General features: G+C 42.5%; 1 protein-coding gene across 1 annotated transcript; it reads right to left on the bottom strand.

Moving 5' to 3' along the window:
- Positions 1-24,487: 24,487 nt before the first annotated feature.
- Positions 24,488-68,947, bottom strand: MINDY4B (MINDY family member 4B). Its single transcript, XM_082394544.1, has 12 exons — positions 65,556-68,947; positions 65,289-65,316; positions 63,312-63,479; positions 56,041-56,160; positions 55,218-55,309; positions 52,437-52,602; positions 51,497-51,562; positions 46,614-46,684; positions 44,772-44,844; positions 43,719-43,880; positions 28,267-28,447; positions 24,488-26,601 (listed from the first exon to the last, which is right to left on the bottom strand). Exons 1-12 carry the CDS (start codon positions 65,660-65,662, stop codon positions 26,459-26,461), a joined length of 1,377 nt encoding a protein of 458 aa, XP_082250670.1. The 5' UTR covers positions 65,663-68,947; the 3' UTR covers positions 24,488-26,458.
- Positions 68,948-69,507: the final 560 nt, after the last annotated feature.

Genomic DNA, 69,507 nt, shown 5'->3' with positions numbered 1-69,507 from the left:
CTTTAGGTGTAAGGTTATATTGTTTATTTGAGATGTTTCTTATTTCTTGAGGTAGGCTTGTATAGCTATGAATTTCCCTCTTAGAACTGCTTTTGCTGCATTCCTTAGGTTTTGGATCATCGTGTTTTCATTGTCATTTGTCTCTAGGTATTTTTTGATTTCCTCTTTGATGTCTTCAGTGATCTCTTGGTTATTTAGTAACGTATTGTTTAGCCTCCATGTGTTTGTGTTTTTTACGTTTTTTCCCTGTAATTCATTTCTTTTTTTTTTTTTTTTTAATTAATTTATTTATTTATTTATTTTTGGCTGTGTTGGGTCTTCGTTTCTGTGCGTGGGCTTTCTCTAGTTGTGGCAAGCGGGGGCCACTCTTCATCGCGGTGTGCGGGCCTCTCACTGTCACGGCCTCTCTTGTTTCAGAGCACAAGCTCCAGACGTGCAGGCTCAGTAGTTGTGGCTCATGGGCCTAGTTGCTCCGCGGCTTGTGGGATCTTCCCAGACCAGGGCTCGAACCCGTGTCCCCTGCATTGGCAGGCAGATTCTCAACCACTGCGCCACCAGGGAAGCCCCTTGTAATTCATTTCTAATCTCATAGCGTTGTGGTCAGAAAAGATGCTTAATATGATTTCAATTTTCTTAAATTTACTGAGGCTTGATTTGTGACCCAGGATGTGATCTATCCTGGAGAATGTTCCGCACGCACTTGAGAAGAAAGTGTAATCTGCTGGTTTTGGATGGAATGTCCTATAAATATCAATTAAATCTATCTGGTCTATTGTGTCATTTAAAGCTTCTGTTTCCTTATTTATTTTCATTTTGGATGATCTGTCCATTGGTGTAAGTGAGGTGTTAAAGTCCCTCACTATTATTGTGTTACTGTCGATTTGTTCTTTTATAGGTGTTAGCAGTTGCCTTATGTATTGAGGTGCTCCTATGTTGGGTGCATATATATTTATAATTGTTATATCTTCTTCTTGGATTGATCCCTTGATCATTATGTAGTGTCCTTCCTCGTCTCTTGTAACATTCTTTATTTTAAAGTCTATTTTATCTGATATGAGTATAGCTACTCCAGCTTTCTTTTGATTTCCATTTGCATGGAATATCTTTTTCCATCCCCTCACTTTCAGTCTGTATGTGTCCCGAGGTCTGAAGTGGGTCTCTTGTAGACAGCATATATATGGGTCTTGTTTTTGTATCCATTCAGCGAGCCTGTGTCTTTTGCTTGGAGCATTTAATGCATTCACGTTTAAGGTAATTATCGATATGTATGTTCCTATGACCATTTTCTTAATTGTTTTGGGTTTGTTTTTTAGGTCCATTTCTTCTCTTGTGTTTCCCACTTAGAGAAGTTCCTTTAGCATTTGTTGTAGAGCTGGTTTGGTGGTACTGAATCCTCTTAGCCTTTGCTTGTCTGTAAAGCTTTTGATTTCTCCATCGAATCTGAATGAGATGCTTGCCGGGTAGAGTAATCTTGGTTGTAGGTTCTTCCCTTTCATCACTTTAAGTATATCATGCCACTCCCTTCTGGCTTGAAGAGTTTCTGCTGAGAAATCAGCTGTTAACCTTATGGGAGTTCCCTTGTATGTTATTTGTCGTTTTTCCCTTGCTGCTTTCAATAATTTTTCTTTGTCCTTAATTTTTGCCAATTTGATTACTATGTGTCTCGGCGTGTTTCTCCTTGGGTTTATCCTGTAAGGGACTTGCTGCGCTTCCTGGAGTTGGGTGGCTATTTCGTTTCCCATGTTAGGGAAGTTTTTGACTATAATCTCTTCAAATATTTTCTCTGGTACTTTCTATCTATCTCTCTTCTCCTTCTGGGACCCCTATAATGCGAATGTTGTTGCATTTAATATTGTCCCAGAGGTCTCTTAGGCTGTCTTCCTTTCTTTTCATTCTTTTTTCTTTGTTCTTTTCTGCAGCAGTGAATTCCACCATTCTGTCTTCCAGGTCACTTAACCGTTCTTCTGCCTCAATTATTCTGCTATTGATTCCTTCTAGTGTAGTTTTCATTTCATTTATGGTATTGTTCATCTCTATTTGTTTATTCTTTAATTCTTCTAGGTCTTTGTTAAACATTTCTTGCATATTCTCAGTCTTTGCCTCCATTCTTTTTCCGAGGTCCTGGATCATCTTCACTATCATTATTCTGAATTCTTTTTCTGGAAGGTTGCCTATCTCCACTTCATTTAGTTGTTTTTCTGGGGTTTTATCTTGTTCCTTCATCTGTACATAGCCCTCTTCCTTTTCATCTTGTCTATCTTTCTGTGAATGTGGTTTTTGTTCCACAGGCTGCAGGATTGTAGTTCTTGCTTCTGCTGTCTGCCCTCTGGTGGATGAGGCTATCTAAGAGGCTTGTGTAAGTTTCCTGATGGGAGGGACTGGTGGTGGGTAGAGCTGACTGTTGCTCTGGTAGGCAGAGTTCAGTAAAACTTTAATCTGCTTGACTGTTGATGGGTGGGGCTGGGTTCCCTCCCTTTTGGTTGTTTGGCCTGAGGCAACCCACACTGGAGCCTACCTGGGCTCTTTTGTGGGGCTAATGGCAGACTCTGGGAGGACTCACGCCAAGGAGTACTTCCCAGAACTTCTGCTGCCAGTGTCCTTGTCCCCACGGTGAGCCACAGCCACCCCCACCTCTGCCAGGGACCCTCCAGTCTCCGCTGGGGTCACTTCTCCTTCTCCTGGGTCCCGATGCGCACACTACTTTGTGTGTGCCCTCCAAGAGTGGAGTCTCTGTTTCCCCCAGTCCTGTTGAAGTCCTGCAATCAATTCCCAGTAGGCTTCAAAGTCTCTTTCTCTAGGAATTTCTCCTCCCATTGCTGGAACCCCAGGTTGGGAAGCCTGATATGGGGCTCAGAAGTTTCACTCCAGTGGGTGGACTTCTGTGGTCTAAGTGTTCTCCAGTCTGTGAGTCACCCACCCAGCAGATATGGGATTTGATTTTACTGTGATTGTTCCCCTCCTACCATCCCACTGTGGCTTCTCCTTTGTCTTTGGATGTGGGGTATCTTTTTTGGTGAGTTCCAGTGTCTTCCTCTCGATGATTGTCCAGCAGCTAGTTGTGATTCTGGTGTTCTCACAAGAGGGAGTGAGAGCACATCCTTCTACTCTGCCATCTTGGTTCCTCTCCCTCCCGTCCCTCTTGAACCTCCCTCCCACCCTCCCTATCCCACCCCTCTAGGTCATCGCAAAGCACCAAGCTGATCTCCCTGTGATATGCAGCAGCTTCCCACTAGCTATCTACTTTACATTTGGTAGTATATATATGTCAATGCTACTCTCTCACTTTGTACCACCTTCCCCCTACCACCCTGTGTCCTCAAGTCCATTCTCTACGTCTGTGTCTTTATTCCTGTCCTGCCACTAGGTTCAACATTACCATTTTTTTTAGATTCCATATATATGCGTTAGCATATGGTATTTGTTTTTCTCTTTCTGACTTACTTCACTTTGTATGACAGACTCTAGGTCCATCCGCCTCACTACAAATAACTCCGTTTCATTCCTTTTTATGGCTGAGTAATATTCCATTATATATATGTGCCACATCTTCTTTATCCATTCATCTGTCAGTGGACATTTAGGTTGTTTTCATGTCCTGGCTGTTGTAAACAGTGCTGCCTTGAACACTGTGGTACATGTCTCTTTTTGAATTATGGTTTTCTCAGGGTATATGCCCAGTAGTGGGATTGCTGGGTCATATGGTAGTTCCAATTTTAGTTTTTTAAGGAACCTCCATACTGTTCTCCATAGTGGCTGTATCAATTTACATTCCCACCAACAGTGTGAGAGGGTTCCCTTTTCTCCACACCCTCTCCAGCATTTATTGTTTGTAGATTTTTTGATGATGGCCATTCTGACCGGTGTGAGGTGATACCTCATTGTAGTTTTGATTTGCAATTCTCTAATGGTTAGTGATTTTGAGCATCTTTTCATGTGTTTGTTGGCAATCTGTATGTCTTCTTTGGAGAAATGTCTGTTTAGGTCTTCCACCCATTTTTGGATTGGGTTGTTTGTTTTTTTAATTTTGAGCTGCATGAGCTGTTTACATATTTTGGAGATTAATCCTTTGTCTGTTGATTCGTTTGCAAATATTTTCTCCCATTCTGAGGATTGTTCTTTTCGTCTTGTTTATGGTGTACTTTGCTGTGCAAAAGCTTTTACGTTTCATTAGGTCCCATTTGTTTATTTTTATTTCCATTACTCTAGGAGGTGGGTCATAAAGGATCTTGCTGTGATTTATGTCGTAGAGTGTTCTGCCTATGTTTTCCTCTAAGAGCTTTATAGTGTCTGGCCTTACATTTAAGTCTTTAATACGTTATGAGTTTATTTTTGCGTATGGTGTTAGGAAATGTTCTAATTTCATTCTTTTACATGTAGCTGTCCATTTTCCCCAGCATCACTTATTGAAGAGGCTGTGTTTTCTCCCTTGTATATTCTTGCCTCCTTTGTCAAAGATAAGGTGACCATATGTGTGTGGGTTTATCTCTGGGCTTTCTATCCTGTTCCATTGAATCTATATTTCTGTTTTTGTGCCAGTACCATACTGTCTTGATTACTGTAGCTTTGTAGTGTAGTCTGAAGTCAGCGAGCCTGAATCCTCCAGCTCCATTTATCTGTCTCAATATTGCTTTGGCTATTCGGGGTCTTTTGTGTTTCCATACAAATTGTGAAATTTTTTGTTCTAGTTCTGTGAAAAATGCCATTCGTAATTCCTAAAGATGCCTCCAGAAAACTACTAGAGCTAATCAAAGAATTTGGTAAAGTAGTAGGGTACAAAATTAATGCACAGAAATCTCTTGCATTCCTATACACTAACAATGAAAAATCAGAAAGAGAAATTAAGGAAACACTCCCATTTACCACTGCAACAAAAAGAATAAAATACCTAGGAATAAACCTACCTAAGGAGGCAAAAGACCTCTATGCAGAAAACTATAAGGCACTGATGAAAGAAATCAAAGATGATACAAACTGATGGAGAGATATACCATATTCTGGGATTGGAAGAATCAACATTGTGAAAATGACTATACTACCCAAAGCAGAAACTGTTTTGTATTGCTGGGAGGAGTGTAAAACTGTATAACCCCTATGGAGGGGATTTGATGAAAGCTAGCAATATTACATATGCATTTACCTAATATCCCAGAAATTCATTTTAAAGATTCACTGGCAAAAATACAAAATGATAATTATACGAAGACTCTTCTCATCGTAGCACCAAACTCAAAATGCAAATGGAAAGAATGCAAAAGTCGACATATAAAGGACTAGTTGAATAACTATGGTACACACACAGTGGAATACTAGAAAGCTATAAAAAGAAGGGACTTCTCTAGGACAAACAGTCCATTTCTTTCAATAAGGGTCAGGAATAAAAAAAAGAGAACTGGAAACTGTTATAGGTTAAAATAGATTGAATGAAGCCAAATGCAATGTACGAATTTTGTTTGGAACCTAATTCCAAGAAGTCAACTGGAAAAAAGACATTTTTGAGATAATTAGGAAAATTTAAATATGGCATAGGTATTAAATGATATTAAGGGATCATTATTTTTGTTAGGTGTGATAATGACATTGTGCTTATATTTAGAGAGAGGTATAGAAAGATGTATCTGCTGAGATATGTACAGAAATAGCTATGGATAATATGATATATAAGATATAGTGTTTGCTTTAAAGTATCCCTTCCCCACTACTAATAAAGTATGTGTGTTTGTGTGTATGTCTGTGTATGTGTGTGTAGGGGAAGAAATGAAACAAGGGTGGAAAGATGCCTATTTTCTTTGAGGTTGGGTGACGGGTACTTGGTTTATCACACTATTCTTTATTTTTGTATATGTTTGAAAATTTCCATAATAAAAAGTTAAATATTTTCAAATTCAAAGAAAAGGGATAGAGCCTTTTTAAATAAAAATGATTATTCCCACACTCTACTTGACTATGTATTTTAATTCACAACATCCCAACACAAGCCAAACTACTCAGTTGCATTTCACAATTATAGTTCTATTTGACAGAATCCCTAATCCATTGGCTTTCACTGTTCTGCATTTCGTGCACCCCAACACCGGCTGACCCACTTAAAGGTTGAGCTCCGCCTTTAACCTTAGAGGTGTATAAGACAGAGAAAGGCAGGAGGAGTTATGGGTTCCTGATTGATTAATTAACAAAGAGAGAGGTTTTTATACCCTGGGGCAATGCAACCGTAAGATTTGGAATAGGTGAGGGCTAGTGTGGGAGGGGACTATTGTGATGCAGCCCCCTCTCCTAGGTGGATCGGTTTTAGCAGAGTACCTAAGGAAGCATAGGGTCTAGAAATCCGGTACCTTAAAATAATCCCTGCTCTAGTTTCTCTGGAACGGTCTTTGTTTGTCTGCAGAGGTGCAGGCTCTCGTGTGAAGACTGCTCATCTACAGCTTGGCGTGGGTCCTCAGCATCCCCTGATGTCCTGTTCTCTGGCCAGGTCTCAGTGCAGGGTGGCAGTTCGTGCCCTGTACAAAGGAGCCAGAGTGCAAGAGTAGGGAGGAAGTCCAGCCCCAGGCTCGCCAAGCTTGCAGCCTGGCAAGGAAGGGCCTTCAGGTACCTCATCTCCTGGGGAGTTTTCTGTAACTTGTGCAGAGGTAGCATCTGTGCTAGTGGAGACCCAGGCGCTGGGTGCCCATCCCTAACATTCTCCCGGTTCCATCGTCTTCCCAGTATCAGGGCTTTAGGCCTCAACGGTAGGAACCCCGAATCATCTGCATTTTGGGGTTTCCGTGGCTTTGTGTTGATTGTAGAAGTGGGGGGGGGGTCTTTCTTATATCATCTACTCAGTCATGTTCAGAGGGCAGCAGATCTTGGAGTCTCAGGGAAACGCAGACTGTAAAGTAATCTTCATCGTATCCTCCCTTTTCTCCTTTAAACTCTTACTCCCTCACTGCAAAATCAGATGCTTTCAGCCTCTTGAAAATTGTACACGGATCCTTTTAACAATTTAGATATACAATGCTTGCTACAGAAATATTTTTAGAATAGCATTTGCCTGATTATAAAAATTATACATGTTCATCATTAAAAAAACTTGGAAATTTTTTGAATGAAGACAAAAAATTCTACCGTTCGGAATAAGTATTAACGTTTTCTAATTATCTACTTTTCATGCATAGATGTCTATGTAGCTCTATTTGACAATATTAGGAATGACCTGTATTAACAGTTTTACATCTTGCTTTTGTCATTAAGTCTTTAAACAATTTGTTAAAAAATAATTAAAGAGTGTACTAGGAAAGGCACTGTGCTGGGCTGTAGGGTATACAATGTGTGTGTGTGTGTGTGTGTGTGTGTGTGTGTGTGTGTGTGTGTGTGTGTGTGAACTCATATATGCATGATTATATTTTCCAGCTTGTTCCCCAAAGTAAAGAGGCAATAGATGTTATCTCTGCCCTCCCAGACTTTCCAATCTAGTAGAAGAAATAATACATGTACATAATTAACTTCAATACAGTGGCAGCATATAATAAATCATGAATTCCTCAGAGATAACTTGGAGATGGGATGAATCTACACATGCGTATCTGGGGCATTTTCCTGTTCTAGTAGCTGACATTGAAGAACTATAACAATAGTCTTGGTGCTTCCCCCATCTGTGAATGAACAATTTCTGCTTTTCAAATGTAGAAATCATTGAAAAGTTTGGTATGCTCATGACAAAGGGTTGTTGGGATCAATGGAATTTGTCTCATTTTCATGGTTCCCCGCCTCTGAAATGTCATTCTACCAACACTCTGTTTTGTCAGAGGCAGTTAATAGTCCTGGGGAGCTCTGCCACCTGTCTCTGGAATGTTTTGAGGGTGAGGAATAGATGAGACATTCAAAGAATGAGAAGAGAACTCCTCTTCTCATTTGGCTCCTCCCTCCTTGGTGTGCCATGGGAAAACACTAATTTGGAGTAATTAGAGCTAAGTAATGGAGAAGGCATAATGGGACATTAGCCATGCATATGACACAACAGGAGATTGCCCCTGCTAATGAGGAGATAAGACCCAGTCTCCAGTAATTCAGAGACTGCACAGTGAAGTCCCACCTGAAAAGTGAGACTTCCAGGTGGGAGGGGACTGGGAGATCAGAAGTGAGCCTATGATGGGTGAATGTACCCTTTACAGAGGCAGAGAATTCCCAGTGTGTCTCCAGGTGTGTTTCATGTAATTTTCTCCTGCTTCAATGTCTGATCACCATTATTTATAAAAGGGATAATCCAAAGACCAAGGGGTCACCTATGCCTTTGCAGCTGAGGCTCTGCAGACTTAACTGGTTACCCTTCCAGAAAATGGAGGTGGTATTTCTAGTGCTTTTTATTGTCTTTCCTGGGAAGCTTTCAGGATTTTGGTGAATTTGCTTACACTCATACTCATGGAAAAATCCCATTAAATCTTGCTTCAGGGTGATTTGATTTTACTTGGGAAAGAAAGCTCTCCCCCCCACCTTCCAGCAAGGATTTGCATATGTTATTTATTCCCCCTTAGTGCAGATATGCAGATATTTTATGGGAAACTGTGCAGACCTTATTTGGCATTCTTTAAGGGAAAGAATCACTATTTTGTTGGCACTCACCATTTCTGCAGGGAGGAAAGTCATTACATGACAGGAGCTGGGCCATCCAATACCAGGTGGAGAAATTTCAGAGAAAGCCGCCACCGGAGTGCATTGCTCCCCGAGCGCTGTTCAGAGCGCGAATACGCTTGGGTCGTCTGAGGGATGTAAACAGCCGGGCCAGCTTCGGAGTATTTTTTGGATATGCTTGCATGGAAAAACCAGACTAAGAAAGTAAGTCAGGTTCCACCTTGAGAAAAGCTTCAGTGAATTTATCCCTGACTGCAAGGGAGACCCCTGCAATGACTTAACCTCATTCAGGTGGAAAATGATATTCTTGGTCATCTGACCATGGAAATTTTTCTTAGCAAGACAGGAAGTGGAAATTTAGTTTGTTATCGAATAATAGTGGCAAAAGCAATAAAAGTCTTCCTCTGAGACAGGGACAAGGCAGTGAGGCTCTGCCAGAAGGCATGCTGAATTGTCATTACCAGGGTGGTCATCTGTATTTGGTCCACCCATTTTCTCAGTCTACAGTTCACAAAAAATATTTGCCTAGGGGGTGCGATGTGTGGAGTAAATGCTTTTCTTTGTGCAGAGCCAAGGTTCATTTAGAAAGGAGGACTGACCCCTGGTGACCTCTGTGCCCCTCTGCCGTCAAACTGAGCTCTTGGGAGGCAGAAATCTTTCTGACCACGTGAACTTCCTGCTTAAAATCCCTTAGGCTTCCGGATGATACCCACACTCTTTGATGATCTGGTCACGGGCTATCCCTTTAGCCTCTTCTCTGATAAGTCTTCACTCTGCTCTCTGGGTGCCAGTCATACCTACATTTTTCTTTTTTTTAATCTAATATTTACCCAGCCTGTTCTGTACTACAAGTCAAACACTGTGCTAAGGATTTTTACATGGGTTGTTAGCTCATGCAGTCCTGATGGCAACTCTACGAGGTAGGCACATAGTGGTTAAGTGACTCACCTAAGGTCTAGCAGTTAATAAGTGCTAAAGCAGGATTTGAATCTGAGCAGTTTGACCACCGAGCCCATTCCCGTCACTGCTGGGCTCCACCGCCTTCTCACCTGAAGGCACCACGCTCTCTCGCCTCACTGTCTTTGTTTATGCTGTTCTTTTTGTTCTTCTTCCTCATGGATTCCTTTCCTTGTTTCGAAATCATATGGACGTCACCTCCTTCAGGAAGCCCTCTCACACGCACTCTCCCAGCACCTGTACTTAATTGTCATAGCCCTTGTCACACTTGTGTGTGTGTGTGTGTGTGTGATATTTTTTTTTCTTTTTTTAACAATTTTTTTTTTTTAATGGGATTTATTTATTTATTTATTTATGGCTGTGTTGGGTCTTCGTTTCTGTGCAAGGGCTTCCTCTAGTTGTGGCAAGCGGGGGCCACTCTTCATCGCGGCGCGCGGGCCTCTCACTATCGCGGCCTCTCTTGTTGCGGAGCACAGGCTCCAGACACGCAGGCTCAGTAGCTGTGGCTCACGGGCCTAGTTGCTCTGCGGCATGTGGGATCTTCCCAGACCAGGGCTCGAACCCATGTCCCCTGCATTGGCAGGCAGATTCTCAACCACTGCGCCACCAGGGAAGCCCTGTGATATTTTTTATAGTCTCCCTTGTCACTAGGCCAACAGCTTCTTTTAGGTAAGAATGACATCTTTGATCTCCACAGTCCTACTCTGAGTTCCCAGAACTTAGGAAGTCCTAAGTATATAGTAAGACAGTCAATACAGTTTTTTTCTTTTAGGCGATGAATGCGTGATGTGTACCTTTTTCTCACCAAATAGTCTGGATATAAGGGTCCAGGGCGGGGGTAGCAGCACTAGGGTGAAGGGTCCCAGTGTCCTGTCTTTTTGATTCACTGTCTTGAAGGTGCTGCTCTCGTCCATGTGGGCCTAGATGGACCATCTCCACAGTGTCCACTCACATTCAAACCAGTGGGAAGGGTGAAGGGAATGACGGCGCCCTCACTCTTTCTCTTTAAGGACCCAACTTGGTATTTGCACTCCTGGCTTCTGCTCACATACCATTGGCTGGAACTGAGTTACGTGGCTGCATCTCGCTGCAAGGGAGCCTGGGAAATGTATTCTGGGAGGCCATCTGCCCAGATAAAAACTATTAGTATAACTGTATTACTGTAGAAGGAGGGAAATGAAGATTTGGGGATAACTATCAATTTCTGCCACAGTGAACAAGAATTTAAAAACCACCGGAGAGTCTATCTTGGGTATGTTAAGTTAAAACAGCAGGTGGAGTGTTGAATTTTTAGTTTACTAAATAGTAATTTATTTTATAGAGTCTAAAGCCTTTAATAATTTTCTGGCTGGAATCATTTGTCAGTGAACATAGTATTAATGAATCAATTTAGTGGAACCATGGAGGAGTGGCCTGTCGGGGAAGGTTTCCTGGTGGAGGAGCATCCGATCTGATATTTGAGGCATGTGTAGGAGTTAAGCCAGCTGATGACCAACCCACGTCTCCAGGTCCAGAGGCTGCAGTGGTGACCAGCTATGCCTGGGCCACCCCCAGCTTCACGCTTGCCCCTCAGACTTCTTGCCTTCTGTTCTGGGCCCTCCCTGTTGACACCGATGCATGGGAAGTTGTAAAACCTCCACACATACACAACCAGAAATGCAGGGCAGAAAACACCCCCTGGAATAAACCTTCAACCTGAGAGGAGGGCTGCTAGATACGTTTTTTTCCCCTTTCTCACCCAGCTGAACAGTCCTGAGGCACATTTTAAATGGCTTCTCAGGATTTCCCCCGCGGTCCAGTGGTTAAGACTCTGCATTTCCAATGCAGGGGGCATAGGTTCGATCCCTGGTCGGGGAACTAAGATCCCACATGCTGCATGGCGTGGCAAAAAAAAAAAAAAAGGCTTCTCAGAGGAGTGGCAGGAGGTCAAGCTTCTAGTGCCTTCCATGCATCTCACCCTCGCGTGGCACTCCTCCTTCCCTGCCTCCCTCCCCGTGTCCCTCGCTCCTGCTCCGTGGAGTTTCCACCCCTAAATAAAGGAGAAACACGGAAGACTTCACCTCTCAGGCTCTGCTTGCTGGAGAACGCCTTGTTTCCTCAAATCCCATTTCCCATTCCGTCAGCAGCATAAATCCATTCTCCTCTGTGCTAGCTCTGTAAAAGGGGTTAGGTGCACAATAGCCATCCACATGAGTACCCACCCCAACTTGCCCTGAAGGAGAGTGTAACTTCTGCAAAGACTCAGAGGCACAGGACATTTTCAGAAAGCCATTCAACCACACATTTCAATTTAGATCTCATTGATCCCATGTTAGCATGGAGAGAGAGAGTTATTAAAGACTGCGGTTGAGTGGTTCCTGCCCTGACCTCTGTCTCTCACAGAAGAGCTGTCATTGGCATGGGGTCGGGGTGGGGGGGAAGGCCGGGGGCGTGCAGCTGCCGGCATCAGCGTCCCTCACAGCTTTCAGGAGTGGAGACAGATTTCTCTAGAGTCAAACTAATGTTAGTATAGAAGTCCCTCCCCCCTACCCCATACCCACAAAAAAAGACTCAGCACAGAGACTCAGCAAGGCACAAGAGTCTCATCTCGACGGTGGAGTCCCTACTTTTTAAAAAAGTCGCTTTAATTTTTATTTTTTATTGAAGTATTGTTGATTTACAATGCTGTGTTAGTTTCAGGTGTACAGCAAAGTGATTCAGTCATATGTATATATATATATGTATATATACACACACACACACAAACATACAGTAGGTCCTTAGAGTTCCTACTTTACATAAAACCCAGAGGAAATCTTATAAAGTTTCACCTGTTGACCAATCTTGTTTTTGCCTTTTATTTGTTTAATTGTGAGAATATGACGTTAAAGAAATTGAAGAAAAAAGATCAAAGATCAGCCACAGTCCCTCTCACCGAATACAGTGGCAGGGAGTGGCTGGGGTAGGTGGTCTTCATGAGGTCGTCTGCATCCAGGGGCCTGCGGATCTTGATTGTGATTGTGCTTCTCTTCCATGTCCTGGTGAGGCTGGTGACAGCCCATCACCTTCGCGAGCCCCCCAGTCGGCCCCAGCAGGGCCCCCGCGCTGCCATTCTCCCCTGTGCCTGGAGTGGAGCGGATCCTGGCAAGGTCTGAACTGGAGGGTACAATCCAGGTGGTTCCTTTATTAGCCCTACAGGGGCAAGCCTCTGGGTGTGGAGGCATCTTCCTGCCACTGGGAAGAACTTGAATGTTTTTGATGCAACAGCAAAACACATGGGCTTGCGATTTACTTTTCTTATAGAATCGTAAAAAATAAAGTGTAAAGAGAATCATCCACAATTCCCTCATCTCCTGATAATCATTCTTACTATCTGAATATATTTTCTTGTATATGTACATATAAAACGTTCTCTGCTTATCAGGTGATTGCTTGAGCATCCATGCTACCTTGTTAACAAGAAGCCTAGAATCTCCCCCTGGAATTCTGTTCTATAGGATGCCCCACTCCCCATGCTTATTTGTTGAAAAACTCCAGGACGTTACTTGGGATAGAGCAGCTTAGTCCTGTTTCCAGATGCCAGGTGTGAGTACCCCGGAAAATGTGATCATTCTTCTCCCACTCACTGCATCATAGAATTGCTCTTGAAGACCGATTCTGTGCTATTGGACAGGTGACCTTGGTACTCTCTGAAGCATTACAGAGGTGCTTCACATGTTAGCTTCAAGGTCAGAGTCATGGAGTCCCAAAGCATGAAACAGCTGAAGAATGGCACAGCTGGGAAGTAGCCCATCCCAAGGCCTTTGTGTTGAGTCTGGACCAACTCTAAAGTCCCCCCAGTATTCATAACAGCACTATTTACAATAGCCAAGACATGGAAGCACCCTAAGTGTCCATCGACAAAGGAATGGATGAAGAAGTTATGGTATATATACACAATGGAATACTCAGCCATAAAAAAGAATGAAATAATGTCATTTATAGCAACATGAATGAACCTAGAGATTATCACACTAACTGAAGTAAGTCAGACAAAGAGAAATATCATGATATCGCTTATATTTGGGATCTAAAAAAATGATACAAATGAGCTTATTTACAAAACAGAAACAGACCCACAGACATATAAAGCAAACATGGTTACCAAATGGGAAAGGTAGGGGGGAGGGATAAATTAGGAGTTTGGGATTAAAATATATACACTACTATATGTAAAATAGATAAATATCAACGACCTACTGTGTAGCACAGGGAATTTTACTCAGTATCTTGTAATTTATAATAGAAAAGAATCTAAAAAAGTATATATATTGATATATGTATATATATATATTTATGACTGAATCACTTTGCCGTATACCTGAAATGAATACAACATTGTAAATCAACTATATTTCAATAAAAATTAAAAAAAATAAACTACCCCCTTTTCCTCAGGGTAATTTTGTATCATGGCGTCATTGCCCTTTGCTGATAGTACTGGATCTTGCTTAGGATCACACCATGATTCTCCTAACAAGTTTCCCTAACTTGAATTTCAGTAAACAGGGGTGGGGCATTACAGTATCTTCTTCTTTTTTTTTTTTTTTAAATTATTTTATTTTAATTTATTTTTGGCTGTGTTGGGTCTTCGTTGCTGTGCACGGGCTTTCTCTAGTTGTGGCCAGCGGGGGCCACTCTTCGTTGCGGTGCCTAGGCTTCACTGTGGTGGCTTCCCTTGTTGTGGAGCACGGGCTCCAGGCATGCAGGCTTCAGCAACTGTGGCCCGCGGGCTCCAGAGCGCAAGTTCAGCAGTTGTGGCTCACGGGCCCAGTTGCTCCGCGGCATGTGGGATCCTCCTGGACCAGGGCTCGAACCCGCGTCCCATGCATTGGCAGGCAGACTCCTAACCGCTGCGCCACCAGGGAAGCCCTACAGTACCTTCTTATCCAGAAGGAGCCTGGGCACTTGATGCTCATGGATCTACCCATCCCCACAATTCTCCAGTCCTCCCTACTAGGGGGAGGGGAGCTTTTGCTAAGCTCCATGAAAGGTAGAGACCAATCACACCCTTCTCTCCAGGGTCATGGCTGGCCACCACCTACACTTCTATAATTAACAGGACTCCTCAAGCAGTGGTATATTGGTCAGTGTTTAACCGGCAGATCTCTGAAAAGATAAAAAACCCTGAGTTTTCGTTTGCCAGTTTTTGTGACGGAAATATTCGTACCAATTTCAACCTATCCAGGTGATGCCACAGGACTTGGAGTTGGGTGTTGATGCACACACTTGGCACTCTCTGCCCTGGGAGTCCAGCTGCAGGACACCACTGCCTCACGTGACTGGGCAGGACAGAGATCTGCTCTGAGTGCATCTTTCGTCTTTGCCTACAGAGAACTGCTAGAAGCATTTTCTAAGTAAGTGCATAAGTAACTAAAGTGCACCACATTATATACTTAAAAACTGAGATCATACCAAACAATATATTCTTTTAACATTGAAATAAGGCTTCTGGTATCCAGTTGTTTTTTGTACTTATCAAATATCTTAGAGGAGGTTGATTATTTTGTTTAATTATCAGGTTTAAAAAACTGTGCCCATCACTCGAAGCACCTCCTTCCTCCCTCCCCCTGCCCGTAACTTAGTAGGGCCCCTAGTGCAGAGAACACCCCCTTCTGGGGCAGCTCCCTCCACCACGTTTCCCTTGTTTTCTGGGGATTTTGCCCATGGCCTTAAACATACATTGTGGTAAGATGTGATTTAGTTAAAATAGGAAAACCTTATAGGATCTGTGTATTGATTCAACATATTTTTATTCAGAACTGATGGTGTGCCAGGCACTGTTTTTAAGTGCTGAGATTTATCAGTGGACAAAACAGACAAAATTCCTGTCCTCATGGAGCTAACATCCTAGCGAGGAGAGGCAGACAATGAATGAATGAATGAATGAATCAGTGTAGGCAACAAGGACCAATGGCATGCTGGGGCAGAATTCACTTTTTGCTGGAGGCAACAGGAGTCCTGGCACCTTTCAGAAAGATTCCAAAAGTTGGTTAACCTGCTGTGGACTCTTGAAGGACACTGTTTGAGGTCGGGGAGATGGCACAACAGAATTTGGCTTTGAAGTCTCCCTTTCTATCAACCCTCAAGACTCAGACTCAATGATTTGAGAGCAGTACCAGGGACCCTGGTCTAAGGGCCCTGGGAAAAGATGGGCTGGCCCCCCTCCCCTGTGCCTCCCCACTTACCCAGTGAGCCTTGAACTAATTAGCGAGCAGAGGGAGGGGTGGTGGAAGGAGTCCTGGAGGAAACCAGAAGCTCCCAGTCCTGGCCTTGGAGGTCACTAGATATAACACGTTGGGCAGCTTGCTTACCTTCTCTGAATCCACTTCCTCACCTGGAAAACAGGTTACTAAGTCCAACTTCAAGATCGTTGTGAAGCTTACAATAGCAGCTGATACATGGGAAAGCATATCGCAAACCTAACACAATTTAAATGCCATCTATTTCATATCCTTTTGATTATGAGCTAAAAATATAGTGACAGAGGTGAGTTAGGCTGGAAATTGGTCATGTGCTTTCTTTGTGATTCTCTCTCTTGCTATGTAAACAGCATTTCCAATACAGTACTAGATTGTGAAGCTATTTTCAAGTAGGGGTTTAAAGCAGAGATTGAAGAAGCATGGATGGTAGCCGGTGGGAGTATGAGACTTCTGACTAAGTGTGGACCTCCTCTGTTGTAGCAGAGGGCTCTTGGGATTTGACCTAATTGGAAGGTTGCAGCGGGTGCTTCCTTGTTCCTGGATGCTGGAAGGGAGGGATGAGAGGTTCCCATGGTGTGGGACTCGGGTGGAGGTGAGAGGTGTGGGCTGACAGAATGTTCAGGTGCAGGAGTGTTGGGGGAAAGACCCAGTCAATGTGGACAGTGGCCGTTTCACACATCTCAACCTTCCTGCCGTCTTGCATTAAATTCCATTCTGTGGAATTTAAGGGAAAGCCATTTCCTGCAGTTGTAAGTTGCACATACAAGGTGACCCTTGTTGTAACTTAATAACAAACTTAATTTGGGGTCATTATTTGCCTGATACCACAATGCTACTATCATTTCATAGGCAGCTCGGCATGCTCTAAAAATATCAAATTTATGTCAAGGCATTTGCATGAATGAAACGGTCACTTTTAAAATTTGGTAATAGCAATTGGCAGAATGTGGACCTAAGTCAGTGTTAGGAAATATTATCTATAGTCTTCAATACCATGTCTTTAAAGTACATGGACACATTGTGTTTAAAAATGTACGCGAAGTTCTTAACTATTAAACTTCCACTAAAGCGTGAAGCATTTTTTTTCTTTCCTTGATTGTTTCACTATTGTCTGAAGGAGCCTAAAGTAGTTAATGTAACTGCTGTCATCCTAATAATTTTGGAAACAGATTGTGGGTTGTAGTTATTTAAAAATGAGAAAATTGGAGCTCAAGAAGGGAATGCTATTTTCTTCTGGTGCAAAATATCAAGGCAGACTAATTATAAGAAATCAGCTTTTCTGACTAAACAGGTATCTGTTATGTTTTTTCCATAAAACATGTGCACAATTACTGGGCTGTACTGTTCTTTTTCTTCTCAGTTTAGCTCTCTGGGCAGCTTGTCCCTTACCAGTCTGTCTTGAGACCTCTGGAGGTTCTTCCTCTCTCCCTCCCTCCTTCCCACCCTCCCTTCCTCCCTTCCTCCCTCCCTTCCTCCCTTCCTTCCTCCCTTCCTTCCTCCCTTCCTCCCTCCCTCCCTTCCTCCCTCCCTTCCTCCCTTCCTCCCTCCCTCCCTCCCTTCCTTCCTCTCTCTCTCTCTCACACTCATCAGCATCAGACCTGCTTCACTCCCTATTCTTTTCATCAGTAAAGGGAACTTGATTGATCTTGATTAGGTCACCAAAAGATACCTTTTTATCAACATCAAATGACTGATTAAATGTATCTCTCAGACCAATAAATCACTTATAAGGCAGTGTGTGAGAAGGAGGTACTGAGAAGAATAGAAGGGACTGATGGCTTTAAGAGTTATTGACTCACAGACATGGAAAACAAATTTATGGTTACCAGAGCATTAGCAGGGGGTGGGAGAGGTAAATTAGGAGCTGGGGATGAACATATACACACTACTATGTATAAAATAGATAAACGACAAGGACCTACGGTATAGCACAGGGAACTATATTCAGTGTCTTATAATAACCTATAATGGAAAAGAATCTGAAAAAGTGTGTGTGTATATATGTATATGGGAAGAAAGTAGAAAAAAACCCAGCCTGGGTATGGCCTGTACGTTGGAATGGCAGTTGTTCACACAAATTTCTTCGGTTGTTCCCGGGAAGGGGTAGCACTTTGAGGGGCAGAGCAAGGAGATCCGTCACACCTTACGTAGTTGGATCTCTTAAATTCTTGGACAATGATTTCATCCTTTCCATTATGCTAGCAGCTGCAACCTGAGTATGCAGGGCAACGTGACCTAGATCATTCCAAGGAGCAAAGTATTTTCTATGGTGTACTGTTCCTTTTTTGAAATGGGAAATCTCATTCTATGGAAAAGACTCCAAATTGGTTTTTCATTTTACACGCTAATAGCCGGGGCAGCTACAAACGGCTTTAAGCAGTGATTACAGCTCTGTGCGTGGAGCAACTTTCTGCCTTTTGATTACCCTGGAAATTCAGGCTCTGGAGTATATCTGATGTTACTCTGAGCTGGACTCACCATTCGGAAAGGGCCCATAGGGTGCATGCTTGCCCTCATCTCACCCGTGACCTGGTACCAATAGCGCTCTGAGACTGTCCTGTGAACTGCCCACCAGCCAGGGGCTATTTTACTTTCTATGGTGACAGTTGAGTTCACTTAGCCAGCTCATTTGCACAGCTCTTTCCTCCCCGGTGGCTTTAAATTGCTCAGTTAGTGAATCTGTCTTACTTTTAAGCAGCAATCAAGCGGGTTACTCACCTTCTACTTTCGTTTTGCCCGTCAGGGCTGCCCTATCTTTCTGCCTGGTCAAGTCTGATTAGTTCTTGCACATTGTGGCTTCTTGGGCTGCTGCCGAGGGGTCACCTGTGTGTTCTCTCGTGGATGGTGGTCAGCCATTCAGGCACCCAGGGGAGAAAGGCGAAAGAGAGCAGTGAAGCTGGGGTCCTCTGGGAGAGGAAGGGGCCATTTGCATGGCTGCCCCCCTCCTCGTGGGGTTATAATCTCATGCAAAACAAAAGCTAATTAGAGGTGAAGGGGCTTAATCAAGTAGGGGAGGGTCTGATTGCAGCGTGTGAAATAGGCCAAAGTACCAGTTTCTTTTTAGGGAACAGTGTTGGTTATGTTAGGGAGCAGGGGATGGTGATGAAATTTTCACCCTCTCCCTCCACCATAAACAGTCATGCCTCTCAAAACACGTTGGTCAGAGGCAAAGACTTTTTGTCTTTGCAAATCTATCAGATCCTTACTATTTTACTACGGCCCCTTGCAAACAAATGGTGTTAGTACCCCTTATAAATAGCTATTTTTTACAAACAGCTTTATTGGGATATAATTTACATTCCATAAAGTTGATTTGTTTACATGTTCTTTAGTGTATGTACAGAGTGTGTATTCAATACTATGATCTAATTTTAGAACATTTTCATCATCCAGAAAAGAAACCTTGTACCCTTTAGCAGTCACTCTCTACCCATCCTCCCTGCCTACCCTCTCCTCCCAGCCCTAGGCAACCACGAATCTACTTCCTGCCTCTATAGATTTGTCTTTTCTGGTCATTTTATATAAATTGAATCACATAGTATGTGGTCTTTGGTGACTAACTTCTTTCACTTCGCATAATTTTTTGAAGTTCATCTACGTTATAGTCAACTGTGATGTGGTCATCTATGTAGGCCATTCCTTTTTATGGTTGAATAATATTCCATGGTATGGATATACAATATGTTGTTTATTTATCAGTTGTTGGACCTTTGGGTTGTTTCTACTTTTTGACTATTATACATAGTCATTTATAATATAATGCTGATATAAACATTTGCATGAAAGTTTTTGTGTGGACATAGGCTTTTGTTTTTCTGGGGTACATATCTAGGAGTGAATTGCTGGCTAATGTGGTAACTTCATGCTTAACATTTTGAGGAACTACCAAACTGGTTTCCAAAGTGGCTATACCATTTTACATTTCCACCAGCAATGAAGCAATCAGCATCCTTACCAACACTTATCTTTTTGATTACAGCCATCCTAGTGGGTGTGAAGTAATATTTCTTAGGTTGTTAATTTGCATGTCCCTAATGGATAATGATGTTGAAGATCTTTTTGTGTGCTTATTTAGCCATTTGTAGATCTTCTTTGGAGAAATCTCTATTCAAATCACTTGCACATTTCAAACTGAATTATTATTGAGTTATACAAGTTCTTTACATATTCTGGGTACAAGTCTCTTATCAGATGCATGATTCTCAAATATTTTCTCCCAGTCTGTGGTTGTCTTTTCTTGACGGTGTTCTTTGAAGAACAAATGTCTTTAATTTTGAGAGGTTCAGCCTATCAATCTTTTCTTTTACTGCTTGTGCTTTTGGTATTGTATCTAAGATACCATTGCCTAATACAAAATCTCAGATTTATTCCTATGTTTTCTTCTAAGAGTCCTGTAGTTTCAACTTTTACATTTATATCTATGACCCACTTTGAGTTAAATTTTGTGTATTGTGTGAGATAAGGGTCCAACTTTATCTGTTGCATGTGAATATCTAGTTATCCCACCACCATTCATTGAAAAGACTGTTCTTTCTCCCATTTGTTTTGCCCTCTTTGTCAAAAATCAATTGACCATGAAATTTAGGGTTTATTTCTGGACTCATAATTCCCTTCCATTGATCTATATGTCTAACCTCAAACGTCCTAGTTCAGAAAAATCTTTTTTAAAATTATAATATGCATATACAAAAGAGCATACATTTAAATGTATAATTCTGATTAATTTTTGCAAGTGAACACAGCTGTGTCGCCAGTGCTCAGACTTGGAAATATAACATTACTAGCACCCCACAACCCTCTTGTACGCCTTCTATTCACTAGTCCCACAGGTTACCACTCTCCTGACCTTTATCACTGCAGATTTGTTCTGTCTGTTTTTGAACTATATATAAATGGAACTGTGTAGCACATAGTATTTCCTGTCTGGCTTCTTTCCTTCAACATTATGTTTATGAGCTCCATCCATGTTGTTTCATGTAGCAATAGTTCATTAGTAACTAATACAAGTTTTTGATATGGCATTATAAAATACGACAACATTTAATGATCTACATAATTCAACAAAGCAATATTTTCCAAATGACTAGTGCATGGGAAAGATGCGCTGAAAGTGCAAGATACACCAATGAATTTTAATATAACAGAGTTTGAAAAGCTCGTTGATATGGTTTCACTTCCTGCATTGCAACTAACCGTTCAGAAATGACTACTTGTAGAGTTCTGGTGTAGTATCAAAGAAGAAGAGCCACAGAGCTATTACATTTCTCCTTTGTTTTCCAGCTAGATATCTATGTGAGGCCAGATTTTCGTCGTGTATTTCAGCCTAAAAGTGTATCACAACAGATTGAAATAAGAGGCAGATATGAGAATATATAGCCATCTCATGTTAAGCTGGCCATGAAAGAGATTTACGGAAATGTAATAAGGTAATGCCACTGCTTCCTTTGGAAAATATAGTTGTCTTTCATAAGATAGGTTAACATGTAATAGGTTTATTATTGTTATTTTAAATGAATGAATAGATAAATATTTAAACAGATTTTCAGCTTTAATTTCTAACAGGATAAATATTAACAGAATAACCCTGATAAACAAAAGGTTTTTGGGGTCATTGATCATTTTCAGAGCATAAAGGGGTCCTGAGACCAAAAAGTCTGAGAACCACTGGGCTAGTGGGTAGTTAGGCATTCAACACGTAAGCATACAAATAAGTATGTAATTATTAACCACCACAGTGAGTGTATAAGGGAGAACAAGGTGCTAAGAGAGACAAACCAGGGAGAGCTATTAGATGGGGGGTAGTGTCAGAGAAGGCCCATCTGAGGAGGTGGTTTTTAAGCAGAGATCTGAAGAGTGAGATAGGGGTGAACATTGTTGTTGGCAGAGGGAGCAGGATGGGCAAAGCTCCTCAGGTGGGGGTGAGTTTGGCTTGGCTGGAGCATGGTGATGAGGAGAGGGGCATGAGATGAATCAGAAGTTAAAGCCCACAGGCTCTTGGAGATCATGTTAAGATTTTGGCATTTTGTCCAAAGTCCATAAACATGACTCTACTGTATAATATGATCAGATTCAAAGTTTTAAAAGATAACTGTTGTGTTGAAAACGGTTAGAAGTGGACAAGAGAGAGGGGGAGGGGAGCATCTGGGCAGCTCTTTTCATAGTCCAGTGGTGTCTGCGCCAGGAAGGCGGCAATGCAAATGGAAGTAGTTGAGAGCTAACATTTATAGTCCTTGCTGCACCTCCTCCGCACCCCTCCCCCCTCCCCGCCATTGGAGCTGAAGACAGAGGGAGACTCCAAGGAGAGCACTACTACCCGCCGTGCTTAGTGACACCAGTTCTAAGTATCACAAAAATTAAATAGCCGTCGCATCAATTTTATAATTATTTGCTAAGTTTTGTGTGTGTGATTGAATTGACCACATTTACTTAATTATTTTTGATGAGATTGAAAAAGTCACTCTCATAGCACCACCTTGTGGACAGTAGTGAGAAGTTTTAAAAATTGGGTTTAATAACCGGAGGGGGGGAAAAAAAAAAAAGACACACCAAGTTCTCCAGAAAGTTTACCAATTATCAGCCACCCCAAGTCCTTCTTGGAAAGAGAGGGGATATGAACACATTCAGCAGAATTAATTTCCGGCTCTCCTGAAACTGACTGGCTGCATTTATTCGAAGTCCATTCTCTCTGGTTGAGTTTTGACATAAAAGAGTCACTGACTGAAAATACCTTTTATTTAGATGTCATTTGAGGGCCACCTCCTATATCTCTGGCTGCTCCTTCTCTGTCTCTTTTCCAGGCTCATCAGAACTTGCCTGACCACTAACAGTGGAACTCGTTGGGGCTCAGATTCAGGCCCAGTTCTCTTCTTACGTCATACTCTCCTCAGGCAAATTTATTCCCGACCATCATGTTTCTCGCCACTGGTGCCTCCCAGATGTATTTGTGTGGTGCAAACCTCTCCTCTGAGGTCCAGATCTTTATTTCTAACCCACTGTTCTACCTCTGCATGTGAAGGCTTCACATCCAAGACTGAACTTGGGATTTCCTCCCCTCCAAAACTGCTGTTCTTTTAGTATTTTTAAATTCAATGAAGACACAAACCTCCATCCAGCTTTCAAACCAGAAACTCAGAAGCTATTCCTGATGCCTCCTTCTCCGTCATCTCCCCTCCGCCCCAGCAATCAATCTCTTGGCCTTGTCTGCTTTACCCACCACGTAGTTTCTCCTGAGTGGCCCACTTTGGTCTACCTTTATTGCCACCACTCTGCTCTGGTCATTTCTTGTCTAGACCCCTGCTGTAGCCTTCTAACTAGTCTCCGTGTCCACTGTGGGCTCTCTAATCCATTCTCCACACTGAGGCATTTTCTCAAAATGCACATCTTCTCAGGCCACTGCAAACCTTCCAAGGCTGCCCACGCCTCCTAGTCTACGGTGCCCGGTGGTGGGTCCTCCCCTGCCCCTCCAGCTGCTTCTCAGTCACGCTCCACCCCACGCTCTGCACGGCAGACCCACTGCCTCTCTGTTCCTCAAGCGTGTCCACTGCAGGGATTGGCACCTGCTCTCCCCTCTGCCCCTCCCCTGCTTATCTCCACTCAGCCTTCCTACCTCAGCTTAGCCGTCTGTTCCTCAGAGATGCCTTTTCCTGAACTTCCAGCCTTTATTATAAGCTATTACACGTCAGAAATACCTTCCCTCTGAACACTTATCTCAGTTTCCAAGTTTATATTCACTAAAGTGGTTTCTTGATGAATGCCTTTGCTTCCAGAGAGAAGAGGGCCCATGGCTAATTTTGCTCAGTGTCTCTCCAGCACCCAGCCAAGTGCCTGGCACATAGGTGATGTTTAAAAAGCTCCCTGAGTGAATGAGTGAACTGTTGTGTCTCTGAGGCCCTGACGAGGCAATTACAACAGCCCACAGTGAATATCCATAGTTTGTGTTACCTACTTATAAATAAAATCAGGTCCAGGAGTGATGGAAGGTTGAACATAACCTGCAGATGCCAAACCTGGCCAGGGAAACTCAGGCCCGCCTGCCCGCCCCCCGCCTGGTCCCGCCTGGTCTTGTGACATTGGTGAGCGTACCCTTGACAAAAATGATACATGCATCTTCGCTAAGAACAAACAATGATTTTTTTTTTTTTTAATGGAAATGCTTATTTCACCTTGAGGATTATGTGTGGATCTTTTTCTTTAAAGTATTTGTTTTTATTTCTTTATTTATGGCTGTGTTGGGTCTTCGTTTCTGTGTGAGGGCTTTCTCTAGTTGCGGCAAGCGGGGGCCACTCTTCATTGCGGTGCGCGGGCCTCTCACTATCGCGGCCTCTCTTGTTGCGGAGCACAGGCTCCAGACGCGCAGGCTCAGTAGTTGTGGCTCACGGGCCCAGTCGCTCTGCGGCACGTGGGATCTTCCCAGACCAGGGCTCGAACCCGTGTCCCCTGCATTGGCAGGCAGATTCTCAACCGCTGCGCCACCAGGGAAGCCCACAAACAATGATTTTGAGGGACATACCAAAAGTATTTGCCGTCTCCTCAGGGGCATGGTCTCACTAAAAACACATTCAGTTTAGGTAACTGTTCAGAAAAATTATTATCTCTATCTGCATGCAAATAGCTTTCTCCTGCTTTATGTTTTAGAAGCTGACAGGACAATTAAAGTCATTTATCTCAAAACACAGAAAGTTCAAAGGTGAACTGCCAGTCCTAGGAAATTTCTAGCTACTTTTAAATAACATGTTTCCACGTTACAAAGAAAATCAAACATTATTGGGTGCCGTGTTCATAAGTTGAAATAAACACTCATTTTCACTGGATATTGACATACAAAGTGATGAATGCCTTTCTATGTCAAAATTATTACACAACTATATATAAAACATGTTCTTAATCTTTCCTCTATTATTTTACTTATTAATACATTTGTTCCAGGAATAATTTAAGACATTATAACAGCAGATAAAATACAACAAAATAACATAAATTATAAATCAATTAAGAATTCAACAGAAAAATAGGGTAGGATAGAAAATAGATTCAGAAATGAGGCCAATTAAAAAATGCCTTTTGTAAGGACTAATATACTGCCAGGCAACACTGCTGGTTGTCTACACAACAGTCATCCTGCCCTTCTTCCTTCTACAGAGCCCTGATTATGTTCTGATATCGAGTATCCTGTGCTCAGTCCCGGAGGATGAACCATGGTTGATCTAAGAGAGTCATGGGCCACTATCTGGACCATTCTTGTTAGAAAGAAATGTCCTTACTGTGTGAAACACTTTTAGTGAGATCTCTTACTTGTGGCTGGGAGGTTTCTGACCGATGCACTTGCTATGGTTCTCATTAGGCTCTAAGCTTTCCAGCAGTCCACACCAAAAGGGAGATTTAGTTAGAAATAAGTCAGTGTCTGTAAAACAAAAACAGGTTTGCACCTCAGGAAAAGCACAATATTGCTAAGACTAAGAAATATGCTGAGGGTCTGTAGGGATCCACTCACTTGTCCAATGTATTTAAAATCCCAAATGAAAGCATCAATGATAAGGATACTGTAATCAGCAATCCAAGCCATATTGCCTTTTTCTTTTGACATAATTTATTATTCACCTTGAAGTTTCATTTACTATATGCTTCTCAAGTTGAAACATTATTCTCTGAGTCAAAAGAAAATGCATTTAACAAATTAATTTGGACAACGGGTGCAGACAAGTTGTTCTTTGCAAACGAACCTTTGGCTTATGAATACAAAGCCCAAATTCTATGAGTCGGTAGACCAGTGGTGTGGGTAGGAAAAAGGTCTAGATGGTCCCCATGTGCTTCTTTTAGAAAGAATATGTGTCTTGCTCTGTGTATTTCTACAGAAAATGTGTAAGCATTCAGCAGGACAGGGAAAGATCATATTCTAAAAAGAATTGTTTTCCCCCTTGAACAATGACATAAGAAGACTTTTTTTTTGTATATAATTTTATTTTGTCTAGGAATCAGACTTCTTTCTCAGTTTATCTGTTTGTCCGTCTATGTATTTATATCCAGCTTATAGGGAAACGAAGCAAACATAGCACTGATAGAAAGAATCTCTCCTTCTGTGTGCTCTCCTTGATGGCTTGAACTCCCAGCCAGCTGCAATAGCCAGCCTACCAGGAATAGACCCCACTTCAAGCCCATTTACTATTTTAATGACAAGAACTTGCTAATGTGGGCACTCAAAATGTAACCTTGGAAGGGAATGCTCTTCATACCAGGAAATCTTTGAGAAGGCTTGAGTTCTTGCCATAACTAAAAATCTGATGATGTATTACTGATGACTTCATCCCCAAATGAAAGCTAGCTCCCTGCTTCCATAATCCCCGGGGAGAATCACACCGAGAAGAGAGGAATTTGGAGAGGACTTGAAGGAAAGAGACTTCAGTTTCTCTTTTGAATAAAAATGAAGGCACCAGTCTAGGTGAGTATAGAGGACACACGTTCCAGGTGCTGCAGTAAGTGGCCTGTATGTCTCCTACAGCACTGATATAGCAACTGCAGAGAGTTCACAGAGGACCAAAGAAAGAACAGAACGCTCACGGGGGGCGGGGTTTGGTGGGGCTTCGGCATGAGGAATGTAGATGTGAGATGGTCTCTCCCCCAATTAGGCTTTGTATCCCAGCGGTGCTGACACTTCAGACGTCATGCACATCCTGGCTTTCTCTTTAGAAAAGGGGAACAGTTCCATTCCAGTTGATGGTGGCCTCTCTCCACTTGCTTCTGATTGCCATCTCCACTGGAGAAAACCGTCTTCCTGGCCTGTGTTCATCTTCATGTCGGACTCTTTCCCAGTGATGGGAGTGAGTATCTGTCGGGGGGAACAGCCAGCATTTAGACCCCAGCCTATGTATACCATTTTGGAGGAAGCCAGGAAGGAAGGAATGTAGGATGGGTGGGCAGGAGTTGGGCTCAGCGAGCTGTGTTCCTAGAACTGGGTAAGCAGAGGGGGATTCTAGTAGATGATGGTATTTAGACTCGCCCCATACAAAACACGACCATGATAACCTGGGTTGTTGTAGATTTTGGAAACGGAATATTGATGACATGTAATGGCATGGTCCAGCACCAGATGGGACATGTAGAGCCGGGTGTAGGTCACCGGATGTTGTCAGGAAAAACAAGAAAAGAGAGAGCTTACCACTTCTCAATGCTTCTAAGAGTACCTTTGCATTTTGGGGTGAAGGGCAAAGTATTCTCATGAGGTAGTCAAGAACTGAGTTCCAGGCCCAGGTTGGTCTCAAATGACATTGAGACCAACTTGAGAGGGTACTTAAGGGTACTTAATATCTCTCAGCCTCATTTACTCAATTAGGAATCATTTTTTGGCCACTTCAGTTTCCTCTACATAAAATAAATATCATAGTATCTACCTCAGCTGACTGTTGGGAGAATGAGATAGAGTACGTAAAGTTTTCAGCGCAGAGCCTAGAACAGAATGCTTGCCATGCATGTGAGCTAATAAAAACAAAAAACGATGCTTTCCTCGAAGAAGAGAGTAAAGTAGAAACGATAATATATTTTAAGGAATGTATTGTCAGTGTTCCACTAAATGAAATGGGCTCATGTATATCTCTATATCTACATAGATATTTCTCATAATTAAAGAAAAAGAATTAGGAGTTACACAGATAAAGCAGTCACTAAGATACTTCTCCAAATTTAGTCATAATGATGAAAAGTTGCTTAACACCAGACCTGTGATACTAAATGCAAAGAGTCAGACATCAAATCAACAAGCCTCCATCTATGGTGCCGAGGTACCAGATACAGCCTCCCAGTCTCATCATGGTTTTTCCCTTGTCCAAAAGGCTAGTGTTTAAAGACATCTTAAGATTGGTCTTTTTTCCTCATGTGTTTAAAAAAATATGGTGGGAATTGAAATGGATTGTGTGGTCGCCCTTGGACCAGAACCTCTAAGGTTTGCTGGGACTGTGCCTTCGTTATCGTTGCTTTCCTAGTGGCTGGCACGGTGGTTGCGTCTTAGTAGGCCTCAAAAATGCTTTTTGAACTAATCTGAACACAAATGCCCTCTCAGTTTCGTTACTATGTCCCGGGATGATTGATCATCTGATGTTTGTTCTTGGGATAGAATAGACCAATTGGAACCTCCCCGCCCCTATCCCTTTGTTTTTCTAGTTCTTTCCTTGGGCATTACATGCCTTGTGCTCACAGATAGAAGACCCCAGGGAAGACTTTTTTGGAAATCTGACTCTCAACCTTTTGTTTTTTCTCTTACCTACAAGTTGTTGGTTCCTCTGTGCTACTTCTAGACCCCCCTACCCTTATTTAAAGCAGGTTTAGAATTCCCACGTTACACTGCTTAGGTTAGGCCCATGGGATCGATGCCTAGGTTTCATTTCAGAGATCACACTTCTACACCTTCCTGCAGAGCTAGCATGAGCTGTGAACCGGCGGTAGCTGCATCTCTCTGAGCACATTAAAGCTCAGGGCACTTGGGATCTGGAATGCTCACCTACGGTAAGGTGCGCAGGCTTGTTCTGTGTGGGCTGGCCACTGTAGAAGTACAGATCAAAGAGGCGCTCCACTTTCCAGTCTGATAACAGCTGCCTGTTTGTGCTAAAAAGGACGCTGTAATTTCCGTTGATGTTGCACAGCCAGATAGGTAACTTGGGAGTCTTCAGCATGCTGCCCACCTGCAAGGAGAGAGGGGGATACAGATGAACATAGAGATTTGGCCACACTGTGAAAGATGCTGATATGGCATCAGGATCAAAAAGCAGCTTGGGGGCTCGGCGTTGTGCGGGGAGCTGTGCAGGGCTCAGTGTGTGAAGGAAGATTTCAAACGAAAGCTTCATCATGAATGAATTTACATTTATGAATGGCGTGGTGGTGATGCTGCAGTTTTTCTCTGCATGGATTGTATTTTATAACATTTTGGGGATGGGCTCACGGAGGAGGTGGGACCACCTCAGTTCAGTTTGGAAGGGAGGTGGAGAATAAATAGATAAACTGAAATAGAAATGTAGGGGTGGAACAGGAGAACGTCAAGTGGTCTTTGTTGTTGCCTAGTGTATTTACCCCCATTCCCAAGGTAGGACAGTATTTCATTCAGCAGGTGGTCATTCTGGCAGCACTAACCATTTAGAATATAGGAAAAAGAGACTATTTAGAATATGGAAACAGTGAATATTTTGAATACAGAAAAAAGCTTCTGGGAAATAAGGGGGACACACACACCCTCACACTCACACAGATATACATATATCTGCGTGTTAACGTGTAGATCAATTGTGAAGAGGTACTTACAGCTGAGTGTACTAGTTTAATATTACCTATAATGTTAAGTTCACTGTTTTAAGCAGCTTGTTATCTGGTTTTTCCAGGCAACTGTCAATTCAGCCTTGAATTTTCAAGGTAGTGCATTAGATTCACAAAAACACCACTCTGGGAGGTGCCGTAATAAAGGGTCCTATACACTGCAGTAGCCCCTGAGGGTATCTCGATATTACAGTGTATTTTTCTTAATGATGTCTCCCATTTTGTTTGAAGAGGCAGGGAAGCACATTTTTTTAAATGCCATTGAAACTCATTAATGTTAAAAAAAATTCTTTTTTTCTACTTAAAGAGACAAACATGAGCTACATGGAAACCCCCATCATTTTCACACGATGCCAGGGAGAGCTCTGGACCCTCAGCCCTGGCACGTCTTCCCATAACAAAAGGATTCAGTTCTGTTTCTTTTCTTCTCAGTCCTTCAAGTTGTCCTGTGTGCTCAGGAGCAAATTCTTTTGTGTGGAAAATCCATCTTTGAGAAAATGATCATGTGTTTTGTAAACCCAAGTACTAAAGGCTAATAACTTGACATTTTGATTTCTCAATAGTTCTATTCAAATCTCTTCCTATTTCTAGAGTTTAAATTCTTCAGTTGTGGGTGAGTGGGTGAATCAGAGGTGCTTTTGTCTTTAAGCTTTTCTCTTCAGCTACTGGAGAAAAATTATATTACTGTGTTTAAAAGAAATGACCTCAGTTTTAGTTGACAGTTGGAAAAAGGGGTGCAAGCCCAGCACCCCAGTCTGGATATGCTCATAGTTGGTGCAGGAGTTGCTCGTCTGCCACACCAGCACTGGCCCCTCTGGGCTGAGTATAACATGAACCTCTCACACAACAAACGTGGGGCAAGTCGCCCACTGGCTACGTCGGAAATAAAACACAGAGGATGTGCCATTGAAGCAGCCCCATGTGTTTACGTTCCAGGAGCCACCCCCAAGTTCCAAAGAACACTGTCACCATTCATTAGTTATAAAATAAGCTCTTTCTTTCTCAGGCCTTCTTGCGATGGTACCTCCTGTACTAAGGTTATGTGTAATCAAAATATGATCCATGTGATTTGGGATTGTTAAGGTTGGAACACATGGATAAACCAATTAGGAAACTGAGGGCTGTTTGTAATAAAAAGCCACTCCATTTGAACTTCAGGTCGATGTTCTGGCTGATTTTAAACCAATGAAATTTCCTGTAAATTATGTGTGGGTGGATGTAATAGACTGTATGATATTGTTTCATGGAATCTTTGTAACGTAGGCAAAATTCAACAGGCACTCAGATTCATACTCCACAAAGGGCTGATACCACACTGTTGTGATTTTATGCAACAATGCAATGGTTTTCTTTCCTGAACTCAAAGCTACTCAAGATTTTATTAAAGTAGGAGGAAAATGAAGTAGTCATAAATATAACAATCTCCAGCACCCAAAGTGACCAGCCACAGACCCCACACTAAGCAGGCAGAGTCCCGCTTGTCTTGAGAGATTCTGGTCAAGAGGAAACTGTCTGTCACAGTACTTTGGGTTTTAACTCCAAGGGGTGAGCCTTCGGATTACAGCTGAGAACATACCTGGTTTAAAGGGAGTCCCACAAAACCAAAACTGAGCACCTCCCAATGGAACCCAGCCAAATATCATGCCCCTTTCATTTCTCTGAGCACCGTGTAATCTGTTTGACTGGAATCTTCTGTTAAGAATTTGTATTGTGGGTTCAAGATGGTGGAGTAGAAGGACGTGCGTTTACTCCTCTTGCGAGAGGACCGGAATCACAACTAAGTGCTGAACAGTCATCGACAGGAAGACACTGGAACTCACCAAAAAAGATACCCCACATCCAAAGACAAAGGAGAAGCCACAATGAGATGGTAGGAGGGGCACAATCACAATAAAAACAAATCCCATAACTGCTGGGTGGGTGACTCACAAGCTGGAGAACGCTTATACCACAGAAGTCCACCCACTAGAGTGAAGGTTCTGAGCCCCACGTCAGGCTTCCCAACCTGGGGGTCCGGCAACAGAGAGAGGAATTCCTAGAGAATCAAACTTTGAAGCCTAGTGGGATTTGATTGCAGGCCTTCGACAGGACTGGGGGAAACAGAGACTCCACTCTTGGAGGACACACACAAAGTCATGTGCGCATCGGGACTCAGGGGAAGGACCAGTGACCCCATAGGAGACGGAACCAGACCTACCTGCTAGTGTTGGAGGGTCTCCTGCAGAGGCAGGGGGTGGCTGTGACTCACTACGGGGCAAGGACACTGGCAGCAGAAGTTCTGGGAAGTAATCCTTGGAGTGAGCCCTCCAAGAGTCCGCCATTAGCCCCACCAAAGAGCCAGGTAGGCTCCAGAATTGGGTCGCCTCAGACCAAACAACCAACAGGGAGGGAACTGAGTCCCACCCATCAGAAAGCTTGCACAAGCCTCTTAGATAACCTCATCACCAAAGGGCAGACAGCAGAAGAAAGAAGAACTACAATCCTGCAGCCTGTGGAACAAAAACCACATTCACAGAAAGATAGACAAGATGAAAAGGCAGAGGGCTATGTACCAGATGAAGGAACAAGATAAAACCCCAGAAAAACAACTGAATGAAGTGGAGATAGGCAACCTTCCAGAAAAAGAATTCAGAATAATGATAGTGAAGATGATCCAGGACCTTGGAAAAAGAATGGAGGCAAAGATCGAGAAGATGCAAGAAATGTTTAACAAAGACCTAGAAGAATTAAAGAACAAACACCTAGAAGAATTAAAGAACAAACGAACAGAGATGAACAATACAATAACTGAAATGAAAAATACACTAGAAGGAACCAATAGCAGAATAACTGAGGCAGAAGAATGGAAAAGTGACCTGGAAGACAGAATGGTGGAATCCACTGCTGCAGAACAGAATAAAGAAAAAAGAATGAAAAGAAATGAAGACAGCCTAAGAGACCTCTGGGACAACATTAAAGGCAACAACATTTGCATTATAGGGGTCCCAGAAGGAGAAAAGAGAAAGGATCCCAGAAAATATTTGAAGAGATTATAGTTGAAAACTTCCCTAACATGGGAAAAGAAATAGCCACTCAAGTCCAGGAAGTGCAGAGAGTCCCAGGCAGGATAAACCCAAGGAGAAACACGCCGAGACACATAGTAATCAAATTGACAAAAATTAAAGACAAAGAAAAATTATTGAAGGCAACAAGGGAAAAATGACAACATACAAGGGAACTCCCATAAGGTTAACAGCTGATTTCTAGGCAGAAACTCCACAAGCCAGAAGGGAGTGGCATGATATATTTAAAGTGATGAAAGGGAAGAACCTACAACCAAGATTACTCTACCTGGCAAGGATCTCACTCAGATTCGATGGAGAAATCAAAAACTTTACAGACAAGCAAAAGCTAAGAGAATTCAGCACCACCAAAACAGCTCTACAACAAATGCTAAAGGAACTTCTCTAAGTGGGAAACACAAGAGAAGAAAAGGACCTACAAAAACAAACCCATAACAATTAAGAAAACGGTAATAGGAACATACATATTGATAATTACCTTAAATGTGAATGGAATAAATGCTCCAACCAAAAGACACAGGCTGGCTGAATGGATACAAAAACAAGACCCACATATATGCTGTCTACAAGAGACCCACTTCAGACCTAGGGACACATACAGACTGAAAGTGAGGGGATGGAAAAAGATATTCCATGCAAATGGAAATCAAAAGAAAGTTGGAGTAGCAATACTCATATCAGATAAAATAGACTTTAAAATAAAGAATGTTAGAAGAGACAAGGAAAGACACTTCATAATGATGAAGGGATCAATCCAAGAAGAATATATAATAATTATAAATATATATGCACCCAACACAGGAGCACCTCAATACATAAGGCAACTGCTAACAGCTATAAAAGAGGAAATCGACAGTAACACAATAATAGTGGGGGACTTTAACACCTCATTTACACCAATGGAAAGATCATCCAAGCAGAAATTAATAAGGAAACACAAGTTTTAAATGACACAATAGACCAGATAGATTTAATTGATATTTATAGGACATTCCATCCAAAAACAGCAGATTACACTTTCTTCTCAAGTGTACATGGAACATTCTCCAGGATAGATCACATCTTGGGTCACAAATCAAGCCTCAGTAAATTTAAGAAAATTGAAATCATATCAAGCATCCTTTCTGACCAAAACACTATGAGATTAGAAATCAATTACAGGGAAAAAAAAAAAAAAACGTAAAAAGCACAAACACATGGAGGCTAAATAATACGTTACTAAATAACCAAGAGATCACTGAAGAAAGCAAAGAGGAAATCAAAAAATACCTAGAGACAAATGACAATGAAAACACGATGATCCAAAACCTATGGGATGCAGCAAAAGCAGTTCTAAGAGGGAAGTTTATAGCAATACAAACCTATCTCAAGAAACAAGAAAAATCTCAAATAAATAATCTAACCTTACACTTAAAGTAAGTAGAGAAAGAAGAACAAACAAAACCCAAAGTTAGCAGAAGGAAAGAAATCATACAGATCAGAGCAGAAATAAATGAAATAAAAACAAAGAAAACAATAGCAAAGATCAATAAAACTAAAAGCTTGTTCTTTGAGAAGATAAACAAAGTTGATAAACCATTAGCCAGACTCATCAAGAAAAAGAGGGAGAGGACTCAGATCAATAAAATTAGAAATGAAAAAGGAGACGTTACAACAGACACTGCAGAAACATAAAGCATCCTAAGAGACTACTACAAGCAACTCTATGCCAATAAAATGAACAACCTGGAAGAAATGGACAAATTCCTAGAAAGGTATAACCTTCCAAGACTGAACCAGGAAGAAATAGAAAATATGAACAGACCAATCACAAACACTGAAATAGAAACTGTGATTAAAAATCTTCCAACAAACAAAAGTCCATGACCAGATGGCTTCACAGGTGAATTCTATCAAACATTTAGAGAAGAGCTAACACCCATCCTTCTGAAACTCTTCCAAAAAATTGCAGAGGAAGGAACACTCCCAAACTCATTCTATGAGGCCACCATCAGCCTGATACCAAAACCAGACAAAGGTAGTACAAAAAAAGAAAATTACAGACCAATATCACTGATGAATATAGATGCAAAAATCCTCAACAAAACACTAGCAAACAGAATCCAGCAACACATTAAAAGGATCATACACCATGATCAAGAGGGATTTATCCCAGGAATGCAAGGATTCTTCAATATATGCAAATCAGTCAATGTGATACACCATATTAACAAACTGAAGAATAAAAACCATACAATCATCTCAATAGATGCAGAAAAACTTTGGACAAAATTTCTTTATTTATCCATGTTCTTGGATTAGAAGAATGAATATTGTGCAAGTGACTATACTACCCAAAGCAATCTACAGATTCAGTGCAATCCCTATCAAATTACCAATGGCGTTTTTAATAGAAGTAGAACAAAAAATCTTAATATTTGTATGGAGACACCAAAGACCCCAAATAGCCAAAGCAGTCTTGAGGGAAAAAAACGGAGCTGGAGGAAGCAGACTCCCTGACTTCAGAGTATACTACAAGGCTGCAGTAATCAAGACAGTATGGTACTGGCACAAAAACAGAAACATAGATTAATGGAACAGGATAGAAAGCCCAGAGATAAACCCACGCACCTATGGTCAACTAATCTATGACAAAGGAAGCAAAGGATATACAATGGAGAAAAGACAGTCTCTTCAGTAAGTGGTGCTGGGAAAGCTGGACAGCTACATGTAAAAGAATGAAATTAGAACACTCCTTAACACCATACACAAAAATAAACTCAAAATGGATTAGAGACCTAAATATAAGACTGGACACTATAAAACTCTTAGAGGAAAACATAGGAAGAACACTCTTTGACATAAATCACAGCAAGATCTTTTTTGATCCACCTCCTAGAGTAATGGAAATAAAAACAAAAATAAACAAATGGTACCTAATGAAACTTAAAAGCTTTTGCAAAGCAAAGGAAACTACAAACAAGATGAAAAGACAACCCTCAGAATGGGAGAAAATATTTGCAAACGAATCAACGGACAAAGGATTAATCTCCAAAATTTATAAGCAGCTCATGCAACTCAATATTAAAAAAATGAACAACCCGATCAAAAAATTGGCAGAAGACATAAATAGACATTTCTCCAATGAAGACATACAGATGGGCAAGAAGCACATGAAAAGTTGCTCAACATCACCAATTATTAGAGAAATACACATCAAAACTACTATGCGGTATCACCTCACACCAGTTAGAATGGGCATCATCAGAAAATCTACAAACAACAAATGCTGGAGAGGGTGTGGAGAAAAGGGAACCCTCTTGCACTGTTGGTGGGAATGTAACTTGATACAGCCACTATGGAGAACAGTATGGAGGTTCCTTAAAATACTAAAAATAGAATTACCGTATGACCCAGCAATCCCACTACTGGGCATATACCCAGAGAAAACCATAATTCAAAGAGACACATGCACCCCAATGTTCATTGCAGCACCATTTACAGTAGCCATTCATGGAAGCAACCTAAATGCCCATCTACAGACGAATGGATAAAGAAGATGTGGTCCATATATACAATGGAATATTACTCAGCCATAAAAAGGAATGAAATTGGGTCATTTGTAGAGACATGGATGGATCTAGAGACTGTCATACAGAGCGAAGTAAGTGAGAAAGAGAAAAACAAATATCGTATATTAACGCATATATGTGGAACCTAGAAAAATGGTACAGATGAACTGGTTTGCAGGGCAGAAGTTGAGACACAGATGTAGAGAACAGACGTATGGACACCAAGGGGGGAAAGTGGCGGGGGGTGGTGGTGGTGGTGTGATGAATTTGGCGATTGGGATTGACATGTACACACTGATGTGTATAAAATGGATAACTAATAAGAACCTGCTGTATTAAAAAATAAATAAAAAATTCAAAAAAAAAAAAAAGAATTTGTATTGCTTTGGGTTAGACACAATTTATCAGCTAAGCTCCCCCAAAGGAGGATTCTAAATATGTTTTATTGGTGAGATTCCACCAATGCAGAATTTGTGCGTGTTGCCTCATGTTGCCATGGTAAGAAGGAAATTAAATTGTGATACAGTGGTGCTATAAATAAAATACCTTTCTCCTTAAATTCACTCATAGTGTTATAAGCCCAGTGTGTTCAGCCTTACATGCAGCAATCAAGCCTTCCATAACATGTATCATTTAATGTAAAGTTATGAAGATAGGAAGAAAGATGGGACAATTCTAAGCACCAGAGGATGAGGATGGAGTCCACGTAATTCTTTCTTATGCCGCCGTCTAGAACGATGGCTCTTACAGTATGCCTTTGCACAGCGAGCGTGATGTTGAAGTCCCAAGGCCCCCAGCCGGTGATCTGAACCAGAGAAAGGTGTTGGAAATGTCGTGTTTTCTTTGCTGATTCCTGGTGACAATTTGTGTGCATGACTGTTTGGGGTCTGGCTCTCATCTCTGCCACCTGGAACTTGAGTTGATGTAACTTCTCTCAGTGAGTTTGCAGGGATGTTGTCATGTTTTCAGGGCACTACCTCAGTGACTCAGTGGTAGAGAACAGTGGGTGGAGCTTCATCTGGTACTTTTAGGCTTGGATATCTTCCTATCAGTCTCTTTAAAGGGAAAATGTAAAGAGGGAAGAGGCTAGCACTCGGATGGTGATGTGCTCTGCCAGGGCTGCTGGGGGAATAAATCCAGCAAGACCTAAATGGCTTCAGTCCCTTCTACGGGGGAATAAATCCAGCAAGACCTAAATGGCTTCAGTCCCTTCTAAAAACCAGAGTTGATTTTTCTTCTCTGTGGCAGGTGCGAAGGTAATGTGAACCTCCTAAGGCTTTCCAGATGGTGTTAGACTCCAACTGCTTTATGTTCTCACTTAGGTATTGGAACCTCACACTCAAACCTGTACCTTCAAATAGAAAAGTGACGGGAGGCTTCAAAATAGTGCCTCATCCTGAGGGGAGCTGGCTGTGTGCTGCAGGAACCATCCGTCTGCTGGGCTCTGGGGGCCCTGCCATGTCATCTAATGAGAGCTCCTTTTTTATTTTTTAATCTCACCTACTGGGCTGTGACATTGGGACTGAAAGACGTGTGTTTTTGCAATCTCTGCAATTTTGTCACCGAGTAAGAAGAGATTCACTTCGGGAAGACAGATGCAGTGGTACAGGAGGGGTTTCACCTCGACAGCAGAATCTGTCAGGCAGCACGTTGGTTTTCTTTTGAACTCAGAAACCTTATATTAGGTTTCTATTACCAGTGCCTACATAGAATCTTCTGATGTAGAGCACCCACCCTAGGCGGGAGTCCCTAAATACCCATAAAATGCTTAAACCTATATGCTTTTGGCATATTCACGTGTCCTGTGCAGAGTCACTATGCCTCAGAGCAGAAAGGGAGGGGAGCGACTGTGAGAGCCTCAATCCAGTGATGCTTAAAGCATTGTCCTAGAACCACATCTGGTTCTTTTCTGAGCAAATTGCTGTTCTGCAAGGAGTTCTATGATAAAACGTTATGAAATACTAGACATCTGTACGCACTGCAGTCAGATGGGGCTTCTGGTTAGCACGTCTCTGAGTGCCACTGAGCTTGTCCTTCTAGCACGGAAGTGAGAGATGTGGTCTGACAAAGCACAGGTGAAGGGTGACGGATACTTGAAAGGGTACGTGCTACCAGTACCTGCAGTTCATGGTCAACTCAAACTCACCACTGCTTTAACCTGGAAGTCAGTGGATAAAGTTCTAGATGTTGAGCACAGCTGTCATGCATTCTAAAACTGAGCCATGATTTGGCTACCATCTAACTGTTGTGGTTCAGCATCAGTGTACCTGTGACTGATCCTACAGACTATGTAATACAGATCTACATCTCTATGCCAATACATTGATGCGATCGATTACGAAAGTACTTCTGATGATATAATGCCAAGAACTGGCATTTTGTATTTACCACTTTATCAGAAAACAAGCCAAGATGATCATGACAGGCAACATGGCATGGTGGGCTGAAGGGGCCTTTGAATGTAGCTGGGTCTGGGGTCAGAACCCTGGCTCTGACACTTCCCTAGCTGGTGGCCTAGGGCAACTTCCTAGACTTTTCTCAGTCTGGATTTTCTCATCTCTAAAATGAATGACCAAACAACAGCCAGTGCACTTGAACTAACACTGATTATAACTTTGAGTGGAAGTGAGGATTAAATGAAAGAAGATATCATTACCGGTGGCTTAGAGAGAGCCTGGCACACAGTATGTGCTCTACACAAGTGGCTGTTGGCAATATAATGACTAAATGAGCTTTAAAAAATACCATCTTCAAGGATGATGAGAAAATATAAAATTCTTATATACATAAAGTCATTCTATGTAAAAATTATTTTAATAATAATAGATGAGTTGTGGATTGCTTTTATCCTGGGATATAATGAGCTGCTATAGAAAATAAAAAAGCACCTTCAGATTAAATAAACTTTATGTGTACACATGTGGATGCCTAATAGTCATATATCTCAGCAGTTCAAGTAAGAATACCACCTACCAGCCTATATTTGCTCTTTAATACATTTGTTCTGAAACCAAGCTTCAAGTGCACGTTAGAGACGACATAATAAACATCCTCCGGGTTTCAAGCCATTAGTGTACAATTTCAGGCAATTTTTACCGCGGGCAGGATTCATAGGCGTCTCCCTGGAGAGAGAACACTGACTCTAAGAAGAAAGGATGAAAAGCCACATTAGTCACTTTTCGAAAAGATGGGAGCTTTGTAGATGTGATTTCTATGTAGATTTAAAAGCTAACCTGGCCTGTCGCCATCCTTTGCCCTACTTCCAATTTGTGAGCAGGCCTTTGGACGGTGGTCCTGAGGTCGGGTACATTTTGCCCTCTTCCCGGCAGGAAAGCACTTATTTATTTATTTATTTATTATTTTTTTTAACCTTAGGCCTCGGCCTCTTGATTGACTTTAAGGTCCCAACAAACACCCACTTTATTACTGGAGGATATTTTAGGCTCTGCAGGTATTTTTCTTTAGAGCATGATTTAGTAGCACTATTGGTCAGAGCTGACTTGTATCAAAAGAAATGCGATCCAGGGAAAATGGTAGCACTGGATTGCTGTGAATTCTTGACTCTCTGAGGCTCGCTCTCTCTCTTTATCTATCTCACTCTCTTTCTTGGAGCAGGGGCGGGGGTGGTGGTGGTGGGGCGCGTAGCCTTTGATATAGTTTCTTTTGTTGGAGCAGCTTAGTAGCTATTTAGCAAACACCTGTTTAATTTTAATTTAAGATAAGGTTTGAAACTTGCCCCGAAAGCCTTGCAAACGGTAAAAAGGAATAGAAAGCTGTCAACCTTTCTGATACTGATTGAAAGGAGATACTCTTTCTTGTAATTTCAGTTGAAATAGCTAGTTTTCCAATTCTGCACACCATGGATTTAATCAGCTAAGCCAAACGAGATTTTTTTTTTTTTTTTTCCGTTTTTTAGAGCAGTGATTCAGTCAGGGCAATTTTGTCCCCCAGGGGACATTTGGCAATGTCTGAAGACATTTTTGGTTGTCACGCTGGGCGGGGGGCATAGTGGGTAAAAGCCAGGACGCTGCTAAACATCCCATAATGCACAGGACAGCCCCCATCACAAAGAATTATCCAGTCCAAAGTATCAGTAGTGCTGAGGTTAAGCAGCCCTGTTCCAGAACAGAGGTGTCTAGCCTTGGATGCACATTAGAATCACCTGAGGACTTAAAAAAAATTCAATGCCCAGGTGCTCTCCAGGCCAGATAAACAGAGTCATTGGGTAGGACAAGGCTGTACAATTTGTCGGGTCCAGTACAAAATGAAAAAGTGGAGGCCTTTGTTGAAAAAGTGTTAAGAATTTTAAGGCAGTGACAACAGAGCATCAAACCAAGTGCAGCACCTTGTAAGTGTGGGGCTGGGTGTGAGCACACAGGTCCTACACACCTGTAGTTGATACTGTTCTGGAGGGTGACCTGGGCATTGATAGTTTTAAAAGTGGACCAAAGACTAACAGACACCTCACCAAAGAAGACAGACAGATGGCAAATAAGTATATGCAAAGATGTTCCATACCATATACTATAATATTATCAGGGCAATGCAAAAAAAAAACCCAATAATTGAGATACCACTACACACTTATTAGAATGGCCGAAATCCAGAACACTGACAATACCAAATGCTGGCAAGGATGTAGGGCCACAGGACGTCTCATCCATTGCTGGTAGGAATGTAAAACGGCACAGCCAGTTTGGAAGGCACTTTGGTAGTTTCTTACAAAACTAAACATACCATATGATCTAGCATTTGCCCTCCTTGGTATTTACCCAAAGGAGCTGAAAACTTACATCCACACAAAAAACCTGCACACGGATGTTTATAGCAGCTTTATTCATAATTACCAAAACTTGGAAGCAGCCAAGATATCTTTTGTAAGTGAATGGATAAATAAACCATGGTTTATCAGTAGAATAATATTTGTTCAATGAAATGTTACAATATTCCAATGGAATATTATTCAGTGCTATAAAGAAATGAGGTATCAAACTGTGAAAATACGTGGAGGAAATGTAAATGCATAGTATTAAGTGAAAGAAGCCAATCTGAAAAGGCTACATACTCTATGATGCCAACTAGGTAACCTTCTGGAAAAGGCAAAACTATGGAGACAGTAAAAAGATCATTGGTGGCTGGGGTTGGAGGGGACGGAGGGTCGCACAGCAGGGCACAGAGGATTTTCAGGGCAGTGAAGCTACTCTGTATGATGCTATAATGGTGGATACATGTCATTGTACCTTTGTCCAAACCCATAGAATGTAAACACCAAGAGTGAACCCTAATGTAAACTATGGACTTTGGATGATAGCGATATGTCAGTGTAGGTTCATCCGTTGTAACAAATGTACCACTCTGGTGATGGATACTGATAATGTGGAGGCCATGCCTGTGTAGGGACAGGGGATACATGGAAATCTTTGTAAATACTTTCCACTCAGTTTTGCCGAGAGCCTAAAGCTGCTCTAAAAAAATAAAGTCGTTTGAAAAAACAAAACTCTCCAGGTGATTTCAATGTGCAGCCAGTGTCAAGATCGCTGTTATTTAGCTTTTATTGCCTAGCCTTCCTATAGCACTCAGTTTACGTATGTGGTATTGGCCCATGTATAACTCCTCTTTGTATTGGACACAGAATCTCACAATCAATAGATGCTGAATGAACATGGCTGAATAAAACACTCTACTGTTATTCCTTATCATCTCTTATAAAGCCTTATGTGTGGAGAGGTCATTCGGGCTTTCCAAACAGGCTTCAGCATTCACGATTTTGTTTGCTGTTCGCATCAGTCATGTGGTTGCAGGGCAAGTGTTAGGACATTAGTCTGTGGATGAGGAAGCAGGCTCAGAGCAGGTAAGGGACTGGCCCAAGTCACACTCCTGTGAGTGGCAGGGCAAGGCCTCCAGCCAAGTCTCCTGGTTCCCAGGACAGGGCTGTTTTCCACGTGTTAGGGGAACCTCCCCACTTTTACACCAGGTTTCTAAAGTATGGTGCACGTGCCCCTTGGTGGCATGTGGCACGGAAGTCAGGGCACAAGGGGTGAACTTTAAAACAAAACATGTTTACTTATTTATTTAATATGTATTAGAAAAAAATAGCATATCAAGTCCATAGTTTGTATTACTGCTGCAGAAAACATTAGATTCAAATTGTAAAAGTGAGTTGATTTAAAGGAAAATATTAAGCAAATAACAGCAGAGGTGGTGCGAAGATATGACAAAGCTTTTGAATTACCTAATTAAATGACAGAACTATGAGAAACACTTTTAAATCTTTGTAGTTTAAAATGAGGATACAGTGAAATAATATTGTGAAAGAGCTTTGTAATAGTAGACACAGCACTAAAATTGTTGTGGTTTTTGCACCCTCACTCCTTGAAACTTGCCCCCAGTGTATCCTACCAGACTGAGTCTTGGCTTGTTATTGGGCTCTGATCGGTACAGAGTGCTTTACCATGGACCTCAAGTGACCATGCATGGGTGAAAGAAAAGAAAAATATGTAAAATGAAACCTGTAAGTCCCCTATTTCTGGCTTAGTTGTCCTTGTCATTATATATATATATATCAAATTCTAACATGAATTCCCAAATTGTCTAGAACAAATGATTAGGAACTGTATAATAATAACAAATCCATTCTCTGTCTAGGGCATATTCAAAGTACAGTCTTCACATTCATACAGTGCAAATCTTTGCATCCATTAAATGTGGTGAAGGATATATATTCATTGGCATATAAGGACGTTAGTGTTAAATGAAAAAGGCAGGGTTCAGAGGAGTAGAATAGAACATATTTATATGAGAAAGAGAAGGAAGCATTTCTGAGAGGATTGACCCTGGGTGATGGGATTGGGTTCATTTCTTTTGCTTTTAGCTTATCTGTCACTTCTCATTTTTTCTTTTTCTTTTTTTAAATTGAAGTATAGTTGATTTACAATGTTATGTTAGTTTCTGGTGTCATTTTTCTATGATGGACTAGATTCCAAACTCAAGGAATACTAGGTAAACTTTTAAGACACACTTGTACACAAAACATACTAATTCTGCGAAAGTCAGACACTACGTTCCCAATGCTATCAGACGTGATTTGTATGTGTTGTGAGATGCTGATTTCATGATTAACACATTGTAGCTGGAGCCAACAGTAGGAGGAAAGACAGATGAAGCTATGGATATAAAAGGACATGATAAAGTGTAAAGCCCTGTACGTTGAAAGGGATTTTGAGCTGGAACCAGGAGAGTGAAGGACAGGCTCTGAGCAATGGGGCCTCATTTGGTGCTGGTGGATGGTGAGCCTGGGCGGGGTTTGTCACCATCACATTGAATTCCATCCCAGCTAGTGTTAGGGCCGCTCCAAAGAAGTGTTGCTTTTCATAGAATCTGCCTTGCCTTCTCTGGGTTTTATAATGAAATTTTTGTGAAAATATCACAGAAACATCTTTGATTTGTGGTTTGGGTGGGTATTCTTGCTTCCTCACTCTCTCTCCTGGTTTTTTTTACAGAACCACATCTTACTTAATTCTCTGGCTGTGCTTTTCAACAGCACAGTCTACTTTCTGGTTGTCAGAGGTTGTACATCCCCTGAGCTAGAAAGCTTTTTGAGAGGTGTTTCGTAAGTGGGATTCCCTTTTCTTTTCAGTTATTTTTTTTTTTAAAGCTTTGAGCAATAGATAGAATATATGCATTCATGTTTGCATAATAAACAGTTGGGCAGATAACCATTCTCTGCTGGCAGTATTGATTTCTGATGAGTGGGGATGCCAGGAAACTTTATTTGTATATTTCAAGTATTGTTTAAAAATTATTTGCATATTACTTGTATTACCTATACTCTGTATACATAAAAATATATACAGTAAAATATGAAGTAAACTTGGATATTTCCATTTAGATGCTGAAAAATCTCCATGTGTGTCTATATGTGCAAGTGGAAGGCAGGCAGGAAAGTAGTAAAGGAAAAAGCAAGCTCCGATTTGAATTGCCTTGTCCAAATAGTGACACTCTGGTGGTGTGGTTGAGAATTGGGACACACTCACCTGTGAAAGCCTATCATCCTCTGAGGTGTCCTTACGCCACTGCAAATAGCCGACGTCACTGCGGGTCAGGACCCCACATAACATTTCCTGAGACTTCCCTTCCTTAAAGCCATTAAAGACGTGTGGACTTGCTCTTCCAGTTAAAATCATGTTCAAAGCTGCCTAGATGACACATTTTACAAATATTTACATTTCAGGTAGCATTGACACAAGGACTTAATTTCTTTTTTCTTTTAATAATCATAAAATGTATCATTTTTAGTGAAAAGAATGAAATCCCGCAATATATAATTCTGGGAAGACGTATGTCATGAATGTTTGGTGGTGTTAAAACAGGAGTTTATTGATTTTTTTTTCTTGAGCCATGCCCCATAACTCCCCATGGGCCCTTTCTCCCTTCATATTTTTTTTAAACTTTGGTTTCCATAGTTGTGATTTAAGCTGCAAGAAGCTAAGAAGTTTTTATAGTGCTTTTCTTTCAGTTATTAGGGACTCCTGGGGGGTCTTGTCAAGATATTTTCTAATGTTTCTAGAATCTCAGGGATGGCAGGCTCTCAGAGGTAAACTAGAAAGGACTGTAATGGAAAGCGGAAAGACAGAATCTGATAACAAACTCAGGGGAGCATCTTAGTTTTTCAAAGATAATTTGATCACTCTTCACTTAAGGAGAGAATATACTTAGTTGAAAGGAAAAAAAAAAAAGCCTAATTGAGATGCTACAATAAAAAGGCAAAGTCGGGGCTTCCCTGGTGGCGCAGTGGTTGAGAATCTGCCTGCCAATGCAGGGGACACGGGTTCCAGCCCTGGTCTGGGAAGATCCCACATGCCGCGGAGCAACTAAGCCCGTGAGCCACAGTTACTGAGCCTGCGCGTCTGGAGCCTGTGCTCCGCAACAAGAGAGGCCGCGAGAGTGAGAGGCCACGCAGGGCGATGAAGAGTGGCCCCCACTTGCCGCAACTAGAGAAAGCCCTCGCACAGAAACGAAGACCCAACACAGCCAAAAATAAATAAAAAAAAAAAAAAAAAAAAAAAAGGCAAAGTCTTCCAACCCACCTGCCTGCACAGGAAACCTCCAGCATTTGGTCGTAGCAGAGGAGTGGTGGAGACGTCCAGGTCCTTCTGAAGCCTGCAGAGCGGGAGGAGCCATCAGCACTCACAGACGACGATGCTCCAGGGACATGCAGCCTCTCCTCCCTCCACCCCCCAACGCACAGCAGCAGTAACTTGGGCTTTTGCCTGGCCACTGTCCTTCCCATGTGCCTGGCGTGTTTCCATCTGTCGCTGGGAAAGCTTCTAGGACTGCGGCTGCAGAGGTGATTGGGCAAGCTCTGGATGCCGTTGGGGGAAGCCAGCGATAAGTGGTCAGGGAGGAGGACGAAGCGACAGACCTCACACGTTAGAATCCCCGGGTGTGGGCTCCGTGTGGGCGCTGGGCTCTGTAGCAAAACTGTTTGCGCTGAGGGCCGAGGGACGCTTGGCTTAGGGTGGTGACACGTGACCCCTCCAGAGAGTGCTGGCCCAAGGCAGAGCTGACCAGACTGTTCAAGTGGAAGCCACCAGCTGGGGAGTTAAGCCCATGTCTTGGCCGCGGCCTCTACTGTTTCACCAGGGCCAAGGGGTCAGGGATCCGTCCAGGACAGTATAATATCGCGGTGGAAAGCGCTCGTGTTGTCACCCAGAGGGAGATGCTGAGTTACGTGGGCTGTATGTGTTCTTGAACGAACCTGTTCACAGGCCTGGAAGGTCAAGCACTTCCGTGAATAAGACCTAAAGACGTGGGTCAAGCGTCAGGTATAATTCAGGGCAGCGTTTGCTAAATTATGGCATGATGTTAGGTGGTATAGATAGGAGCATTTAAAAAAATTTACAGTGATGTGTTTCATACATTTTTTTCTTTAGCACAGCAAATACATGATTTAGAGGATATTAATGTTTAAGAAGAGGATGATATTTAAATGTCTGTTGATTTTGAATTCTTTTTCTTTTATTTATTTTTTTGGCTGTGCCACACAGCATGCGGGGTCTTAGTTCCCCGACCAGCGACTGAAACCGTGCCTCTCCTGCAGTGGAAACAGTCTTAACCACTGGATCACCAGGGAAGTCCCAAGTGTGTGTTGATTTAAGGACATTGTTAAGCAAATAATAATATAGGTCATAAAAGTATGATATGCAAAAGACAAGTTTTCAGGAACACTGCTTCAAGGCTTGAAATTCTTCCTTTCTGGGGGCCCTCTGTTTCTCTCCGTCTGACTCTCAAAAGCTTACCCTTTTCTCAGGGTCCAGAAGAAAGTCTGTTTCTTCCCAGAAGCCTTCCTTGGCCACCTTATCTGTTGGGGCCCCTCCCTCCTCTGGAATCCGTTAAGATTCATTGTCTCTGTACTTCATTTGGCATGTCAAGTACCACCTGGGACTTGCTCAGTCTCTCTGTGTACCCCTGGTTTTTCCCAAATTGGAACCTGCAAGGATGTCAGGGCCATATCCTCTTTTATTTGTATTTCCCACAGTGCCAAGTACAGGGCTTTGCATTTCATAGGGACAAAATTAATATTTGTGGATATATATTTTATCGTACATAGAAATCATAAAGTATTTTCATTTATGAAAACTGTACAAATAAGCCTGAGTGGTATCTGCCAATATTTATAACCACAAGAAAAAGGAACCTACTACTGTGCTAGAAAAGTAGATTCAAACTTTTCTGATGACATCCACTCTCCCATGAATATGGCCAAACTGAACTACAGAAAAGGATGCATCAACAGAAGAGTGTCCACTAGAAAAAAATTGCACTCATGTTTCCAATAAGGCATGAAAATATTTTCTAACACAAGAGAGCATTGTTTATGTGACCCCAGAGCTATAGGAAATACCTGTGCAAATATTTGTAGAATTTACCTTTCAAACGTTCTGGAGAAGATCAGGCTGTAAAGAAACAAGATGACACCATGGCTTCCTTCTCCTTTGAACTATTTGAAAAACAAAGGAAAAACACGTTTGCATAAACACAATGCATCTCTGTGTATCTGTGGGCATGAATTCAAGGATTTACACCTGAGAGATTTTTTTCTAGCTGCCGAAAGGACGGTGGGAGCTCTCTCTGCTTCCCTAGGTCACGTCCACCCTCAGATGCATCCTCTTTCCTTGCTTCAGGCATGCCAATGGCACCATCATTCTCTTGGTTTTCAACCTCTCTTTCCTCCACTTCTATCATGTGATTCTCTTCGAATCACAGCTAAGACATAGTGTATACTTCCTCTCCATTTTCCAGCGTCTATCCTAGCTCAGTCCCTCAGAGCTACTCTGGCTGGCCCTTATCCAGCCTCCCTCAGTCAGTGCACCCTTCCTCATCACCCTGTTAAACTCAGGGGGAGCAGAGGAGCTTTCTAGAAATAGCTTTGGAGTTATACAAACCTGAGTTCAAAACCAGTTCTACTATACTGACTCCAGCTTCTTTAAGTCTCAATCTCATCTGCAAATGTAGATAAAAATACCCTTTTCCTAGGATTGTTGCAAAAGTTAAATGAAATAACGCACAGGACCTACCTTAGTTCTTAGAACATGCTAGAACCACAGCAAAATTACTGTCTGTCCCTCTCTAAGGCACTTCTCCCTGTCTCTTTTCTTGGCCAGGTTACTTTTCTGCTCCGAACTTTCCAAAGGTGCCCTGTGAGCTCCAGGATAAAATCCATCCCCATTCAGGGCCTCTCAGTGGTTGGCCTTATCTTAGCTTTGTGTCAATACTCTACCTGCAGAAAAGAAGCTCCTTGGCTGGCTTTCAAGGTGTCCAGGCTTAAAGCCTCTTCTTTAAAGGCATTATATCAGGAAGCCTTCTGCTAAAATGCATGCACTTTTCCTTTTGTGGATTAATTTGTCCCCTTCACTATCTGTGCCCTTGCAGGGGCTGGATCTTCAGGCAGGAGAAGAAATTTCAGTGCCCACAGAAGCCAGATGGGAACCCAAATGGGTGTACGGCAGGACGTGAGGGAAACGGGGAGAGGTGGGGCCCGAGGCAAGGGAGAGCACTTGTGCGTCAGTTTCCTGTTGCTGCCTTAACAGACGACCACAGACGTGTTGGCTTAAAACCACAGGAATCACTACCAAACGTAAAATAGATAACTAGTGGGAAGCAACCGCATAGCACAGGGAGATCAGCTCTGTGCTTTGTGACCACCTAGAGGGGTGGGATAGGGAGGGTGGGAGGGAGGGAGACGCAAGAGGGAGGGGATATGGGGATATATGTATATGTATAACTGATTCACTTTGTTATAAAGCAGAAACTAACACACCATTGTAAAGCAATTACACTCCAATAAAGATGTTAAAAAAAAAAAAACGAAAACAAAAAAACACAGGAATCCATCATCTCACAGTTCTGGAGGTTAGACGTCCAGCCCTGGTGTCACTGGACTCTATTCAAACTGCTGGTTGGCCTGTGTTCCTTCTGGAGGCTATGATGTCTCCTAGCCTTTTCCAGCTTCTAGAAGCTGTCCTTATTCCTTGGTTCATGACTCCACATCACATAGCCTCTTCTCCTCTGCTTCCCTCGTCACATCCCTTTTTCTGAATCTCCTGCTGTCCTCTTTCTCTTATAAAACCCTTATGATTCATTGGGCCCACCAGAAAAATTCAGAATAATCTCCCCATCTGAGATCTTGAACTTAATCACATCTGCAGAGTCCTCTTTACCAGTTAGGTAACATCATTCAGTCTATCACGACTTGTCTAATGGGAGTCACTGCTCCCTTTATCAGCTGATTGAAGACATGCTAGACTACAGGCCTGTCAGATTTTCTGATTTTGGGTGGGAGTGGGGGGGACCTAAACATTTAGTTCTTGTGTGTGGTTTTTTTTGTTGTTGGTTTTTTGTTTGTTTGTTTTTTTGTTTTTTTTTGCTGCTCTGTGCAGATTGAGGGGTGGCTTAACCTTAGTTCCCCGACTGGGGATTGAACCTGTGCCCTCAGCAGCGAAAGCGAGGAGTCCTAACCACTGGACCACCAGGGAATGCCCAAACATTTAGGTTTTTACGTGGAATTTTCTGATTATTTTTGAAGTTCACCAACTCAAGTTTTTAAAAATACAACACCATATGAGCTAATGCTGCAGATCCTATGTGATCGATGTATTAGTTTCCTAGACCTACCCTACAAATGGCCAGAAATTTGAATGGCTTGAAACAGTAGGAATTTATTCCTTCACAGTTCTGGAAGCTAGAAGTCTGAAATCAAGGTGTCAGAGGCGGGCCATGCTCTCTCTGAAGGCCTTAGGGGAGGATCCTTCCTTGTATCTTCCTAGCTTCTGGTGGCTGCTGGAAGTCCTTGGTGTCCTTGGTTTGGGAGGTGCGTCACTCCAGTCTCTGCCTTCATTGTCACATGGTGTTCTCCCTGCATGTGTCGGTGTCTATGACCAAATTTGTCTCCCCTTATAAAGATACCAGTCATTGGATGAAGGCCCACCCTAATCCAGCATGACCTGATCTTAACATGATTACATCTGCAAAGAAACTCTTTCCAAATAAGAACACATTCACAGGTACTGGGGGTTAGGACTTAAACATGTCTCTTTTTTGGGGAGAGGGGAGATGCAATTCAACCCGTAATAACAACAGGCCTACTGCCCACATGTAACCCTCAGACCTCTAGCTTGTGATCTCTGCCTGAAGACAGGGCACAGAACTGCTTCATTTTGATAGTGAATGGTGTTTGGTAAAGGTCTGGATGGGGGCTGATCACACATGCAGCTCCAGTTAGGGAGTGCCCTTCAGAGGAATATCTATGCATCAAGATGCCCCCTCACTCAGGAAATGGTGCCAACCCTTTCCCCGCGTGGCTGTGGTAATGGTCAGCTTGGGTCCGCTTGACACGACTCTTGTGCAAAGCTCACCTGCACCATGCAGTCTGATTCTGCTTCCTTTCATTACTTATTCCAGCTCAACTCTTAGTCTTTTTTTTTAATTTTATTTTTTAAATTAATTTTTATTAATTAAAAATTATTTTAAAAATTAAGCATAGTTGATTTACAATGTTGCATTAGTTTCTGCTTTACAGCAAAGTGAATCAGTTGTACATATACATATATCCCCTCTTTTTAAGATTCTTTTCCCATATAGGTCATTACAGAGTATTGAGTTCCCTGTGCTGTACAGTAGGTCCCCATTATCAATTCTTAGTCCTTGAGGGAGAAAACCTATGTATAGCTCTAGCTCTAATCATCTTATTCTCAACTCTAGCTACACTTAAGAAGACCTTGCAGATGTGATAGACTTTCTTATTGAATCAGACTCTCCCAGGTCTGAGTTGAAGAGATGGAAGACAGAGAGGGAAGGGTTTGCCTCTGTTTGCTGGCAGAGTCATTTCTTACATGGTTCCTCTCCATGTAGCCCCATTAAACATCTTCCTCTACCACAAAGAGTCCCTAAGCAGGCTTCCAGCTTAACATTTCATGTCAGGTATTTAAAATCTATCATATAGCTTTCATTAGTTTCCTATTGCTGCTGTAACAAATTACCATACATTTAGTAGCTTAAATAATACAGATTTATTATCTTACAGTTCTAGAGGTTAGAAGACTGAAATGGGTCTTACTGGCCTAAAATCAAGATGTTAGCAGCCCTGCGTTCTTTCTGGAGGCTCTAGGGGAGAATCTGTTTCCTTGCCCTTTCCAGCTTCTAAGCAGCCCTGCCCACGTTCCTTGGTTCATGGCCCCCACCTTCGACCTTCGAAGCCAGCAACAGTGGGTGGTACTCTTTTCACATCACATCAGTCTTCCCCTCTCTTATGCCTTCCTCATCCACATTTAAAGTCCCTTGAGATTACACTGGGCCCACCCGGATAATCCAGGATAATCTCCCTATTTTAGAGTCATCTGATTAACAAGCTTAATTCCTCTTTACCATGTAATGAAACATTCACAGGTTCTAGGGGGTAGGGTACGGACATCTTTCAGGGGACCATTCTTCTGCCTACCACATAGACCCAAGAGAGGGTGGGGGAGGAAGGTCTGGGGGAATAGTTTAAGCAAGATCATACGGCTAGTGTGTGGCTGGGAACTCAGGCCCAAGTTTTCTGTCCCTATGACCTTTGAAAGGAATGGGGTTGTGAGTTTCATGAATCAAATTTTCCCTTTCCATACAAGCCACCTTTCTATGGCTTCATGGTTACTCTGCAAATTGTCCTCTGCTACATTGTAAGGTTCTGATTCTTTAGAAAATCAACTTTCATTTCTTTATCCACAGAGGAAACTTAAAAAAGCACCTTCCGTTTTCCACCATCCCTATCCCCTACTTTGTGTCCTTCCCACACAGGAGGTGGGGAAGATTCATTGCAGGGGAGGGCATTGTGTGGAAGGTGCTGATAGAAGACGTGAAAGGGGGCCGCCTTTTTCAGACTGGCAGTCATTTTTTTGAGCCAATGTGAATGGCCATTTTGGCAATTTAGACTACCATTTTTGTGTTTTATCCCTTAGATGAGGCAAGGCTGCTCTAACATTTTCTCTTCCCATAAAAGCGATCTTATTGTATATGCCCTCTATAGTATTATTCTCTGGGTTTGATTAGCCAAGGAGAAAGGCATTTGTGAGTGGGCCTGTGTGTGATCTGGCCTCTTTCTAGATTGTGGGGAGGGAGAGACGGGTTTCTCTTTCCCTCATTCTGCCCTCTCTTAGTCCTCAAAATGACCTGCTTTTCTTAACAAGCATCATTAGAAATACACTTTATAAAAGGAAGAAGATTCCTGTAAGATCAATTCAACATAAAGGAATTATCTCAACACTTAAACACTTACACACTGTAAATGATCATAGATGAATTTCTCAGTGGCTTCTTTCTCTAAAAGTTCAAACAGCTGGAGCTATAAATCAGAAATAGAAGATAAAAATGAAACAGAGGATGAAAGTTATATCTAGAAGATGTCAACTCACTGTTAGTACCTCAAGGGAGTTCTTTGTTTCCTTGCAAAATCACATTGCTAGAAACTGACATGTTATCTTACACAAGGCCATGTAAAACATACATGGTAGGATTGGGTGGCCACTGGCTTCACTTTTACATTCCTCAGTTTTAAACCAATATGGTATCTGGAGCAGGAAAACTGTAAACAGATTTTTCCCCTAATAGGTAGAATTTAGCCAGGTTTAAAAGAGTGGCTATGGAAATGGAGTTTATGATAATTTCAGGCATGGGATATTCTTTAAAAAATTTTTTTTGTTGAAGTATAGTTGATATACAATATTATATAAGTTACAGGTGTACAATATAGTGATTCACAATTTTTAAAGGTAATACTTCATTTATAGTTATTATAAAATATTGGCTATATTCCCTGTGTTGTACAACATACCTTGTAGCTTACTTTATATATAATAGTGTGCACCTCTTAATCCCCTACCCCTATGTTGCCCCTCCCCTTTCCCTCTCCCCACTGATAACTACTACTTTATTCTCTATGTCTGTGAATCTGCTTCTTTTCTGTTGGGTATGGAATATTCTTGATCATGGTGAATTCTGGAAGGAGAAATTCACAGCAGGCACCTCTATTTTGGCTGCTTGGATTACGTATGCCCTTGACCCTTGCCTCTTTGGCAGGTACCTTTGGCCATGTCAGATGCTTACATCTTGGAGGTCCACCCAGGGGCATCAGTTCCACCTCCATTTCCATGGTGAGTCTAATACTCACCCAGGCTTCCTCATCCTCTATCTGGCAGGACGGGCAGGAGTGCACTCACCCGTTCAGTGACACCGTCCCCAGAGTAGTCAGGAGTCGGGGCGACGTAAGCGTCCTTGGTGACAAGGCAGATGGTGGCTTTCCGAGCTGCTCCTGCGGCCCACAGGGCACCCGCGAGCGCCGCAGCCAGCGCGTGGTCCTGCTCTCGCTTGCTTGTCGCGCGCAGACTTCAGCACAGGAGGAGGGTAGGGACACATTGCAACGAATGCCACCTAGCTGAGGGCCTGGGCCTCCACTTTCATGAACCCTTCTGAGTACAGGATGGGTCAGTTTGGTTCCTTCATCAACCTTCACCGTGAGAACATTGTGGAGGGCCTCATCCTCTCTGCCCACCCCGAACGGGCATCCTCACCCCAGAGCATTAATCCTCTGGGCTCTCCACTGATCCCACCCGGTGCATTACTGCCCCTGCTGAATCCCAACACTGTCTTCTCTCCTGAGCTCCAGCCGGGCTCCACCCAAACTCTCTAACCCGATAACACAGGCCCTTCCCAAGTGCAACCCCAAACAATCCTTCCAGTTTTATCTCCCAGGTTTCCATTTTGCAAACCCTCTGCCCCAGATGGACTAGCTCCCTGGACATATTTTCTGCATTCTGCCCCCATGCTTTTTCTCATGTACTTGTCTGCCTTTAATATGCAAGTTCTGTCTGTTCTTCCTGCCTGATCACACCCTACGAATCATCTGAGGCCGACTTCCCCCTTACTAACTTGTAGTTTACACTCATCTGGCCCTCACTGGGCCCAGAATTGTTCTAAGCACCTAACACATATTACCTCATTTAATCCTTATGACAACCTGCGAGGTGGATGCTATCAATATTATTAGTCCCATTTTAGAGATGAGGAAAGGAAGACAGGGAGGTTGAGTACTCTGCCCCTGGTCATTCACCTTTAAAGCAGTAGAGCAGTGATTTGAATGCAGGCAGTGTGCCTCCTGACTTAACCATTAGATTCCATCAAATAATCCCAGTGGGTGAGACTTCCCCGGAAATGGGAGCCAATCTTTACATCACAGACCTTTCCTATGCTCATTTTCTAAATGTTTAACATTGACAACTGTTGTCCTGATGAAGAAACACATGATAGAGGTTAATGAATGAACTCCGCCATGATTTATAGCAGTGGTCCCCAACCTTTTTGGCACCAGGGACCGGTTTCGTGGAAGACAATTTTTCCACAAGCGGGTAGGGGGAGGTGGTTTTGAGATGATTCAAGCACATTACATTCATTGTGCACTTTATTTCTATTATTATTACATTGTAATATGTAATGAAGTAATTGTACAGCTCACCATAATGCTGACGGGAGGTGGAGCTCAGGCAGTAACGCCAGCGATGGGGAGCGGCTGTAAATAGAGATGAAGCTTCCCTCACTTGCCCGCCGCTCGCCTCCTGCTGTGCGACCTGGTTCCTAACAGGCTACAGACCGCTACCAGTCTGTGGCCCGGCGGTTGGGGACTCCTGATTTATAGAATCCATCTAGCTCTATGGTGATACCGAAATGAGTAGCAGAAGCCTCACACTCCAAGACCCTTGTCCAAGGTAGAATGAGAGTAAAACAAAGTGCTGTGAGACTACAGAGGAAGGAGGGAGAACTTGTGATCGGGAAGGTTCAGGAAGGCTTCATGGAGCAGGTCGATAATAGCAATTACGCATTGCCATTTATGTAATACCTGCCACGTGCCAGGTACTGTGCTAAATGCTTTCTATTCATGTAGCAAATGTTGTATGTGTTCCATCTACATTCCTTGGGATCGCTTTTACTCAGTTGGTGGACATGTCCCCCCCACCCTTGCTTTGGGTACTGCTGCTAGTGGCTCCTACTTTTCAACTTTCTCTGAAGAATTGGAGCCACCTTCCCTGGAAGTGACTGGGAGTTGTGCCACGTTCCCATAGGAGGGTCCATAGCGGATGCCTGATGAGGGTGGGAGGTGAAAAGGCCCCGCCCCCTTATCTGAAGATGGAGCAGTTGCCCCCCGGAGCTCCCATGGATCAGGCAGAGGCTAGACATCCCTGGAAGCCACATGCCTCCCCTGCTTCTCCTCCTTCCCCTAGCCTGCTTCCCTGCTCTCTTAGGGGTTTCTCCTGCGGGCATTCATTCCCTTAATAAATCACCTGCATGAAGAATTCCCATCTCTGGCTCTGCCTCTAAGGAAGCTGGCAATTCACGTTCTTAGAATAGATTAGACATTCAGTTCCTGTTTTGGGTGATAAGTTACCCTGCCTGAGGGAAGGTAGATGCCTTTTAATTATTTCTGTTTCCTCTAATATCAACCATAGAGTCTTACACATGATAGGGGTTTATTAGCATCTAAGAACAAAATAATTGGAACTGATTTTTTAAATAGGCAACTACCAAACACTGTACTTTGTCAGCGTGATTAAATAGGAGGATGAATCCTTCATTTATTAGGTCTGTCGTCACCCCTTTTGTCCTCTCTCTGGAACTGTTAGGTTGGGACTTCCTATCAAATGTTGTCAAGTAAGCCTATCTGGAGACCTGGTGCTTCATTTTCTCTGTCAGGGTGCTCTGCAGTGGAGCATAAAAGCTGTCAGTGTTACCCCTGAACATTGAAAGGGACTCTGGAAGAGCTCTGCCTAGTCACGAAATTCAGTCTCTCTGGGAGAGCCAGAGCCATTTCTGTCTTAGGAGGCAAGTCCTCTTATGAGGCAAGTCCCCTTCCTGAGGCAACCTGGGGGTTTTCCCTGCTGGTTATTTAGCCTATAAAGGTTCTCGGGAAATGGGTAATTCTTTTCAAATACTTCTCATAGGCCTCTTACCTGAGAAAGTTACAGTCTTTTCCCTTCCTTGTAAACAACAAATATTTAATGATGGATCCTTGTACAGCCATCTGAATGCTTCGGGCACCTCCCTGAGAAGCGGAGGGTGAATAGTGAGGAGCAGGGCTTTACAATGGTGGTGGAACCCTCAGGGCCAACGTTATAAAAGAGAAGTCTTGGAAATGGATGTCATTATTTATTCTTCTCGGCAGCTTTTTCCCTTCTGGCACACAGCATCCCCTAGGCTTAGGGAAGGGCCACTGTTCTCTACGTGTGCCATCCCTCCCCATGGGCTGTGGCCGGGTGCCACGGCTGGGCTAGAATCTGCGATGAGTAGCTTCTCTGTGGAGCTCCATAGACTGGCACCACGGGATGCCTGGCCCCTCCGCCCCACCTTCACTGGGCTCGTGCCTCATGTCCAACTGTTAGGTTTGCAGGAGGTACGGAACTAGTCGGCTAGCTCTTGAAATCCTGCCTGGCTAGGGATCCATGATTTGAATTATTGAGGTTTTAAACAAGCCAGAAAGAAACTCCTAGATCTCTTCCTGCCTCTAAATTCTTAGGAATGCTTAGGACCTGGAGAAAAGAGCCAGGAAAATGAAAATTTGGAAGAGGGTAGGGAGGAGTTTGAGACTTTGTGACATCCTAGATAGCGTGTCATAATTTTCAATAGTCTGTTATCATTTAAGGTTAAATTTTAAGTTGTCGATATGTTTCTGCAATATGATGATAATGAAAACATGCTTCGTATGGAGGAGGATGGAAGGAAACACAGACAGGGAGCATGGGATTAGGACTTTAAAAAATTATCACCTGCTATTACCTTTCCCACTTCCAAAGCGAAAGCCAGGTCAGAAAAAGGATCATGAAACCGGAAATAGGCCTCTGTCCAGTCAGAGCTGAAGACCTGGAGTGTATTTCCAAAGAGGCTCTGGCGCAGTTTCTGAAAAGAGGGGAAATAAATGGTTCAAACAAAGAGAATCCTTCCTAGACACAAGCCCTCAGCAAACAGACTTAAGCAAGGTGGTGAAATCGTGGAGGAGGGCCGGTCCCCTTCCTAGAGTCAGGTTCACACATTACTCTATTCCCTGATTGTAATTGTGCAGCTCTGTGCAAAAGGTTTGCATAGGGTTCACTTAGGACATTTTATCCTGAAGGCTGAGAGTGTCAACTCCGCACCTTGTTTTCCCCATCCGAGTTCTGTCTCTGTGTCTGTCTCAGCTTCCATTGCCAGCCATCTTCCCTGTACCCCCTTAAGATCCGTGACGGGCGACTGCTCTCTCCTTATGCCTCTCATTCCTCTAACCATGACTCTGTAACTCCTGTCTCTCCCACATTTGGGTCTTTCTCTCTTGCTCCAGAAAAAAGGAATAGGCAGGACTCTGATTCCAGTCTGAGTTCAATAGTGGTGTAAATTGGTATTAAACAAGCAGTCTCTGTTTTTTGGCCCTAGAATCTTTAAGTTTTTTTCTGGATACTCTGCAGCATGTTAAGGTTGGAGACGGTCTTTTAGAAAATCCCAGAAAACTGGGTACAAGCCTTTGTAAACCAAACCCATGGCAAAAAGGGAATCCCTTTATAATCAGAGGCATATTAATCATTCGGCTTGTGCTAGGTCCTGTGTGGGGTATGGATATGGAGAGAGAACTTCCGACTGAAGTACTCAGGAAGGCTTCGTGGAAGAGGTGGCATTTAAACTAGGCTGGCAGATGGCATCTAGCATTTATTGAGTATTTTCTACGCACCAGGCACTGGGCTAAGTGCTTTGCATTCATTATGTTAATTTAATTCCTGGAGAAAGGTACTGTTATCATCTTCCTTTTACAGGAAAGTATTTGCCTAAGGTCACCCAGCAAGTCAGGCAGAGCTGGTATTCGCACCCATTCTAACACCACTGATCCGCCTCCCCAACTTTAATCCTGTATGTGCCATCCTTATAACTGCTGTCATTTTTGTATGCCAATGATTATTGAATTAATAGTTCTCATTAGCTTGGGCCATTCTTTTATAACTTAGAAAACATTTATTTAAAGCATTTCTTTCTTTCCTTCCTTCCTTCCTTCCTTCCTTCCTTCCTTCCTTCCTTCTTCCTTCCTTCCTTCCTTCCTTCCTTCCTTCCTTCCTTCCTTCCTTCCTTTCTTTCTTTCTTTCTTTGTAGGGGGGTTGGCAGTTTCTCTTTTATTTCAAATCAGTTCACCGTCATTAAGAGCTTACAAAGGGTCAGATATATGCATTATCTCGTTTAATCCCCATTTCACAAGGAAACATTTATTTAAATAAATAAAGCGTTTATTTAAAAGGACACTTTATACCACATCCTTAAATGAGAATCAAAATCACTTGCCATAATAAAAAAAAATAGAAATAAAACGATGTTATTGGATTATGCTAGAAACTGTTGCCTGTGAAAGCTCTGACTGAGCCCTGCACTCTTTGTAATTAAAAAGGGAGATAAGAGGTGTTATAGAGGTGAGAATGTGTGCTGCCCTTTACCCGGTCTTCTCCCTGGCCTGCCAGAGTGGAGAAGGGGCTGACTTTCCCACTAGGTAACTCAATGCTATTCAGTGTCACTTACTGCCATATCCCCAAAGCACCCCATGTTCCAGCACAGACACATGTCCCACATGCTGTGACAGACCTCACAGTGGTCTGTCGCCTGTAAAGGCGGGGAGGCTGGGTAGAGAGAGAGATCTGCAAACGCACACGCATGGTACCAGGGTGTCCAGCAACAGTGAGTAGTTCACTGGGTCTAGAACACTGTGTGTTCTGCGGCCACAGGGCAGGAAGTCAGTGGAAGCTCAGAATGGAAAGTGCCTTGGGTCTGACCCTGGAGGGCTTTGAATATCACACTCAGGCATTTGGAGCCAGTTGAAGAGTGTGGACAAAAGGAACATGGAGCCCACCTGGTCCAGAGCCAGGGTACCTCTTCCCAGCTGTGCATAGCACGGGCTCTAATGGTTTCCAAGAAGGACAGATGCAGGAGAAGCATGCATCTGGAACGGTCTTCCCCATCTCAAACCAGGGTCTGGTTCCATGGCTGGAGTTCATTTCCTGGCCACCTCTGCACCCACCCTCAAAAGGAAAGATTGCCTCTACAGAGAAATAGAGACAGGTGCATTTCAGAATAAGCAAGAGGCTAGAATTGCACCTGAAGGAAAATTATCTGTCCGGTGTCCATCAAGGAGAGGGGGCAGAAAGCACAAAGGCTGCTCTTGGGAGACGCAGACTCGGTGTGCACCGTAACCAAAGAGGGCCACCACCCCAGGACATCCTCAGCAGAGCACTGAATATGGACAGAAAGTGTCTCCCTGACATCAAGACTGCACAGAAGAAAACGGCTCGCTCCTGACTCCAGGGTTGAGAAGCCCCAGCTCTGCTCCTCGCCGACCACATGAACGGGCACAGATTGTCAAACCTCTCTAAGACTTTCTTTGCTTATCCTGAAATGGGGATAACCCCTGCTCTGTCCCCATCACTGAAATTGAAAGCTATCCCTGCAAGAGGAGAAATATGGAAAGGATTGTGGGAACCGTAAGTGCTGTTATTACCTTTGTGAAAACACAGCCTGTCTACACTGGAACCTCTTATGCTGCATGGAAGAAAGTCCCAGAACCAGATGGAAAAAGACCAGAGACTGGCGGGAGTGAGGGAGGAGAAGCCATGGATAATGTGACAGACTAAGACAATTGTGGCTAAGAAAGCTTAGAATTCAAATTCAAGTAAAAAAATTCAGTAAGCCAAATCAAACTCCCGTTTCTGTTGCCAGCTGCCCCCTCCAACGTAGGGAGCGCCGCTGTCCAGATTCACCTCGGCCTAGAACAGGGGGACTGCAAGCTTCTCAGGGAGCCCCCAGTGTCCAGGGTGGCGACAAAGATGACTCACCTTACTTATGTAACACTGACTTTCTTTTCTTTTCTTTTTTGAAAAAATTTTTATTGGAGTATAGTTGATTTAGAATGTTGTGTTAGTTTCTGCTGTACAGCAAAAGTGAATCCGTTATACATATACATATACCCACTCTTTTTAAGATTCTTTTCCCATATAGGGCATTACAGAGTACTGAGTAGAGTTCCCTGCACTGTTCACTAGGTCCTTATTAGTTATCTATTTTATATATAGTAGTGTGTGTATGTCAATCCCAATCTCCCAATTTATCCCTCCTCCCAACACTGACTATCATATCCATATAATTTATAACAAGATTAACCTGACACATAGTCAATGATACATGTATGTTGTTGTGCTACCTGGTAACTAGACACAAATGGTAAATGGTCCTAATAAATGACTCTAATGATTGTTATTATTTAACACAATCAAGCACGGTTTTTCTCTCTTCACTTTGTTAGTTTTCCAGGAATACCTCTCTTCCCTGATTGCTGTGATGACGATAATGATGGTGATCATTCTCTCTCTCTCTCTCTCTCTCTCTCTCTCTGTCTCACACACACACACACACACACACACACACACACACACAGGTCCTGGATCGTTCTTTCCAACAGATTTCATTTCCTTACCCTGACTGCCTGGTCCACTGTCCCTGGTCTTAGAGAGACCTCTTGTGACCACCTGTGCCCATCCAGTCCTCTCCCACACGCTCCCTGCCCACAACTTGAAGTAGAATAATTCTCTTTGAAGCTCCTTCCCTCAATCTTTTCCTGCTTTAGAAATTACTGGACCATCATGGAATCAGAGAGTTTAGAATTACTGCGTCCTAAGAAGACATTTCTAAACTAGCCCATCAAATAGAGTGGTAGTCTCTTGACCTGGCTGGGTTCACCATCGATTTCTCAGCATCTGGTGCAGTACCTGGTACAGAGTAGGCTTGCAAGAAGTAGTTGTTGAATTTTTAAAAATCTGATTCGGCTCTCTTGTTTTACAGTTAAAGGACTTGGGGCCCAGAGCAGTGAAGTGGTATGCCCAAGGTCACATGTATAGTAAATGGTAGTGCCAGGAATCAAATGCAAGCCTTTCAACTGGTACCAGTCAGGGTCCCAGCAGGAAACAGATGGCAATCAAGTCAGGATAATTAACTTGAGGAAACTTTAATTCAGGGACCATTTACAAAGATGTGGGCTGCATGTGGGGCAACAACAGTGGCTAATGCAGGGTCCCAGGGTTAGCAAGAGTGAGAAGTTTTTACGTCCCCAACACCTGGAGGGGTGGAAGGGAGAAGAGAGTCCTGGGAGAGGACTGCCTTCTGAGGAGAGGGATTCAGCCAGGTTTGCACACCTGACTTCATTCCCTTCCGTCCCTCCAGGCTCCCTCCAGGGATCCCATTGGTCAAACTCAACAGGAAGTCAGAGGAGGGAGCCCTATTGATGGAGTGAGTACAGCTCAGTCTCCAGCGCAGAAAGCAGGGCGGACAGGGGTAGAGTATGCTTCTGAAGGGGCACACAAATGACACCCACTGCCCTGTACAGAGATGCCTCTCTTGGGGATCTCCCAGAGGCAATGAATGAATGAATGAATTAAACATCTACTGAGAACCATCTATCAGCCAGTCCTATGTTGGGGTTACCAGGCTGTGCTTCCTGCTCCCCTAAAGCCAGCCCATTGCCTGTTACCCTCGATTAGATCTTCATTCTTCTGGTTCTCGCCCAGAATATTTTGATCTCCCAGTATTACAGTTTTAATATGATCCTGCTGGGTGATATTGCAAATACACTAGGGGTTTGTTTATTGGCTGCTGATAAAAGAGGCTATAGGAATGTGTTCCAGGCTGGGTCCTGCAGAAGGGCCTGACTGTGGAGGAGGATGAGAAACTCCTGCTGGTGGGAAGCACAGGGGGGAAGGGGGTGTTGCTGTGGAAGAGCCCAGAGGAGGACCCTCACCTTCTCCAATGATCCCACCTGGGCCAGCAGCCTTGCCCGCCATTCATGACACCACACACACTATAAGACGTGAGGCTGGGGGAAGGAAGAACCCTGTGGTATTGGAAATAGGGCAACAAAAGGCGAGAAACAGGAGAGCTGGGGAAAGCAAAGGGGCATTGGCTGCTTTGCCCACTCCCTACTTTCTCAGCAGATTCCCAGCAAAACGTGTGTGCCAATGTCATGAAATGCTATGAATCGCAATTCCAAATGGAGGGGGGAAATGAGAACAGCAGAATGACAACGAAAAGCACTCTCATGTGAGTGCTAGGATCCAATCGCTCTAATAATTTGCCAGGCGGCTGCATGGCCAAAATGTCAATTAGAATTGGTCAAGCTTCCAAACTGCCTCCCTGGACACGAGTATTCAGAATCCCAAGGCTCATCATCTTGAAATCCCAGTGTGTGTTTAATTAATGCTACTGTCATTTAAAGGACACATTATCATCTGGTCCTCATAATGGGAATATGTCCAAATTTGTTTTTTTGTTTTTTTTGAAGAAAAATCAATTCTCTTTGCTTCTGGGACTTCCTGAACACTCCATCAGGTCTGATTCTTTCATCTCCCAGCCTTTTCCAAAGGGAGAGAATTACCTTGGAAAAGTCACCGAGGAGGTCTCCAATTGCATCACGTCTGTGTTTGCAGACAAGTGGGAGAATTCAGACCCAGACTCTCCTGCCTCCACAATATAGAGAGGAACTAGAAGACTTTGGAAACACCTGTGAATGCCTTTTTTTCCTGTTTTTAAAATGCATGACGGTGTTTTTAGAAATAGATTGTCCATTCTATGTGGGAATGGACATGGGAATGTGGGAAAACTGTCCCTAGAAGCCCTGATTTTCACTATGATTGAAAGGGCCATGAACCATTCACATGGTTCAAAATCCAGAGGGTACAAAAAGCTATGCTGAGAAGACTCCCCCCGACCCAGGGCTCTTGCGCCTCTCCCTCCCCCTACTGTTACATCTTAGGGAGTCTTCTGGAATTTCTGTGTGCATATACAGGCAAATACGGTATCAGTGTAGAATCACAGTTTTCTCTATTTTCCGTACAAAAGGTAGCCTATTTCCTGATACGTGTAAATTTTAAAATGACATTCTCCATAGAAATTCATTAGTAGCCAATAATACTTTTTTATTAAAGTGTTCATTAAAAACCTTTTACAGTAAAATATGGATACACTCGGCCCTCTGTATCTGCAGGTATGGGGGCGCAGATGGTATTAGGCCATTTTATATAAGGGACTTGAGCATCGGAGGATTTTGGTTTCCTCTGAGGGCTCCTGAAACCAATCTCCCGAGGATATTGAGGGGTGCTGTAGTTGCTCTAACTACTGTTTCTACAGCACAGTGTAGGCGGAATAACCACTGAGGCTGGAGATGCTAATAGGATTACACATTACCTGTCTTCATTACTCAAAAGGAGAGTGATGAAGACACAAGTTAAGGCACCGTCCAGGGACTTTGAGGCCAGTGAGCAAAGTGCAGCATCTCAAGAGAGCCCTGCCGGCCTGTCTTCCTGTGACATCCGGCATTGGAGCACAAGAGGGAAGGTGGATTGAGGCAGAAAGATCTGTGAAGATAAGAAAGAGCACGTGGGCCTCCCTGCACGTTTGTGCCGCAGCTACAGCAGTGGAGAGGGTTGCTCTGTGAAGCCTGTAAGGATGTGCATGATGAAAAAGAACACGGGGGCTGTAGTCCTTGTGTCTGATGTTCCGTCTGGGGAGCCTCAGGAACAGCTACACGGAGGGTTGGAAATATGCAGTCAGGGCCAGCCTGACCTCTGGGCTCGAAAAGCAGGTCTCTGGGCCTGGAAACGTGCCCCCATCTCTCTCCCTCCTGCCCACACAGGACAGGAGTCCTGTCTCCCACATCTACCTCGTCTTCCACCTTTGCAGTCCTCCCCGTCTGCCCTGTCCTACCTTATATGGTAAATTATTTGAATTTAACTCCCTCATGGCTTCACACTTGACTGTCACACTGAGGGAGTAAATAAAGAGAGACTGAAAGTTTGGGAGGAAAAGCCTGTAACATCACAGGTGTCCTTGAAAAATACCATAAATAAGTCATTTTAATTATATTCGCCTTTTACCAGTAACCACTGTCTGTAGTCTTATCTTCCATAATACTCTCACATGACAGCAGATAAGATTCCCCAGCCTTGTTGTTTGGGGAAGATTACGTTTCACTTCATGTTTAATTGACAAGCTATACTTACCGTGGCCACTGCTAGGGAGATAGGAAAGCCGCCCGATTTTGAAGAGATGGTAGAGGGTTTGGGAATAGAACAAAGGCTACTTGATGGCCACTGTCCGTGTCCTTTTGGCTGAGGTATTCCCGTTCCATCTTCAGTTTCACCGGCAGATATATGGTTGCCTTCACGATTCTGTGTAAAATGCCACCACCAAAAAACAAAGCAAACAGAGCTGGTGATGACCTTTTTTCCCCTCTTTTCTCTCTTTCTCTCTGAAATATCAGTGTTCAGAAAATGTTGTCTCCCTTTTAAAGATGTCTGAAAATTTTCATAAATAGCAATAAAAGAGGCAGAAAAATCCCAGTGTCTGTGTCAAAAGGGTTTCTCCTAAGTTTTATGTGACTCGGAGAGGTTAAGTGTAACTATGGAAACATAATTAACGCTATCAAGACCTTGACTTGAAATTATGTTTATAGAAGAATGTAAATGTCACTGTCTCTTGTTTTGAGAAGGCAACATTTTATAAACAATGAGTGAATCTTCCAGTCTATATGAAGTATTTGTCATTTTGTTGTTAACTGACCAATAAACAAAGTCAGGTTACCTCCTTTTAATTCTCTCAGATTCCCGTTGCTTAGCAAGTGAATATAATAATTTTCTTCCTTAAAAAAATCCACCCCCTACCTTTAAGAAAAAAATCTATTTTTACTTTTCTTAACTGATTCTTACGGCATTTAAATATAAGTTAGCAATGATTCTTCTTCCAATGTACTTCTATCCTAATTTCATGAAACAAATTTGCCCAGTTGGTAGCTGAAACATGAAGGAAACTGCCTTCCTAGTTTTTCTGGATTCCTAGAGGCTAAGATGCTTTCTTATCTCAGAAACACAGCATCCAAGTCGCAGACTACTGGTGGGATAAGATGCATTTCGTAAATCACATGGAAAATCTTTACATTTTTGGCAGGGGGTTTCCCCCACCTCGTGTAAAGCATAACTTGACATTTATTTTTTTTTTCCTTGCAAAGATTGTTTTATCTTTTGACTATTCTATTCCCCCAAATGATAGCTAGCTCCATTTAATACTTTCAGGACTAAAATAGAAGTATTATCTCCCCAATTCTAATAGACTGGGTAAGAGAGTTTCAGCACAAATAACAAGGCTTTTGATCACAGGTTACTTGGAGCAAGGTGCTTTAGTGTTAATAGTTAAAATATTAGTAATTCAGTTGCTTGATTGTATCATATATTAGTGCCAAGAAAATCACCTTAATATTTTATGCTGTGTTTGTTCAGTGATTGAATTAATAACTGAAACACAAAGTCCATTACCTTCTAACCTTTTCAGGTGACGTGAGAGAAAAACATCTTTCATCTTATACTGTATAACAGATTTTAAAATACATTTTAACACCTGAATTCAGTCATCTTTTCCTTATTTGAAGATGGTAAGGAAAACAGTTTTTCAGAAGCTGAATCAAGACAGTAACTATTTTCAGAACGACTTTTCTTCAGGATCACTGAAGCACTTGGGTGTCAGAATCTAGTGTTATTTCACAAGTGTAGGAACTCTAGATTCTCATATTATTTTTTCTAAAATAATAACCTCATGGTGCTTTTAATGATGAAGAGGAGCTCAGCTCGGTGCTCTGTGGTGACCTAGATGGGTGGGATGGGGTGGAGGGCGGGAGGGAGGTCCAAGAGGGAGGGGACATATGTATACATATAGCTGATTCACTTCATTGTACAGCAGAAACTAACACAACATTGTAAAGCAACTATACCCCAATTAGAAAGAAAAAGTAGGAAGAGATTTTTATGAAAAAAGAAAGCGCAAGAAAAGATCTTCAACAAGGTTTCTAGTTTTGTGTTTTCACACATTAAATGCTGGGTGCCTGAGTGACATTATGCGCACAGAATAAATGCAGATTATGCTGTTAATGTGATTGTTTTGAAGAAGCAGCTAGAGGAAAACACACTAGCTTTGAGGAAAATAATTACCTGAGAAGTTGTATTATTGGTTCCCAACCTATAAATGAAAGAGAGAAAACATCAAGAAAATTACTCACTATGTTGAACCCTCACACCCTCAAACCTCTTCAACTTCAACCTTGCTAGGGATGGCTCTTTCTGCAAACAGTTATACCTGAAACATTTAAAATGTAAATCTGTAACGGACACTTCTCACGTGGCAAGCATAAAAGCTGATTACTTAAACACCTAAAATCCCTCTGGTTCTAGAGAAATGAGAAAATGAGAACATCTTACCGGTGATAACTAAAGATTTCCCTCCACTTGTCCAGAAATGAAATCTTCCTAGTTATCTCCTCTAAATCCAGCTCTTGGGAGCTCTGTTCCCGGTCCGAGGGCTCCATACCTGTTTAGATAATGTAAGGAATTAGAAGAAGGAAGTTGTTCAGGTGGGAGAGAGAGGGCTGGCAGTGAAGTGAGATGGCTGGCATAGATGCCCAAGTGAAGTGTGTGCAACCCCTACTTTTTGACCATCAAGGAGATCACGCCACCCAGTTGCAGCAGCTTTGGGCGTTTTGTAAGCCCCTGCTATCAGATCATGATTCAACTTTCATTAGAGGTAGAATACTTTTGTGTTTTTCTTCACTGTATGGGCGCCATGAATGTTTAATCCAAGACACAGATTTATAAACAAAGGGACTGCAATTACTTACCTGTATCAAAGCAACTGGGATAATTTAATCGATGAGAGATACCATGCTGGGGGAATGTGATAGCTCCTTATTCTGTGGTGCCTCCTTGGAAATACGTAGTCAAAGAGGATAAAAGCCATCATGCTGATACTGAAAAATGATAGCAACTACTATTAGGTAATACGTAGGCCGAGGAAGAATCTGGCCAAAGGATATTTGATATAGATTTTAGTCCACAGAAATATTACACAATTTGAAGAGGGACTGGTTTGATTTGTTTTGGGGAGAAATTTAAAAGTATGTATCTTCCTATTGGCTGAATGAATTGTAGCTGTATTAACTGGCATAAAAAAGAATATTGATGGTTGTGTCGGTTAATTTTATGTGTCAACTTGCTAGGCTATGGTACCGAGTTTTTGGTCAAATACCAGTCCAGATGTTGCTGTAAAGATATTTTTTAGATATGATTAACATTTAAATGGTAGAATTATGGTTTCTCTGGGTATATGCCCAGTAGTGGGATTGCTGGGTCATATGGTAGTTCTATTTTTAGTTTTTTAAGGAACCTCCATACTGTTCTCCGTAGTGGCTGTATCAATTTACATTCCCACCAGCAGTGCAAGAGGGTTCCCTTTTCTCCACACCCACTCCAGCATTTATTGTTTGTAGATTTTTTGATGATGGCCATTCTGACCAGTGTGACAGATGAATGGATAAAGAATATACAATGGAATATTACTCAGCCATAAAAAGGAAAGAAATTGTGTCATTTTAGAGACGTGGATGGATCTAGAGACTGTCATACAGAGTGAAGTAAGTCAGAAAGAGAAAAACAAATATCGTATATTAATGCATAAATGTGGAACCTAGAAAAATGGTACAGATGAACCAGTTTGCAGAGCAGAAATAGAGACACAAATGTAGAGAACAATGTATGGACACCAAGGGGAGAAAGTGGGGGTGGGAGATGGTGGTTGTGGTGTGATGAATTGGGAGATTGGGATTGACATATATACACTAATATGTATAAAATGGATAACTAACAAGAACCTGCTGTATAAAAAATAAATTAAATAAAATTCAAAAATTCCAAAAAAATTTAAATTGGTGATTTTGAGTAAAGCAGATTATCCTTTGTAATGTGGGTGAGTCTTATCCAATCAGTTGAAGGCCTTAAGAGAAAAGATCAGGGTCCACAGAGGAAGAAGGAATTTGGCCTCTAAACAGCCTTTAGACCTGAGCCTGCAACATCAAGTGTTCCCTGGGCCCCCAGCCTGCCAGCCTGCTGTGCATATTTCAGACTTGCCAGTCCCCACAATTATGTGGCCAATTAGTTTAAGGAAATATATATATATATATATATATATATAGAGAGAGAGAGAGAGAGAGAGAGAGATCCACATGTCCTATTGGTTCTGTTTCTCTGGAAAACCCTGAGAAATACAATGGTTTTATCAAAACAAATAATGGTTACCAGAAAAGGGTTCCTGTCTTTTCTGACCTAAATTGGACCTCTTCAGCAGGAGGTCACTTTCTCTATGACATATATGATCATGAGTTTTGTGAAATTCTGGGAATACTAAGAGGTCAAATCAAAGAGGCTATGTGGATCTGTGATGACTAGAGTAGTCAGGGCTGAGGGAACTGGTTATATATTGAAACACAGCAAGTCACCACATCAATCAGAGGCAGATTTAAATGTCCACAGTTTTGCTTGGGAATGCTCTACTCCAGTTTCTTAAACTAACTTTTAGTGATTGCTTAACCATTTCATATTCACAGGTCTCATAAACTTCCACCAGGTTCAGTATTTTTATTGTAAACATAAGAGGCATAAAGAAATCCTTCCTTATTTCCCTCCTCTAACCATACATCCTCCTTTAAAAAAAGCTTTACTCTGCTTTCCTCTTTATAATTTTATAGTTTTAATGGTGGCATCAGTATTTAATATTTATTGGGCACCCCCTAACCCCCGCTGTAGAAAAACAATGAAAATACTTGATCCTTGCTCTCAAATAATATAAAGGTGAGAAATGTCTTGGAATTTCCAATTTAGAAAGTCATATTAAAAAATTAATTCTGGATCTACCATTTAAATAATTTAACAACCCTAAACCAAGAAAGAAGAGTAGCTGAGAAAACTATTTTTCTTAAGAATCATTATTAAGTCTGTATATTTGGAACTATGTCTGTGTCCTGGTTTACAGAGAATTCTATAAAGGTAGAAGCATAAGCCCCATTGACTAGACAACTTACTAATGCACCATTCTGTTGGGTTCAATAAAATATTTTGAGTACTTCCTGTGTGCCAGGCACTCGGAGATGCCAAGGTAAGATGTGGTTCTTGCTCTTTCTAGCAGAAGAAACAGGCACACAGGGAGGGGAAAATGCTGTGAGAACAGTGGCTTGGGGCTGTGGGAGCACAGGGGGCAGGTAGGAGAGCAGAGTGGTAAAGGGCATGGCCTCTGGGCCCCAGCTGCTTAGTTTTGAATCATGGTTTCACCACTTGCTAGCTGTGTGGCCTTGGGCAAGTTATTTAACCTCTCTGTGCCCAGTTTATTCATCTGTGAAATGGGGATAGTTCCATATCTTTACCATGTTGAGACTTCTAATCGATGAAAACGGTATATCACTCTACTTAATGTAGATCTTATTTATCTTTCCATTGTTTAATCCTTAAAAATAGAATCCCTGAACCAAATGATATGGTTATTTTAAAGAGTTTTGCTACTGCCAAATTTTGTTATTGTTTGTGAGCATTCCTTGCCCAGCCCCTTTTGTTCCTTTTATTTCTAAGTTGGAATTCATGGTCCCATTCTTTTCAATCAAGAAAGTGCTGTCTTTACTACCCTTCCTTTCTTTTTCTTTTCAGTTAGACGTTGATAAGAGTTCTATAAATGGAAAGGGCTGGCCTCTGGACTACACCAGGAGTTAAGAATGTGACTCAGCTACGTCCAGAGGAAGACACCGCTCTCTTGGGCATTTTGTCAAAAGACTTAGGGTGGAGCTGGGCGTAGAAGTAGGGTGGAAAGAAAAGATGGGATTGGGGGATCTCGAGCCAGATCTGGAGAGATAGGGCAGGAAAGGTGTACACAAATATGTAGAATTTGGGGTTATCCCCCTCACTTTTTAATACCTTTGCCCCCACCCCATGGCACATGAAGTCACCTAAATCTCCTGTCCCAACACTGCCCATGATGCATCAAAGGATTGGGCCTGAATACAGGGTCTCATGCAGCAATGGATCTGCACAGCAAAAGGAAAGAGTACAAAGCAGGGGCCATGGGGGAGGAGGGAAGTTTTGCAGCCCTGCAGTGGGGCAGGGGGATGGTGCAGGGTCTGAAATCCTTCACCTGTAAAGGAAATACACTATGTAAGTGCAGAAACCTGTGCCTGAATCCATTTGCTTTCTTTCTTGATAATTTTGAAAACTAATACCAATGATTTCATGAGAAAAGCTAGTTTTTATTTCAGACTTGGAAATTAACATGTAAACATTTAATGTTATTAACATTTGCTATAGGTTCCCAGAAAACTATGACTGATCTTTACAGTAT

This window comes from Balaenoptera borealis (assembly GCF_965194805.1).
Source record: "Balaenoptera borealis genome assembly, chromosome: 5".
NCBI lineage: Eukaryota > Metazoa > Chordata > Mammalia > Artiodactyla > Balaenopteridae > Balaenoptera > Balaenoptera borealis.
Note: the sequence above shows the minus strand (reverse complement) of the source record. Positions and strands in the feature narration are given on the sequence as shown.

Coding starts and splice junctions, on each gene's coding strand:
- MINDY4B (XM_082394544.1), bottom strand. CDS start 65,662: ATGGAGCCCTCGGACCGGGAACAGAGCTCCCAAGAGCTGGATTTAGAG. Junction 28,448..43,718: donor AGGATGATAGGCTTTCACAG/GTGAGTGTGTCC, acceptor CTCTCCTTGCAG/GTGGGCAGCATGCTGAAGAC. Junction 26,602..28,266: donor GCCTGCGCACCTTACCGTAG/GTGAGCATTCCA, acceptor TCCCCCCGACAG/ATACTCACTCCCATCACTGG.